General features: G+C 40.4%; 2 protein-coding genes across 6 annotated transcripts in view; one reads left to right on the top strand and one right to left on the bottom strand.

Annotated features, from left to right (window-relative positions):
• Positions 1–6,511, top strand: part of LOC148041575 (uncharacterized) — a 21,383-nt gene extending 14,872 nt beyond the window's left edge. The window contains exons 3-8 of one of the 4 annotated variants that reach the window (XM_087680829.1): positions 646–687; positions 876–1,044; positions 1,137–1,189; positions 2,417–2,617; positions 5,556–5,602; positions 5,723–6,511. In XM_087680829.1, coding sequence (XP_087536955.1) covers positions 646–687; positions 876–1,044; positions 1,137–1,189; positions 2,417–2,617; positions 5,556–5,602; positions 5,723–5,744 — 534 coding nt within the window. In that variant the 3' untranslated portion in view covers positions 5,745–6,511. Of the gene's footprint in view, positions 1–645; positions 688–875; positions 1,045–1,136; positions 1,190–2,416; positions 2,618–5,555; positions 5,603–5,657 lie in introns of all 4 variants that reach the window. The other 3 variants (XM_087680827.1, XM_087680824.1, XM_087680828.1) reach the window with 3 other exon arrangements.
• Positions 6,512–29,514: 23,003 nt separating this feature from the next.
• LOC148041574 (uncharacterized) lies at positions 29,515–52,212 on the bottom strand. 2 transcript variants are annotated; one of them, XM_087680811.1, is made up of 3 exons: positions 51,758–52,212; positions 50,526–50,684; positions 29,519–30,371 (listed from the first exon to the last, which is right to left on the bottom strand). In XM_087680811.1, exons 1-3 carry the CDS (start codon positions 52,097–52,099, stop codon positions 29,991–29,993), a joined length of 882 nt encoding a protein of 293 aa, XP_087536937.1. In that variant the 5' UTR covers positions 52,100–52,212; the 3' UTR covers positions 29,519–29,990. The 2 variants fall into 2 exon arrangements, with proteins under 2 accessions (XP_087536940.1, XP_087536937.1); XM_087680814.1 differs by lacking the exon at positions 50,526–50,684 and having other exon boundaries at positions 29,515–30,371.
• Between the last annotated feature and the right edge of the window lie 19,877 nt (positions 52,213–72,089).

Here is a 72,089-nt window from a genome sequence, read left to right as displayed (position 1 = left end):
CATGTGTGGCATGTATCTGAGATCTTCTGCTAAAGCTTATGACCCTAGTTGGTGTGGTAAGGTTTAGTGATAGCTGTTGCATTGAAGTGCATGTATTTAGTGTATATACACTGATTTGACAGTATGGCAATATGGTGTCCAAGGGAGTAAGTAGAGTGTAAGATTGAGCAGGCTTGGAGGCCAAGGTACCAGCAGACATGTTTTCTGATGGTCAAGTAGCTTCATCCAATATAAAGGTGTTATATCTAGAGGGAAATGTAGATGTATAAGTGGCGATTCTACCCTTGGATCTGGTTGTGATTTTGATCTGCAAAGACAGGATAGCCTGGCAGAAATTGCATCTTCATCTGATATTGTGAAGGGAATCTAGTGAGTAGAGAGGGTCACGAAGTTGTTGTATGGATATGAGCATTGTGCTAGAAAGTTATGGTACCACTTACCATTGGCAGAAACACATACATTTTAACCTTTTAATGAGAAAGTCTTTGTTTTCACTCATTGATCCTTTTTCTTTCCCCCCCAATAGGATGATGCAGGGTTCAATTTCTATCTGAACATACAACTAGGTTTAATCTAGAAAATAGATGGATTCCTAAAGGTATGCATGCTTTATTTTGTATCTAATGTATACAGTGTCATATGCAGGAAGGATCCCATGAGGAGCTTCTTAAAATCTACAAAGATATGGTATGCTTTCCAGGACACTGCTTTCTTAGATATTTGTATATTTGTATTATGCTGCTATATGTAGAGTATGTTTCTGTCTGATTCATACGATAAAGGATTATGTTTCTTTTCTGTCCAAAATTAGTGATTGACTACTGGGCTGCACATCAATATGTTAATGTAAAGTTTGTATTCATTTGGTTTTGAAGGTTGAGTCCGTCTTCCTGATGTTAAGAGCAAAGGGATCAATGAAGACATATGTGAAAGGTTCGGTCAAAGGGCCTCTTATTGAGTTTTCTGATAGGCAGTATCTCCATGAGGATGCAGGTGATGGGGACGGACTGGCAGTCTTTTCAATTCTTTCACTTGCTGCTCATGGTAGGCTTCTCATTTCTATTTCTAAGTACCAGTGTATATGGCTCTGGGTCATGTAAGATCATACATCATACTTACTAACATTATTTGTGTAGAAATGCTGGCAGAGGAGCTGATCAACATGTTCCTATCTGAGCTTTGGGTAAAGGTATACAACATCCAACTAGCTAGCATTGCTTTTTACTTTAGTGTTTCATTTGTTGCTAAATGACATGGGAGGGACCTCTGCATAGGGATGTCTTCATGCACCGTAAAGTTGCATAAGGTAGGGCTAAATTCTTTCAGAAACCCCCTTACATGTAGCTATTGCCAGATACCATTTGGGCAGGCTGAACCACTCAAGTCTAAATAATTGTTCTCAGTAGTGACATACATACTGTGAACTGGAGAATGCTGAAACACCAATGATGGAGTTGTAAGAAAACATGGGTATGGGGCTCCTTTACTTTCTGAGAATGCTGCAAATGCCTGAAATGTGGTTCAAACTGAATTACAATGCTGTTGTTGTCTCAGAGCAAGCAGAAAGCAACAAGGTAAAAAATGAAGCAGAATTAGTTACTGCACATGCATGCACAATGCACAGCTAGAAATGGTAATGTATGGTTATGCCAATGTCAGATACAAATAGTTTTATTAGGGCTTCCACAAGTATGAAACAGCTTTGTAAAACCCGTGACTCCTAGCTGCAAGGTTTTCTACAAATCCACTGCATTTAGTATGGCGATCAGAGTATTCCATTACTGCATTTCAGTAGAGAGAGCATATGTGAATGATAAGAGGCATTATCATCATGATGAATGGAGTTATTTAAATCCTACATATAAGAGCATTATGCCTCCAAGCACTGTCCAATAGAATTGCAGATCTGAGCATGAAAGTGAGATCTCTGTGAAGCATAGATTGCTGCAATCATAATGCTTTTACGAATTACCAGACTTGATTGGACAGATGGTATTTGCGTGCTCAGCAATATGATTCATTCACATGTAAAATGTGGGTATTTCATTGTATCAAATCATCTTTTCATTTTTAGTATGGATGTGTTTTTAATTGGACGATATTTTGAAACATCTTTATGTGTGTGGACATGCCCCCTGCTCCCACATGCCCCCCTTGTTCCTGCTTTGATGACAAAATTTACTGAAGTTACAAAAATTAAGCTCTGAAGGCCTGAATTAGCATTTATTCAAAATATTAAGTATTAGTACTTTTGGAAGCTTGTTAGCTCAAACATTCTGATCATCTTAATGTTCAGTTATTACAATATTAAGTTTAGTACGTTTGGAAATTCTGATCATCTTAATGTTCAGTTATCACAATAATAGTTGCAGCATTTTCATTGTCTTGGTAATGTTTTTCCATTTTGTTGTTCCAGTGGCTTATTATAATAGAGTTGCATTGTGCACTATATTCAAGTGCAGAGAATGATTATCCTAGTCAGCAAGCTTCAAAAGAAATCTTGGAGTCAATTTTTGTGGAAACCAAGTTGAAGATACCGGGGTGGATTCCAAAGGAGAAGGGATATGATTTTGGTGATTTTTTTCAAAAGCACTCATCCGAACGTGAAGTCTTGCAGGTGAACAGAAATTCTAATGTTTTCAACTTGGTGCTTTTGGATTTAGGATCAATTGAAATCAGGGGGTAGAAGATGTGGAACACATTTATACTTAATTCAAATGCCTTTTGACTTGAGCTTTCCATTCAAGGACCTTAAAAACTGATACTGGAAATGGAATGGATTTAGTGTGTTCAGTGAGGGAAAATAGAGACACAATAAGGAGAGGAAATCCAAACTTGTCATTGATGACTGGGAGTTGAGGGTGTGAGAAGGCAATAAGCTAAGGTAGAGAAGTATATAATGTTACCGAGAACTCCTCGCTTCTATTATTGCATTGAGGGCTGTAGAAGTAGATGAAATGATATTTCGGTTTTGAAGAAATGGCTAGAGTTGTAGATTTTCTTCACTAGAGAACTACTCTCTCTTTCTCTGTGAGAGAGAGAGAGAGAGAGAGAGAGAGAGAGAGAGAGAGGCTCTCTTCAGGGATTATCTGCTTGGCATACAGCAATCTCATGTTTCTTTGCCATGGCTTTCGTATCTTTCCTATGATTTGACTTTTGTGCTCCTTTTGTGATTTGATATAATATAACTACTTGTTACATGAGAGAGAGAGAGAGAGAGAGAGAGAGAGAGAGAGAGAGAGAGAGAGAGAGATGGAATGGAATGATATATTATTATCTGCAAAAAGACCAAAATGACCTATGAGACCGTGAGATGCAATCATTTGTATGATGGTACAACTGTTTGAGAACAGTAAATGAAAATGTAATAAACAATACAAGAAGACTAAAAGCTATAAGTAAGGGAAACTCTAGCTGGCAAATAAAAGAGTTCTAGCTAATACAATGTCATGGGGATGTAGAGGGCTTGGCTCTAGCCCGGGCAATAATCTCTTGTATCTGTGTATAGAAGTGTCGTTGATGTTTGTTTCAGGGTTTGGGAGAGAGAGAGGAAAGCAAAAAGCTCTCAACTGAAGTTGAATAGAATGGCAAGGCTTGGGCTACTTTCTATTGCTAATGTGCTTCTACTCACATACAACAAACTTTGATGTCATTTTGCTTAATGTGAAAGGTTTTTCATGTGCCAAGAGGGTATGTAATTTATGGGAAACCATTTTGGCATCCTTGCATGTTTGGTAGCCCTTTCCTTGCTTAGACCTAGATAGCTTATAGCAGGATTGGAAAATTAAAGGATGATTGCTCTCAGAGCATGTATTTGCTAGTGAGATATATCATTCAGTTATTAAGGATTAGGAATGGTTGATGCATAAGGGGAATTCCCTTTGGGGCCTCCACAAAGTCAGTTCTTGGTGCAAATCCATGGTGATGGTGGGTTGGCTTAATAAAATGCCCTTCAAATGCAACGCCTTTGTTTGGAGATGTTGGTGGGTGGACTGTTGCTCTTACTCTTTTAAGATGCAATATTTCCAATGGTTGTTGCTTCTTTTGTACTACAAATGAAGACACATGTCTTCATTAGTTTCTCTATGGCCTAGTTGCAAGAAAGTTATGGTCTCTTTTGTCCCAGGTTTGGCATCATGTTGTAGGAGCATGTATGCATCCACGAAATTGGGCTTTTGGAAAAGCAAAATTGACGGATTCTATGCAGCCACATGTGATGATAGTTTTTCACTTTTGCGCTTTTGGGGTTGTTGGTATATTTGGACTATCAAGAATGTGCTCATTTTTTATTTCCATTTTGGAGTGTGCAATCAATAGTATGCATTCTTGGCATGCTCTGGTTTCTTCCATTTCTCTACCATACTTAATAGTTCTCTTGTGACTCTTCAACCTTGTATTTATGTTCATAGGAATCAATACAATTACTTTTTATGAGAGAGAGAGAGACTAATAAAGTATGGCATACTCGGGATAGCAAAAAGAAGTGGCAGGAAAGATTCATCCAGCTTTGGAAGTCTAAGGTTCCGTATCAGGGTAAAGTGTTCATGTGGAGGTTACTTATTGGGGGTCTTCTAACTGGCAATGTGTTGTGTGCCCGCAATATCTTTGCTGATCGTTGTGTGTTTTGTACTACATGCGATGAAACAATGCTTCATCTTTTTGTCTCTTGCCTTGTTGCTAGACAAATTTGGAGTTTTGTTTCCCGTGTGTGGTCCGCGGCAACTCAGCACTGGATATCAGTTTGTTCGTGGATTATGGGAAAGATGATTTCCTTGTCTTCTTTGCATTCAGATTATTCTTGCCTTTGCCATTTCCTTAGATGGATAGCCCTGTGGCATATTTGGCGTACTTGGAATGCCTTCATTTTTTATTCCAAGAAGCATCCATGCTAATGCTTGGCCGCCACTCTCTGAGAGAATGTGTGTTCTCACCTGAAAGGATGCCAGGGTTGTGTGTAGACTGCTTGTCCCTTCCCAGGACTGCCCTGCATCTTGCATACTTAATTGTTATGTGATAAATCTGCCAAATGCAGTCCACACTTGCTTTCTGAGATGCTTTCCTTCAGTCTTGGATGCCAGAATAGTGATAATGCTGCTCTTCTTCTGGAAATGTCATTCACTTTGCACATTAAATCTTGCAGCCCACACCTTTTTGCTCTCTGAGTGGCTTTCCTGCACTCCTGAGTGACTTATTTGACATGATAAAATTGAGTTTAGCTTATTGTTATACACCATGTTGTGATTTATACTGCTAGCCCTGATTGTGAATCTTGCGGGAGGTGATTTTGGACTGTTCATGAGCTGCAAGCCTTCCTACCTGGCCTGTGGTAATTTGAATTATGCGTGTGCTACCTCAAGAACATGGACTGTGATATAATTCATGTGGTCAGTATATCATGCAGTTGGTGGCCCTATTGCAAATTTTCTTCAAATTGTTGCTGCAATGTGTTGTTAACTCGATGTATTTCTAAGCAATATACATCTTCCATTTGTTTCTGTGAAAGTTTGCCTGACAGCTGGATGGGGATATAAATATCATGGTCCTGTATTCTACAGGTTTATTTAACTGCTTGGCTTGCTGAGATAAATGTCAAAAGAAGCAGGTAAATTTCTCAATTTTTGATTGGATTAAGGCTTTATTATGCTGTTTGAAACCAGTTGTTGGTATTTTCAATCGTGGGACTGTAGCAATACCAATTTGTGGATCGTGGCCAGGATTGCAGATATTTTAAAGGTTGTGAGTGAGGAAATCCAACTTCAGCTTTCGATGTAAGATGGTATTCCTAATGAAGATGTAACAGCTTCTTGTTGACATAATCTCAGCCTTTATCTTGCATGATACAAAAGCTGGTGTGTGAAGAGCATTTGTCAAGCCCTCAACAGGATATGTGTATCATAGTGTGCTGAGTATCCATAGTAGCCAGAAGTTTAGGCAAGGCAGGAAATGAGTTTTAAACAAGTTTCCTGCAGTACCCCGGTCTTTAGGGAACATTAAAAAAATGCTTCTTTCGTATGTATTTCAAAACATACGAGTCATAGAGCTTGGGTACATGAAATATTCAAAGAAATGAACCTATCATCCATTACATATATGAGAAATGATCAAATTTTATTATGTAAACCTCTAGAAAATATGATATCTTCAAGACAACAGGTGTCACTTGCCACTTCTAAACCACATTATACTTTACAAATGATCAAAGGCACAATATTTAAAAGAAAGCTCATAAATATCAAATATCAAGTTGAAGCAAAGGCATGTTACATATATAATATAAATGATAAACATGAATATCTCATAAAACTATCAAACAAGGCCTATGGATCTCGCTAAACTTTTAGTATACAATTATGACTAGAAAGTGTTAAAAAGTTGCTCTAGAATCCTAGATTACATATCATGACTTCTACTCATCAACACTCGCATTGCTATAGTCAAAGCTATCATATTATACGAAGCATATATAAATATAAATATAAATAAATAAATATGGCCACAGAGAGAGAGAGAGAGAGAGAGAGAGCTTTTCATGGTGCTCTAGAGCAGACAATCCTTTCTTGCCCTTGCTTCGGATCGTTCTTGGCAAGAAAGGTATGGTCTCTTACATCCAAGGTTTGACATCATGTCAACATGACATACATGTATCCATGAGTGCATCCACAAGATTGGGTTTTTTAAAACCCCGAATTGACAAATTTTGGGTGGATATGTGGTGATTGTTTTTTAGTTTTTGTGCTTTAGGGGCTATTGGTAATGTGTTCATTTTTGTTTTCCAATTAGAGTACACAATTATGTTGGTCGCTTGATGTGATTTTTATATTGATAGTTTAGCACAAGAAAGTATACAAGCCTTATCTTGTATCTTAAGTTCATAGTAATTAATACAATTATCCTTTACGAAAAAAATAGATTTTGATTGTTATATTCTATAAGTGATAAATAACTAAATTTGATGTATTAAAGTGTATACTCTTGCAATGAATCGTGCACTTTTTATATGTATATTGTTTAGAGTAGCAAATTATATGCTATTAAGTTCTTTGTGTGTGTGTGTGTGTGTGTGTAGAGAGAGAGAGAGAGAGAGAGAGAGAGAGAGAGAGAGAGAGGTGGATGATAGGGTTGAGTGGATGGAACACTAGAGTAGCTATGTGATTGAATGATAAGCTACTATTATGTGGCAAGATAGAACAGTGTGGTACAATGAAAGCTTAGTTTACTTAGAAATGGTGGGTATAATATATCATATATCCCTTATGAGATGGTATATGCTAGTTGCTCTCTCAATAGTATTAGGTGTTTTTGAGAGAGAGAGAGAGAGAGAGAGAGAAAGAGAGGACCAAAGTGGTGTAGCTTAGTAGGTTAGGTTGAATGTCTGGTGACTAGATGGTTTTGAGTTCAATTCTTGCATCTACACAATCATTAAGTACAGGAATTAAAAAAGGGAGATCTAAACCCAAGTCCATAGGTTAATTAGGGTAGTCACTTAATGTGAGAGAGAGAGCCTAAGATAGAATGTTGTACAATAGTAATAGTTACTAGATATCAAAGTGTAACATGACAAAAAAGGGTCAGTGATACATTGCAAGGTAAGATCTAAGGTGGCATACTACACAATGTTCATATATCGATACAACAAAGAAAGTGGGGTGGGTAGATGGAGCATCACATGATTAGTTGTATGGTTGAGTAATGGCACATGGATCTCCTCAGCTCTTTGGGTTGTCATCGCTCTATGTAGGTGTATTGTGTATGTTATAATCTTAAAACAAATAGTGAGTTGTGACTTTGCCCTCCTCTTAGTGGGGTGTCTAATTGGAGAAATGATGTGGAGCTTTTGGATCAAGTAGGAATCGGCCCTAGTAATGTTAATACATGGATTGGGGTATCTTAATCGAAGTGTATTGTAGGTCTTACATCTCTAAATGTAATGGTCCTCACCACCTCCCAACATACTTTACAAATCCTATTGGTTGGAGGGAAGCGAGCTACTCTCTTTGTCTCATTTTTGAGTTGATGAGAGGATACCTTGAGTTGGCCTATGGCTACTTGCATCTCATTTGGTGTGTATATGTCTAGATATCTAAGTCTCAATGAAACCATATATCATAGTTCTCACAGAGTGATCCTTGTAGTTTGATATCTTTCTTTAGTGAGAGGAGGGATTATTGGGGTGATAACCCTTGTTTGAATCTAGCCTACCTTGTAGCTCTCAATGTTTGTCTTTTTGCGTAAAGACTTAGCTCTACCTCCATTAGTGCTCCATGTATCTTGGCAAATTGTGTGGACTACCAAGATGGTCCCATAATTGTATGTACTTAAGAGGGTATGTAGACTTGTGGATAGGCATAATGATGTGTATGGGTCACTTGTTTGGAAAGCCTTTTGCGAGTGCCATGTTATAATATAAATGCAAGGAGGGGAGTCAAAACGTCCATTGTATAAATAAAGTGCTCGTCTTGTATGCTTGCATGATTCATTGTTTGCCCATTTTGTTGGTGCTACATAGTCCTCACTATATCTTGTGTGAAGGTGGATATGATAGGGCAAGTCTCTAGAGGGTGTGGAATAAGTAGATGGTGTGGTACATCTTATAGTCTTTGCATAGAATTGCCATGCCTTTGGTTCTCTTATGGGTGTGAGTGAACATGGCTCTTGTAACCTACTGCTATCAGACGTATCTTGCCGCCGCCGCCGAGGTTGGTTGCTGCATCATGGTCCCAGACGAGTTACGAGCAATAGTCGTGATGGTGCGAGAGGAGAACACTGGCTTATGGGAGCAAGTCCGTCGGCCAGCAGGAGGATGCTCAAGCGCAACACCAATGCTTGGTTGCCTGTCGTCAGGCTACTCGATTCGATTTTTCTGATGCTATTCGAGAGTATCTAGCATGTGCAGAAAAGAAGGCCACCATCTTGTATGCCTCGGTGGTTGGTGATGAAGTAGAGGATGGCTCGGCGCCCATTGAGCCTAATGTTTTGGAAGCCCTCCAGCAGTCGTGCCAATCTTGTATGCCTCGGTGGTAGGTGATGAAGTAGCTCATGGCTCGGCGCCCATTGACACTCATACATCCCCAACTCCCAAGGGCAGAAGCCATGTGCAGAGTGCATGGAAAACTTCCTTATACACATCAAGGGTTGTGCTTGCTTACCGTTAATCTAATGTCTTCTAGAAAGATACATTTTTTTTTGTGTATATGTGTGTGTGACTAGTGTGACAAGAGAGCCAAATAGAGATGTACATGTATGTAAACGTATGTTTTGTGGTAACATAAGTGTATGACATAACATGACGTAGACAAGTGTGTATATGTGTTTTGAAATAAGAGGCCAAGTAGAAATGTCTCTCTCTCTCTCTCTCTCTCTAGTTGTGTGGGGTGTGTGTGTGTGCATGCATGTGCACACGTGTGTGCATTCATACATGCATGTGTGTGTGATCAAGCATTCTATGAAGCAAGATCTACATAAGCATGACAATAAAGAGTAAGCTTACTCCACACTCCATGTGTTTAGAACGTCCTTGATGTTAAATCTTAGTCAAAGAAAACAATTATTTTGGATGTAAGATAGACTTCGGTTTTGGAGCTTGTATTTCATAAGTCAATCTACACATAATTCTATGTGCAAATTGAACCAAATAAGTCTATTACTACTATTCAAAGCCATATAAGTAGATGCAATGTCACACAAAATTGGGGTTTGAGAAATATATACCTTCTAGCTCACCATAACATGTCCATCACTTCTTTATGAGAACAAAGGTTGATGTAAAACATAGAAGGACATACCTTTTTTATAGTAACAAATGAATAATAATGCCCAATAGAGGGCCTTTTAGCACAAAATTTAACATTTATATTTAAATCCAAAAGGATTATCATCCACATGCAATTGGCTTTCATTCAAGAGTTACAAAACTAGGGAAATACTTTATGAAGCATAAATTATTGGGCTTGGAGGAAAATTTAAATTGGTTCCTCATTTGGAAGTTTTTAAGACGTGATCAACTCCAATTGGATTTCACAATGCAATGGATATGAATTCCACCAAAATGTTGAACAAGAACATGCAATGGGAATTCCTCCAGCCTATTACTTAACAACCCCACCAATGATATAAAAGAGATTATCAAGTAAAATCTTGCTCAAATCAAGGCAATCTTAAAAGGTAAATAGTTTTGAATGTTTAAAAGTGGTCACTGATACTAGACTTTCTTAGATAAATCAGTGAGAGATTCTTAAGTTTCATCACGTTATCGTTTCAAATGTGCAAGTTATTTTTGCAATGTGTAGTTATATTGAAGATGTATACTTTGAAAATACCTTTAAGGCACGCGCAAGGGTTTTCAAACAACTACCCTTGCAAAGGATTAATGAGATAGATTTTGTCCCCACTACCCTTCTTCATGAGATACCCAAAACATATTATTTGGGCTCAAATCACACTTAAGCTTTGATCTTCTATGTAGCTCTTCTTCATTTCCATACCTTACAGTTAATTTTAAGGTGCACAAATCAAAATTTAGATGACTATGTCTCTATTTTTAAATCACTTGTCTATGTGCCCCATTATTAAATTCATGCAAGGAAGCACTTTAAGCCATGTCTGGTGCTTTTAATCAAATAAATTTCTTAGCCATAGACTTGCATATTTAATGTTATTGGATTATTGACTCAACTATGGAACTATCTATTAACCTCCCTAATAACATCTTTAGTACCCTTAGACATTAAGAAATGTTATGAATCAATTCCTTGTGAGACTTTGAAGACCTAAGAAACATTTTAGCAATGGTAGTCTCTTGGGCTTTCAATTTTCTAAATCCTCTTTCATCTCTTCCCTAGATTCCCCACTCAATGTATTCTTGATCTTAGTGCAACATGAACAAACTTCTTTCCCTTGATCTAGAAGATGTAATTTTCATCCATAATTGGCTCATAGACAACACCTAAATCCAATTCCATGGGAAAATCAACTAACAAATTTGCAGCATACTCGTGAGATTTTCTTGCTCACTTGTGTGGTGCAATGTTTACGTTTTCTACTTTAAGTTTACCTTTTCGAAGGGCTAGCTCTTGCTCTAAAAGTGTAAAATGGGCACTACATCTCATTTCTTTGCGTACAAATTTAGATTTAAAAAAAGTAGGCACCTTCTAAGAAGGGTTAGCCAAAAAGAAAAAAAAACCAAACCAACTCCCCTTTGTGTTGGGGGTATAGGCGCCTCTGCCTAGCCGCCAATGTATTACTACACTGACAGTCACCGCCATTGCACACTGCAGGTGGCGGGCGCCCGTCACCGTCACTTTATTCTTAATTCTTTTAGTAACAGTTTGAATAAAGGAAGGCACGGTCACACATTGCGGTTGTTGGAGTTCCCATTTCTTGCCTCTCTCTTTCTTGCTCTTGCTCTCCCTCCATAGCTCTCGAGTGCAAGCTTCGATCATTCTCATCTTTCAATTGGTATCAGAGCTCGACTTCTCGACTCTTGAACTTGGTTCGTGGCGTTCTCAGCTTTCCATCAACTCCCCACTCGCATTGGGTCTCCTTCCCGGCAGCCATATCCGACTCCTTCGAGCTCCCGTCACTCCCTGACGTCCCGAGCACATCCTCGATCCCTTTGGGCATCCTCAAGGCATTCACACAGAGGTATTGCTTCACTCTTTACAAGGTTTACCTTAGTTTTCAGATCTGGAAGAACATAGGGCAGCCATTACACTCCCAGCTCTCATTCATATGTGGGCTACTCTCCCCTTCTAGCTGGAGCTTGTTTGAGGCCTATGCCTTCCTTGGCTTTAATCGGATCCCTCTGAAGCTTGGCCACCATTTTTTTGCAGCCCCAAGACCAGCATTTACAGTTGACACAATCACGCAGCCCTCCTGTATGTGTCTTCAGCATTGACAATCACAACAGTAGCTCTCCCCCTCCTTTGGCACTTGATTTTGACTCATTTGGAGCCCTCGGGCACTTAGCATTGAGCATTGATACTTGCATTTGACTTGGGTGATGTTTTGGGTCTGATTTGTACAGTCCCAGGACTGTTTACAGTAGCTCACAGACATTACACAGCAGTGTTACACTGACATTTGATGCTACAGCTTGTTTGGGATTGTCATTTGATGCCTAGTTGGTCTCGTTTAATGTCCGAATGTTAAGAGAATGTATACCTATTCTTTGGCAACAACCATTTGGAGCTAATTTTGGTGTTGAAATTCTGAGTTTTGAACAGTGAATCACTGTTGTACATAGTTGAGCTGAAGTCATTTTACTCATGTATACTTATACCTATGCTTTTCGGGCTATGTTTCGGGCATATATGGGAATGTATTGACACTTGGGGCTCGACATAGAGCTTGGTTTTGATTCGGGATCATTGGTTGAGCTTGAGATCACTTTGCAAAGCATTTGGATGCTCCGTCTTGGATGTACTTATGGCATGTATGTTGCTTATGTTTGACCGGTCTTGACATGCTTAGCCGATGCCATTACTACATGCTAGTTACATTGTTTGGAGCCTATTGCTATTGGATCTCGGTCTTGGCTTCACCTTGGATTCTCGGAGCTTACTTGAGCTATTTATTGGCTTGCCAGAGTTGTATCTTGGGACGTACTTGATGTCTTATATGCTTATGGATGCTACATACGGATGCTCTACTGCCTACATGTTCAGGATGCATTATTGATACTTGATCTTGGACACTTGTCATTGGTGCTTGTACATGATTTGTTCGAGCTTTGTTGCTTGATATTTACAGCTTTTTTGCCAATGGGAGCGTCTTTGGATGCTTGACAGCCATTGAGCAGGCGGTCTATGCTCTTTGAGCTTTTGAGACTATTTGGGGTCTTTTACCCTTCAGGATGATGCATGGTTCATATGTCTTGGTTCCTCTGATGCTTATGAGCTGACTCTTTGCTGTGGGTCACTCTCTTTGTGAGTTGACACCTACTTGTGTCAAGTCTTAGTAGTGGTAGGAACACTTTGCCCCATTGACTGGGGGAGCGTGCCTACTCACTGGCAGATGTTTGTATGACATATTTGGGTGTTAGATTCATGATTATCGACTGTCATATGCCTATGTTATACCCGCATGATACCGGTTTGGTCTTTGCAGTATCTGATTGACTTAGGATCCGATTTTGGCACCGTTAGCTCTCATTTATTGAAATTTGTAATTTATTACAGCAAGTATCTATGTATGGACCGACATGGACTTTTCATGCTAAAATATTTTGAAATGATGTACTTTTACTAGTACTTGGTGGGCAACCACTTTGGTTACACTTTTCTTGCCATTTTCTCTCGATTTTGGTAAATTTTTTGTCATTTTCTGCAGTAACCAGCAAGCAGTTTTGAACTGTCTACAATCTTTCAGCCTGCATTATGGCGAGTTCGTCCACTGAACATGCTATTTTTAACATCACTAAGCTTGATGGTACGAATTACTCTTATTGGAAGAGCTAGATTTGGCAGGTGTTGGTGCAAAAATCGCTGATCAAACCTTTGAGGTTGAGTGGACATCCGCCTGCAACTATAGTAAATAAGCAATGGCTTGAGCTTGATGAGTTATGTAAGTCCACTATTGTATTATCTCTCACAGAACAGGTTCACTACAATGTATTTGAGGAAGAACAGAGTGCATGACAGTTGGATAAAATCAAGAATCTCTATGACAAGAAAAGTCTAGCGAGTTAGATGTATTGACTGAAGCAACTTATGGATTTGCGCATGAAGGAGAATGTGAATATGTCTGCTCACTTGAGCCAGTTCCATGCTATACTCAAGAACTTGACTTTGTAGGACATCACTTTTGCAGAGGATGTCACTCCTCTTTTCTTGCTTGGTACTCTTAATGAGTCATGGGATGTATTCCACACTGCATTATATGCCTCTACTGTTGCCTTGAAATTATCTGATGTTGAGAGTGCTCTTCTGCAGGAAGAGGTTAACCGTAAGAATTTGGATGCCTCTCGTGTGTCGCATGCTATGACAGTTAGAGGCAGGAATGATGGATATGGAAAGCATGACAGTGGCAGTGACAGTGGCCGCCGCGGACAAGATTCTCAGAAATCTCGGTCCAAGTCTTGTGGGAAGTCACGTAGCAAATCTCGTGGTAGGAATGCAAATGTTACTTGTCACCATTGTGGAAAAAATGGCCATATTAGGCCACAATGCCATGAACTGCGCAATGAAAGGCGCAAAGATAAGGGGAAAGACAAAGTGCAAGATAAGTCTTTTGATCGCAGCATAGTGCCTACAAAGTCTAGTGTTAAAATTGAAGAGATCAATGTTATGCAGCCTGAGGATGTTGATGATGATGATTATATCCTTGCAGCTTCTTCTAGTGCTTCGCAGATGACAAAGATACACTCTATGTATGCACAGTGTTGGCTTTTGGACTCAGGTGCGTCCTTTCATGTGACACCTTGCCGAGAGTGGTTTCATTCATACCGTACTATTTCGGGTTTTGTGCGCTTGGGTGATGACAGCTCTCTTGATATTGTGGGCATTGGTGCTGTTAGGCTGCAGGTTCCTTCTCGCAGCAATTTTGTTATGCAGGATGTACGTCATGTACCTGCTTTGACATGCAGTCTCATGTCAGCTGGACAGCTTGATGATGTAGGATATCATGTATGTTTTGGAGACGTTGCATGGAAGATCACTCATGGAAGACTTGTGATTGCGAAAGGTGCCAAGGATGGTAGCCTCTATCCCTTGATTGTATCAACTTCTTCCCTTGATCATGTTTTGTCTGTGGGTTCTATCCCACATGTATCTCTTTGGAATGCCCGTTTGGGCCATATGTCTTTGAAGGGAATGAAAATGCTTTCTGGTTTGCAGTACTTATCGTCCCTTGATTATGCATGTTTTGATTCATGTGAGCATTGTCTTTATGGCATGCAAACTAGGTCTACGCATAAGAAGTCTGGTAGGCCACGCATGAGTAATCCCTTGGCATTGGTACATTCGGATGTCTGTGGGCCCATGCCTTGTCAGTCTATGGGTGGTGCCAAGTATTTTGTTACTTTCATAGATAATTTTTCACAAAAAGTTTGGGCTTATCCCATTAAGCTAAAATCCGATGTCTTGGCTGTGTTTCAGAGATGGCTTGCATTGGTTGAGAACCAGTCTGGGTATAAGCTAAAATGCCTAAGGACAGATAATGGGGGTGAGTATGTCTCACGTGTTTTCTACAAGGTTGGCTACAATGTCTGCCAATGATCTTCCATGGTGTGCTATCCTTGTTTGTTGATTGTACTGTGTGACAAGCCATCAAATGTTGACGAGGTGCTCAGTCATCTTGAGGTCAAGGTCTAGGCCTAGGATGTTCTCATTTGGGTTGATACTTGCCATGGTGGTTGCCTCTTGACCCACTAAAGTGTCTATGAGGTCAACTAAGTCAGCCAAGGACATATTTCTAATCCTAGCGAATCTCCCCTTCACCCGGCGATGTGATGGTTTGGTCCTCTACGTGTCTTTGTCCTTGGTTTTCTAGTTTTCTCATGATTCCTAGATCGTACTTCTATTAGTGGATTCGATTCGCTTGTTAATGTCTTGGTGTGTTCCTTTGTACCCTTAGCTTTTATGTGTGAGTGGCGCTCTTTTTTTGTACACAATGCAAAATTAGGCTTTCGGCTTTCAAGTGCACTTCAAGTATTAAAACAATGTGAGGTACGAATGCTAGATGAACATTGCAGCCCTCACTCTCCCCTTGTTCTAGTTTGGGCCAAACATGGCTCTAAGCGCAATTGTTTGCTGCTCTCAAGGGATGATTAGGGTCTCTGCTACATCTCCCATCTTGTTCAGGGTGTAACCAAGGTCTACGATTCAATTTGGGGTAGTAAGCAGGGGCGAACAACTAATGGGTTAGCTAGCGGTTACTTCTGGGTTGTTAGGTCATTGTTTCTTCCGTTTCTCGCATGGTCTAGAAACTGCTCAACTCGTCTGTAGGCTTCTAGAGGTTTGTCGAGCTTGGTTCCAGGTTTGTCACGATCTGAGGATGTCAATTTTTCTTAATTTCACATTTGACCCAAGTGGTCCTAATTGTAGAGGTCTGAGTCCCAAACTCGAACTATCCGAGGTCAGGTGGTTAGGTGGGCCAAATCTGAGTGTCTAAGTGTCTAAGTGTCCAAAGGGTAGCTGTGCGAGGCCCCGGACTTGGCCGTTTGAGGAGCCGAGTGGTCTTGTCCGAATGTGGTTGTTTGAGGCCGAGTTGTCCAAGTGGACACTAGTGACTTGGACGTCCGAGTTTGCTCAAGACTTGACTATTCAACTACAATCGCCGTTCGAGTGCAATGTCAAGTTGTCGAGTGATAAAATATCCTTAAAAAACCTACTCGCACATTACCAATGATTGCAACCAAAGTGCTGACACTAATTAACAAGCCTCAAAAACAATCCAGAGCATGCCTGGAGGGCTCGGGAATGTCGGAATGCGAATCAATACACAGATTTGTGCTCTTGCCATGTATCTCTCTTTCTCTCTCAACTAAATGCACACAAATCAGCTCTCTCTTTGCCCTCTTGGCTTCCCAACCCTTGGTTATTAAATCTTCCACTCCCCTTCTTCTCTCTTATGCATTAAAGCTCTCTTTTTCCTATTTTTTTCCTATTTTGGGCTTACTATTACAACAAACACCTTGCTGTCTATTTCTCCTTTTTTTTTTCCTTTACCTGAATGCATTTAAATTGCAAGTAACAACTCACACTACTCCAATCTACTTCCCTAAATCCAAAAAAAAAAAAAAAAAAAACTTACTTGCAAAGGAGATCGAATACCTCTTCAACCCCCTAGCTTCCTACCTAATCTCAAGCACCAAATTGGGAAAAACCCTACTTAAATGCTTGATTCGAGTGCACAAGCACTCAAAGTTTCAATCCGTTGGTCCTGGCAACAATAGAACCAAAATATGGGAGCCTTCACTCAACTGTCAAGATTCACGGACCACTTATTGCTTCAAGCTTTTCAAGCTAAATGCTATGGCTACCTCTCACATAGCCATATGCACTCTCGGTCCTATAAGTGTAGTGAGCTTACATTGATGCCCGATTGAGTAGCCTCCTCCCTCAAGCACTCTGGTAGCTCCACGATTCGAGATGCGAGCTCAAGCAAGCCCAATCCTCTACCTCCAAGCTCCATCCTCCATAACCAAATGCGCAAGACAAGAGAAGAGAAAAGAAGAAGAGAGGAGATGATTGAGAGCTTCTCCACCACGATCCCTTACCCTCACTCACTCACTCCCTCACACTTCCTCACTCCCTCTCACACTCCTCGGCATTTGGTCCATCCGTTATCCAGCACCCACAAAACTTGGCCTTTTGCATAATCTCCTCAAAGAGATATTGCTTTTACTCACTTGTAAATCTATGATCAATTGAAGGCCTAAAATAGTCCTTTTGATTCACTTAAAGTTTTTACTACTACTATATTTGAGTCTGATTCTAAAACATACACACTCATTTAACTCTATAACTAGTGGAATATTTAGTCCCATCCATGCTACTGACCTTCAATTTTCAAGAATTAATGTAGATCTCATTCATTGGGGTTATAAGAGTTTCCAACATGCAATATATAACCTGACAAGCTAAAATTTATAAGTTGCATCAAGTTAAAAGAGACCCATGCTCTTATTCTTGGACAACTTAATTATGCTAATGTTAAGAACAACCCTCAAGTTCTCTCAAGGCTATGATGATTGGATTACATTGCTTTACTTTCTTAGAACTAATAATTCCATTGGCTTGGAAAGAGAAAAGAAATTCATCTATCAAATTAAGGGTCTTAAGAACTTGATTTCGATTAGATGATAGAGTGTTTAGTGGAACTACCTAGTATTCCTAATTATCCTCTTCTAGCCAATACTCCTCCACCTTTTCTCACCAAATTTCCTTTATTCACTTAGTGGATACCTCTTTTCAAAAAATCTCTCCCTTTAGTTGATTGGCACTTGTTTATCACCAGAAAAGAAACAAGTAATCATAACCTTGGTGGATACCACTTGTTTATCACTAGAAGAGAAACAAGCAATTTATAATATTGCCATCTCTTTTCCTTCTAAAGTGAATAGCTTCATTAGTCATTGCCCCTCACCCAAACCTTATTCTACTTCATTTGTCTGAACCTATTCCTTTTAAATATTATCATAAGCACTAGTTTCTGAATCTAAGAGTGTGCTTTCTCCTCTTTCTAAGAATGTGTCATTGCCCCTCACCCAAACCTTATTCTACTTCATTTGTCTAAACCTATTCCTTTTAAATATTATCATAAGCGGCACTGGTTTTTGAATCTAAGAGTGTGGTTTCTCCTCTTTCTCATTCCTCATTTCCTCATATTTGTGGGTTACTCACTTATTAGAAGAATGCCATCAAGATGCCCTTCGAGGCATTCATTTACATAAAAGTAATCTTGAGTCTACTCTTCAACCCTTTTCTTTGAGTCTTGCTAGTCATTTTAAGTGTGACAATTAACAAGTCTTTTTTAGAGCCAAGGGCCCATACAAAGGGTTGACAGAAATAACAAACATCAAAATTTGTTGGAACCCCTCCCATCCCTTTGTCATATGTTGTTGAAAAAGTTTTGATTCAAGAGAAAACTATCAACCTACCTTTATGTGGATAGATTGGCTCATTGGGTATTTTTTAATAAGTTTGAAAATAGGTTTCCCAAAGAAGTTAAACGGCTAAATTCATCTATTCCTTCTTTCATTAGTTCCTACCTCAAGGTGCAACAAACTTATGCCTCAATTTAAAGCCATCCAACTTAAGCTCTAGTCAAAGAAACCCTTACATGTATTAAACCCACACTAATTATAAGAAGCAAAGTAATTTCAAACTATTGTTATAGTCCAAATAGCATAGAATTCTTAACTCAAATACTAGACTAGTATCTCATGATGGTGCTTCTTGCATCAAGACACTATTTTTTACTTTCCATATATTTGCATTAAAATAGCTCTTGTAAGTCACCAAAAAGAGTTAGTCTCATTGGGACACTAGCTTTAACTCTAACCTTGTTAAACCAAATATTCATCTTCTTCGTGTTGCTCACCTTGGGCACACAGGGTTGGTCTAATTGAGTGCAGATGAAGTTTCACTAATGTGGTAGTGGTGCCAGGATTTTGCATAATGCATTCTACCAAAATCAAATTGTTTTGGCCTATAATGAAAGTTAATCAAGTTCAAGCAAGTAGGAGACATTTCTCTTCTAAGATCCAATAGGAAATCGACATGCTGTCAAGATTCTATTACCAATGATCTCCCATTCGATATTGGTTTTTTTATGGTTTTTTTTTTGTGTCATTTTCTCCTCCTACCCTTCTAGGCCTCATGCGCTAATCAGACTACCTTCTACAATATAAAATAAGAAGAAAAATGGTAGGGTTTCTACATAGTGCATACATAGCCATGTATTGTTTATTTCCCTTTTCTCCTCCATTGATTTAGAAGATAGCTTGGATTGCATCTGGTAACATGATCACAAGTACCTTCTCTCTTGTTTATTATAAATTATATTTCTTATTTCTTTATTTTTCCTGAATAGCATTTACTATCTGTGATAGTACATGTGATAATTTTTTTTCTTATTATTAACAATACAGTATTGTATGTACCTTGGTCCTTCTCTCTCATTTTTTATAAATGCATATCTTGATTCTTTTATTATTATTATATATACCTTATCTCATTATTAGGATTCAATAGTAAGCTAATATAATTTTATATCATTGCATGCTAATATAATATCATTATATTTCTAGATTGGTTTGTAGACCAAAGACCCCATGAGTCGATTCCTACAAGTATTATAGAATGTGCATGTTTTTTTTTGCACATTGATCCGAATTGCATGCTATTTCTACATATGCAAGTTCTACATGCTATTTTTGCATGCATGCAATGTTAAGTTGGTATGATTTACTCATAACATGGATAATGCAATGTATGTTAGAGTGTTTAGCTTTGTAATGTGTGAATTCTTTTGCATTCATTAATGCTATGTATGCAATGTGTGTAAATGCTACGTATGGATGCTCAATGGGTTACTTAGTGTAATGATCATTTAGTTTGTTTAACTTAGTGCAATTATAAAAAAGTAGTTAGTGCAATTAATACCATGTGTGTGAATGCTTTGTATGATTGCTATGTTAGTGTGTTACTTAATGCAATGATCATTTAATGTCTTTAACTTAATGTGATCCAATACAATATTAAGTTGGATGATTTTGCAAGCCCATTGTAATTTAGTGGTAATGTGGATCCACATTCAATTCAATATACCTAAGTTCTTTAATTCAATTTCAATAATCTTTGTAAGAGCATGTTAATGTTAGTGGTAATGTGGATTTACATTTTCCCCTTAAATGGATTGACAATCTTTCTAAGTGGGTGTTAATGTCTACGAGTGTGTGCATGTAAATGTGTTATATTGGTATATCAATTTGTGGATCCATTAAAAGCATCTCAAAATAGATCCACATTATCATTTAAAGCACATTTTCACCTTTAATGCAATCTCTATGTGAATGTTTACCTTGTAATGCAATGTCTATGTGTTGTGTTAGTGTGTTACTTAATGCATATTTTCATGTAAATGTTAAATTTAATGGATCTACCTTGCTATGTTATTATGTTTACATTGCAATGCAATATCTATGTGCATGCTTACCTTCTAGTGCAATGTCTATATGCTATGGTAGTCTATTAATTATAATGCATATTATCATTTAAATATTAAATTTAATGGATACACTAATGTTAATGTTGGACTTCATGGCACATTTTAATGTTATAGTTAATGGATTCACTTTGCTATTCATTTGTGTTAGTTAATGCAATGTTAGGGTATTCAGTGAGAGCCCTAGACTTCTCAACTCACAATTCTTCTAAGAGAAGTCTTAGTGACTTGCAATAAAGAACTTTATAAATATAACACTCTTAAATTCAATACAATTCATTCAACATAACTCTTTCAACTCTTAAATGTAGGAGAGACCTTGTAAAAACCAAAACCATGGATTGTATTCACTCCATTCCTAAGAGAGGATGTATCTACCCTCGAACAATTTCAATGGATGTAGATAACGATAGGGGTGTCATTGAAATGGAGGGAACATGGGAATACTCAAAGTACAAAGATTCTGTACCATTGTCCCAACTTAATATGGATGGTTTTTCATCTTTCACTAAAATGATGAGAGGAGCCTTAATGACTCTCAAGAGAAAATAATCATGCATTTTCATCTTTCACTGAAATGCTAGGAGAGAGCCTTAACGATTCTCAAGAGAACATAATCATGCATGAGCAATCTTGTTGAGATGTTTGCAATCCCACCTACTTCAGACTCTTTGGATGGAGCAATGAGGGCTCAGGACAAGAATCCAATAAGCACAGTAGGAGGATGTGCTACCTAGACTTTTCTATAAAGCATTGTACTTGCTTCCTTTTCTTAAATAATATGAAAGTACTTGTTTCTTTTCATTAAAGTATCTATGTCATAATCCACACACAAGATTTTGTTTAGGAGTCCAAGTCTCAATCTTGGAACCTAATTCACTTGTGTGACAGTTGGTCTTGTCTGTGTCCATGTCTTCATGAGTTTGCTCTTCGTCTTCCGACCTCCATAGCTTCCGTATTGCCATGTCCTAGATCCATGTTTTTACATGGTATTAGAGCCCAGTCGGGCATGGCTCAGCTCGGCTTAGCTCTTCTCTGCTCTCTCTCAGTCCCTTTTCAACTCTGGTCAACTCAGTTCCAGCCCATGACTTCATCTCTCAACTCTACCTTCACTTAAGCTTCCATGGCAGCCATAGCCAGTTGCACCCTATCAGCTTGAAGCTCTTATATCTCACTCCACAGGTCAAATATCCTGGAGCTTCCTTCTAGGAAAATGTTCTCCTTCTTCCAAAGCTTCTTCTTTTCACCTTGATCACTAACTTCAAGCAACCATAGGCTAAGCATTGTCAAAATTCTCAGTCACTGCCATAGCTTGCAACTGTGACCAACAGGACATACCCTGCTTGGAGTCCATGGATCTCTCAATACAAAGCATATCTCCTCTTGCTTATTCCTCTACTCAAGGCACTAATTCCTGGCACCTCAAAGTCTAACATTGGCCATCGTATGCTGCAGCATTGTTGAAATTTCGTCACGATGTTCAAAACTGCGCCCGTGTTGATCAAACGGCCTGATTTCTCTCCATGCAGTGCGATGTTGATCACCATCATAGGGCATTGATAGCCCATCAAGTCAACTTCATTTTCATTAAAAAAGTTTTAAAATCATCAAGTATAGCTCCTGCAATGTTAATTTAAAAAAAACAAGCTACTCTCTAAAACCTTAACTATGACTCCATAGCCAATTTCACCTAAGCTCAAAAATCTCATCATTTTCTCTCTCCTGCCACCTAGAGCAACCCATTGCCACTCTGATCTACTGTCCCAACATCAAATCAAGGAGGGGGAGGACCTGGAAAGATCGAAGAAGTATTCGACGACCCCGAACTAAGAAGATGCAAGCATTGTGTCTATTGACACTCATTCAGTGACTTTTGTTACTTATGTCCTTTGACGCTCATTTGCTAATCTGATCTGAGAATTTAGGTGTTGATTTGCTACTGTCCCCGCAAATCCAACATGGGAAAAGACTCTCCAATAGCTCTCTTCAAAGGGGTCGGGTTTCACACCTGGCAGACCCACATCAAGCTCATCCTAATGAAGAAGGGTCTTTGGGCCATCACCAGTGGCAAAGAGAAGAAGCCTTGTGATATGGACCTTGTAGATACTTGGCAAAAGAATGATGATAAGGCTCAGATCATCATCAAACTGGAGCTACATAACAGCTATATTCACCATGTGGATAACTATGATACTTCACAAGATACTTGGAAGAGACTTGACTCTCTATTTGGTGCATAGTCTAAGTCATCAAAGTGCCACACATCAAAATTACATGGAATGACTTCTAACCCAGCTTGCAGGAATCAACATTAAAATGGAAGAAGATGTTTGCATTGGTGTCCTGCTCAAAAGTTTACATCCTGAATACTATAATGTGTCAACAACTCTAATCAATATGCCAAACCCTAAGCTTGTTGATATCCCGGCATCATTGTTAGAGGAGGAAAAGAAGCTAAAAACTAAGGAGGAACCAAGTACCTCTAGAGATAAACAAGCATTATATGTTGGCAACATGTACAAAGGCAAGAAGGACCAACTTTTCTATGACTTTTGCAAACGGACCGAACACAATGAGGAGTTTTGCCACACCAGAAAGAGGTCCCAAAAGGCCCATCTAGTTGCGGTTAAAGAAGAAGAAGAACATGGAGCAAAAGAAGAAGAAGACCACCAGGAGAAGGAGAAACCTCATCAATCCTATTCGGATAGACTTTTTTAGCCTTGTATTTCCTAGCCCTAATGCTTCGGACATAAACTTATAAACTCCTCATGCAGCCTTATACTACAGCCTCTGTACACTTTGTGAGGCCCCTGTTACGGCCTCTGGATGTCCATCATGTTTATGGTACCCACACTTAGCCTTTTCTGCATGACAGCCTCTGGTGCTTTGCCATGTTTATGGTGTGCCCACACTTTGTAGGTGTTGCTTTCACTAAAGCCTCTATACGCTTTGTACTTCTAGTTGTGATTGAGGAGGGGTGTTGAGATGTTTGCAATCCCACCTACTTTGGTCTCTTTGGAAGGAGCAGTGAGGGCTCAGGACAAGAATCCCATAAGCATGGTAGGAGGATGTGCTATCTAGACTTTTTATAAAGCATTGTACTTGCTTCCTTTTCTTAAATGATATGAAAGTACTTGTTTCTTTTCAGTAAAGTGTATATGTCATAATCCACACACAAGATTGTGTTTATGAGTCCAAGTCTCAATCTTGGAACCTAATTCACTTGTGTGACAGCTAGTCTTGTCTATGTCCATGTCTTCATGAGTTTGGTCTTTGCCTTCCAACCTCCATAGCTTCCGCATTGCCATGTCCTAGATCCATGTTTTTACAAATCTTACCGGAACACACTAGCTCAAATAGGAAAAGACGTCATGTAGAGACTCCTACTAGTTGTAATATTTCTCAAGTGGAAAAGTGTACAAGAGTTTAATCGAAGGATCATAGTACTCATGCATTGGATTGAGTGTATGAGAATATGTATATCCATGTCAAAAAGGGAGACTTTAGGTTAAAGAACTGGGAAGATCTTACATTTGCACTAAATAGAGAGATTAAAGGGAGTTATAATATCAATCAAGTGCAAAACAACGTAGACATGCTTAAGAAACAATACACAAATTTGAAAAAACGAGTAGGACAAACAAGGTATGTGGCATCTTCTTGGCCATTTTTGCCTCCATGGATGCCATTTTGGCTATAGACAATAATGCAAGGCTTGCTTTCTCATGCATAGTGGCCAAGGGACTTTGGTCGATATGCGGCAAAATGGAGTCACTAGAAGACAAATAGATTGTGTTCAAGAAAGAATTGTTCAAGATAAAACAAAAAGAGAGTTAATGATTAGAAACTCTTGCAAACACGTAACTTTGTATAGTGAAGTTGCTTTGAGAAACTCTATCAAAGTAGCAAGCGAGTCATTTCTTCATCTCTCTTTTTTTAATGTAAATGCTTTTGTTATATGATTTTCATTACGCTTGCTAGGCATGTGATGATTAATAAAGAGAGAGAGAGAGAGAGAGAGAGAGAGAGAGAGAGAGAGAGAGAGAGAGAGAGAGAGAGAGAGAGAGAGAGAGAGAGAGAGAGAGAGAGAGAGAGAGAGAGAGAGAGAGAGTGTGTGTGTGTGTGTGTGTGTGTGTGTGTGTACATGTGCATGAGTGAGAGTGATGATGGGAATTTGGGTGATTTTGCTATTTTTCATAAATTTCAATTTTATAGGATGGACAATGAGGCAATTTGATTGAACTTAAATATGTACCTCCAACTTCTTATGGGCAAAGGCTCTAAAATGGGGCATATAAGACGAATGAAACTTACATGAAAGCCTTCCCATTACATTTGTAGACATGATTTTCCAAGTATGTCGTTGCAAAGCATGGTTGATGCCAAAAAAAAGACGTTTTGGGGTGCCATATGCAATGCCTTAAAGGCACGCACAACTCAATATATTTCAAGGAGTCTGCCTTGTATATGAAGCTAGTTAGGAAGGAGGTTTTGCAAGAGCTAGTGATCCAAGTTCAAGGTGAGAATGATAGATCTTATATAGTTGCAGACTTAGCCTACAAGGCTTAAAAAATTATATTGAAAGCCTTTTGAGTAAAAGGAGAGTTGTATACAAATGAAAAAGTAATTTTTAATCAATACATAAGTAAGTGAAGTGTTGCATAGAAAATCAATTTGGTATATTGAAAAATAGGTGGTGTATTCTTAAAGAAGTCGTCGTTCACTTCTCCTTGGCACCTTGTATTGCCATTGCATGTTATGTATTGCATAATAATGGGAGGAAGTGTAGAGAGCTAGAGCCAACTAATTATATAGATCCACATCCAAATGATAAGGAGCCAGTGCATGGATATAGAGATTGAAGGGACTCTGGAATTGGATAGTGAGGAATACTATTTAGGGACTTTCCTATTAGATTCTTTGGTTTAATAGTAAGGGATGAGATTGCAGAGAAAAGTGAAGAGGAAGAGGAAGAGGAGGTCAATGACAATAGTGAAGAAGATGGAGTGGATGAAAAGTGAATTATGTTATGTTATTTTTAAGATCAGGTCTTTTATAATACAAATGTACGGCAACTTAGCATATACAACTTTTGAGATACATCATGAAAAAGAGTTAATTTCTTGTGTTGTTGGCATGCATTTTTCACGATATATGTTAGATGTTTTTTTTTTTAAATTGCCTACTCATGTATATGGTCCTTTATCATGGGTGTGTGTGACCTACCTAGGTTGTGTGTGTGCGTGCGTGCGTGCGTGTGTGTGTGTGTGAGCATTTGCTTGTTTTGTGTGTTAGGTAGCATATGTGCAGTGTAGGTAGGCAAGGCAATCCATTTAAGGTCCAATAGGTAGGCTCTATCAGTTATTGGACATGAGTGCCGGGGGCGGTTGCATGCTTACAATGCCGGAAAAGATGGTTCTCTCTTAAGGGAGCGTACCGGGGATATGGGCGATATGTTCTGAAACTTAGGGTGGGTTCAAACCCGGCAGACAAACAGGCATCCCAAATACAAATGGCCAATCAAATTTCAGCATGGAAAACTGTATGTTCACACACATGGTGGAAGGCCAAAAAATTTAGGGGCCTTTTTTGACATGTCATGGCCAAGTTTTTGCTCGTTTCTTCCGGCCTGCCCAGCACGGATACTTCTCCTTCATGCCATGTCTTCTCTTTGGCTCCTTTCCTTGTCCACCACTAATGTGAATGAGATGGTGGACAACTCTTCGGAAATCCTTGTAGATGGGTTTCACCCTTTTGTCCACCGTGCAAGTGTGAACCCACCCTTAGAGAGACGGGTCCTTTGTTGGGAGCTTTCTCGAGATGATATGCCAGAACAGGAAATTGAACGTAGGCGAGGGAGTTGCTTCGTATGGTTGTTTGGATCTGTCTTCCTTCAGCTTGGCAGACAGAAGAGTATTGGGCGGGTGGGCACGACTAGTACTCTAGAAGTTCTGAGCAACTGGGGTGCCGGTTTACCTCTACTGCTGGTGAGGAATTTGAGAGGGTGGCAGGGCACTAGTACACTGGAAAGGTACTGAGCGACTGCACTGATTGCTTTGTCTCAGAAAACTTGCCGCACTTGGGTTTTTGCTAAATTGCTAGTAGCGGCTTTTGCCATCAGTGACTGCGTACTTAGATGGGTAGATCAAAGGCCACAACTTTATCTTCCCACGTCAGATTCTTCCTACAACCCTCAAGGAGTTCCGCATGCTCTAACTGGCTATGCAGCAGCATTACTGCCAGAGGGTGACCATCCTGAATTCTGATCCTTAGAAAATACAAGGAAAGTCTTGATCAGATTCATAACCACCAACAGTGACTTAGAGTACCGTATTTTATACTTTAGTTATCCAACCACCGTCAGGCGTAGCATGATACTAGGATCAATTTCATTAGGAGTCATAAGTGTCAAGGCTCGAAAGGCATTGCGCATGTGATACACATGACTCACAGAAAATCCATGTTCTTTTGACAATAGGATAAAGGCAATGTGAGTAGAAATGGATACTTGGAAAGCCTCTCCTATAGATCTAGATGGTATACCAATGATACTATTGGAACATGAAGACAAGGTACCTCACTTTGGCCGCATGAACAAGTGCATTACCTTCCCAAAGAATAAACAAGATTAGATGCATATGATGGCAACCCTAGAGCTACCATTCATGAATGAGTGCTAGAAAGTCCATAGCACAAGGTACAAGAGAAAGGCTTCTTCTTTCTTTAATCTCTTTTAACTTGCCTCATATAGTGACAAAATTCTAGGCATACAATATATAAAAGGAATGTTGTCTTGCTTTTTAATGCCAAATTAAGTATAATACATTAAGGAATTTCATAGACTATATACCATACCATAGTCTTCATCTAATACATGATTTAAAGTTTCCAAATCTCACTACAACATAAAGAAAAAGGATGGCCGTAACTAGGGTGCAAAATATGAGGGAGCCATTCTACAAGTAGATGTGAAAACAAAAGGGGGGAAACTCCATAATTTTAATACAAGGAGCTTGAGAATACTTAGAATACAACATGCCTTACCTAGGTATACATCTAAGTAAGGATAGATCCCAATCAATCGAGAAAATATCACAAGGAATCCCTAATAGCCAAGGATGTTTAATGAGATTTTGTTGGAAGAGAGAATATAAGTTTATTTATGTCACAAAAGTTAATTATTCAATGTGAGTAATGTCTTATTGTGATGCATAGAAATTTTGGTTTTGTGTTGTTACAAGGAAGCATTTAAATTAAAAGTACAATATTCTTTGCAATTATTCAATAATAACTTATAAGAATAATAAACAAATATTATTGTAAAAACACCATGTTGTGCAAGGGTTATGAAAAGACACCTAGGGAGCAAGTTAATCTAGCAACAATTGCGTCATCATAAGTACTTGTAAAAATTTTACAAACTTGTAAGGATTAACCAACTTATCATGTGTTGCAAGTGTCAATAACTCCATCCTTGTTGCCATCTATGTTAGATGGAGAGTATCTTGTCCTAAAGCAAGATGATTTGGATTGCATACTAGAAATAATTTTTAGGTGTGGCGAGGTGACTATTTCAAGGTTGGGTTTTAATGAGAACACAAGTGATTCTCTACTACTCTTTTAAAGTAACAATACATTATGGGGATATGTGACAAGAGAGTTGAGGAGTGTGGGCATAAGGACTATCGTTCTATGTATGTGCATGGGTAAGTAACCAATCATTTTCATAAGTATTGGGGGTATATGATAAGAGAGTTGAAAAGTATTGGCATATTATGGACTATTATTCTGTGTATGAGCATGGGCAAGTAACGGATCATTTTCTTTGTACACCTTGCGGCAACATCCTTGTGTGATGGTAGCAACAAGTACACAATACCAAAACCAAAATGTGGTCTTGTCCATTTGTGGTGTTAGCTTGTAGTACAAATGCGGTACAAAGAGTGGGAAGGTGACATATTATGCATGCATGTTTGTATATAACTATCTTTATGTATCTACTAAAGAATAGTATGGATAGGCATGGTCTTATAAGCTCATGATGTAAAGATAAAACTTGTTAGTCCCATCTCCATTTCGTATTTGACTTGGTATAAAAACAACCATCTCCATTGTTGCGGAGTTCAAACTCGATCTAAAAATCTTAACATTTAGGAAATTGAAACACATAGCCTCACTTAGATCCTTTTCAAAATAATTGTGAGGGGCTGAACTTTCCAATATGGTTTAGCCACAATGGAAATTTTATAATGCACAAAATATTAAGATACAAGCAAGTCTTTACAGATTAAACACTTTCTACACAAGTTACCTATTTTTCAATCTCAAGTCACTATGGTAGCAAGATTTTTAGAATTGTCTTACCACCTACTGCAAAATCTCAAGCATTGTTCATCTATCATTTTTCTGTGGGCAATATTACCATATGCATGCAACTCATGCATATGATGAAGCATCATTTGATCTCCAAGGTGCATGGCTTCCCCTCACGTGTGAATAAGACTAGTTCTAAAGAGCATCACAATCATTCAACATATTTACCACCTTGCACTAACCTCAATAGAAAAATGTCCAAGGAATCTATTGAGACAAAGAAATTGATGAAAATAACTTTCTAGGATCAATAGGTTTGAAAAAATCTTGAACCCATCATATACAATCTAACCCATGGTATAGAAAAAACACTTCACCAATCAAAAGATTTGCACAACCTTAAAATGTCCACAACATTCTTATGCTCATTAAAAGCTAAGAGGCACACTATTCTTATGCTCATCAAAAGTCAAGATGGGCATTTAAAAAGCTCGCTCAAAGAAAATTAAGAATAGAATTGAGCAATCAAAACAAAACATTCCAATGACTTATAATACAATGACATTCTATTATCAAGTTGCCAATTTCTTCGTTTTATCCAAGTGCTTGCCCACTCAATATACATATTGCTCAAGGTTATTGCCATATTATAATGCATCTCAATATAGCGAGGGCATGTATGCTTGCAAAATCAAATTTTGCAATCTAACCAGATATACAATATTAGGAGTCTCCACATCTGGATTGATCACTTTGTTTTATTACATGTCCATTTATCAGTAGCTGCATCTTCCATTCTTGATTCTTACATCATGCTACACCCTCCTATGTGACATTCACTCCTATGTATTCTCATGGATCATGTTTTCTCTTTGGGACATCTCAGAGGGGGACTACCTGGTACCAAGCAAGAGACAAAATCTTCCAGATGTATATGCTGCATTCATACACTTACATTTGCCCATGGATTGACAGAGGGCTGGAACAACACTAAGGGTCGGTATTGCACACTAAGCAAATGCATGCGAGGCACCAATCTCTTCTTCTTTCTTGTTAGCTGGAGTTTCTGTTCTCTCCAGAGCTGTCACCTTTGCAATATCCTTGGGAATATCAAAATCATCCTGTGGACACCGTTGCTGGGGATGCGACAACAGACAGCACATTTGCCGAAACAGGACTCGAGAAAGGCCTGAACCACTCTCATAAATGTAGCCTTCCTGTAAGCTCACCCTTTCAAGAGCTTCCACCAACGCATCATACACTTGCTGAGGACAGTTGTGCTGCGAAGGTTTATCATGAAGATACATTGCATCGAATGTGAACAAGGATTGATTTTCAGGCCAATCTTCAGGAAAATGTGGCACTACGTCTGATCTGCTATATATAAGAATCTGGTACAAGTGAAAACATGTGAGATCCCAAAATAATGAAAATCTCACCTTTAAAAATACTAATGGCACTACTGTTGAAATACTTGTACATGTGCTTGACTGGAAATTTTTCAAAATTCTGAGATTGCTTTACTTTCGCACTTTTCTTAAAAACCTATTAAGTAGCACAGAACATCAGTGAAACATTGATAAGGATTGACATAATGAGCCAAAAAGTTCTTGTTCACAAATTCAAGACTCCACAAGTTCATGATTCAAATGGTCCACATGGTACCGCTCTAAGGAAAGACCTGAACAAATGAGGCAGGTTCATATGGGACATCCCAAAGTTACCCATTCAGACATTTGATCCAATGGTGCACCAAAACCCTCCAGCTCAGAGGGTGCATCTGGGAGGTTTGGAGTGTCTAACTGTCACACTACGTATTCCTAGCGTGCTTTAGAATCTTGGTGAAGCCATGGAGGCCTTACATGGTTAGAATTCAATAAAATGGTAACAGTGGTCTCATTTATCCTTGAAGGTACACAGTGTACCATGTGCAGCAGCTACACTGTATCAGCCTTACTCATCAAATTCTCATTCTGCTCACTCTTTCTGGCTTCCACCCACATTGTGACAGAGCAATGCTCTAGATCCCAGCTGTCTCAATTGCACATCTAGCAGGTCAAGCTACCTGGCACTTCCCAATAGCAGGTTTCCATGAGTTACTGGGTACTGCAATTAAAGACAACCTGCAGTCAGTGAGGGATAGTGTAGTGGACCTGCAACATGTCAACAGTTTTCACGACCGCTGCCAGAAGACAAACAGTTTCAGGCAAAAGGATGAGGTAGAACCTTGCCCAAAAGCACTTCACAAAACACAGATATATTGAGGTTTTGAGCATTGAAAACAGCCCTGCACAGTTGTTTTGATGGTGAAAACAAGAAATTTAATGATTTGGCCGACCGTGCGATTTGCCAATGAGTTCAGTCTCTCGTGTAACTCTCAAGATTTTTAGGCTATCAATGGCACTCTTGAGCCTGAATTAGTCCCAGGGCCTACATTTCCTTTTCTTTTGCAACAGAATCAGCCTTCCTCCCACCACACACACAACAATAGGCTCTCTAGACATTAATGCCTCCCTCTTCACCTGTTTCACACCTTTTCGACCACTATTCAGATAGTTCTCGACCAGTTCCAACAACTTGATTTTCCCCTTTGGCAGAACAGAGGTCTAAGAGTATATATGCATCGACTGGCAACTTGACAAGTTCTGTGCCATGACGTGACACACTCTTACTCACTCAAGGGACTCTTACTCATCGTTCACTTGCAAACAGACCACTTAGAGGTGTTGCTTCAGAACCAGCAAGACCACTATTTGGAGAAGGTGGCTCTCTGATTCTCTTGCCTTGGAGTTGGTGGTTTCCCTTCCCCTCCTGCTTTTTTGTGCCAAGCCTTCAATGGAAGCGGAACAACAGTGTGTGCACATGTGTATGTGTGTGAGTGAGAGGACAAACGTAGATTATGATAAAGGAAACAAATTCTGATCTAAATACACAAAGCAAGCTGCATAAAACCAGCCCCTGCACATGTGGACTGGCCACAACAGTGAGGACACTAGACTGCAATGCCGAAGTGAGAGGACACAAGTAATGATGAGATGATGACGAAGATGAGGATGATGATAACGATGATGATGATGATGATGGAGGCACAATGCAAGTAGCAACCTATATCGAATATGAGGAGAACTGACCAACTGCTGCCCAAGTTGGGCCCAACTTACTCAAATGGGCATAATGTCATGATACATGCCAATAGGTGGCCAATCTGCAGGCCAAAACATGCTGCCCAGCTGCCAGGTGTGGTTAAGAAACTCATTCAATCCTCGTTCATATCTGAGATGGACTCTTCAATTCTAGACTCTTTGTTAGAATCTTTGACAAAGATCAAGTATGAGGAAATAGATTTTTTCATTGCTTTACAAATTTGTACATGGGATAAGATGGGAATAGAGTTTCCTTCCACTCCCACATCAAAAGATACGTTTTTACCCTTGAAAGGGAATCTAAACTTATTTTGATTCCAATCAATGGCTAGATCTATTCTTCTATGCCAAGGTATTCCTAGTACAACATCACAATGACCAAGTATCAAAAATAACAGGTATGCTCTGATACCATTTCAAAATAAGCAACAATGAAGAGACACAATAGGGTTTGTGGGGAGTAACACGGAGTGTGTAGTACAACAAACACTGAGAGAGAAGAGAAACTCAAAAACACAAGAAGAACACGATGATGATGCACTGAATCATGTTATGAGAAGAAAAGATGATATAGTGGAGCCGAAGCTCAAAAGATAACTGCATTGCCCTGTCTAAATCAAGCACAGCACTTGTGGCATAGTTACCAGGAACGGGGAACGGGAATGGGACCCCCTGGAACGGGGGGAACATCCAAAGTGAGGGAACGGTATGTATATATATATATATATATAGAGAGAGAGAGAGAGAGAGAGTCAACACTTGTCTTAGAATCTAGAGAGAGAGATCATATCAACCATAATTCATGAAATTAGACTCTAGAGACATAATAATCAAGTTTCAACAATAATAAAGATTCAAAACATTGTAACCAACAATGGATTATCAAGTTCATAATTCAACATTCTAATCAACAATGTTGCATAAGTCCAACTGGCAACAAGTGTGCATTGCAAAAACACAAAATATGCACTAAACTTTAAAGCCTAAATAGTAAATAGTAAAGATCCAAGTTACAAGAGCTCCAATTTCCAAGTCAATACTCTAAAGTTCCAAAAGGCTAGCTACTAAGTGCTCTGATTCATGGAAGATGGCTCCACTGTGCCTGAATGCTCATCCTGCTGAACAACATCGTGCCCATCATCATCACCATCATCATCATCGTCATCTTTTTCCCAACATATAAAAGAATCAGCCTTTGCAACTGATGTACGAGCTAGCAAGCGAAGATTGGAGCTCACATAAACTAGGTCATTCGTCTTCATTGTACCAAGACGATTTCTCTTCTTTGAGTGAATGTGATTGAATGAGCTCCATAGTTGCTCCCACCATAAAGCAGCCCCAATATTTGTCCTGTCCTCTAGTGCATCCTCTGTACCAAACATCCGTAATGTTTGCCGATATACAGAGAGCTGATTTTTAATTTTGTGTTACATTTCACGGCTGGGATAAAGCCTTGCAAGCAATGTGTTCCAAGCCTTGACCACCTCAAGGTCTCTTTCTTGCATCTTTCCTTGAAACTCAGGATCAAGCACATATACTACAGCATGCATAAAAGAGTCATACTCATTCCATCTGCTGATGCATAACTCCTTGATCTGCTCATACCTATCTGCATTTGGTTCCAAACTCTCCAACCTCTCAATCATGCGATTCATACCTTCATAGATCTTCCCAACGCATGGATCCATGCCATCTGCAAGCCTCAACATGTGCATAATAGGATCAACCATTTGGTTGGTGCGATTAACCTCATCCCAAAAATCTCTATCAGAAACATATGCATTACAAAACACAGCAGTAGCAGTGGCAGCCCCAGTCCAATTTTCATACTCATCACTAGCAAATAGCTCCCGAATTGCACCTTTGCAATAGTGCAATCGACCAAGCATAAGAAAGTTATATGCAAATTGTGTATCCGAGTATTTAAGAAGTTCTTTGTCACTTCTCTTGCGAAACTCAGCATGCAAGTACTGATGATTACATATAAATGTGATAATCTTGTTGCCTTTCGCAACAAGAGATGCAATCCATGGCAAGTCCCCAATATCCTTCAACAAGTTATTCAAGCAATGCGCCATGCATGGACTGAAGGTGATATGTGGATACATTGCCATTAAAATGTTTCCTGCTGCCCTGTTTGTAGGTTCACCATTTGCCACAAACTGCACTACAATTTCTGCCCCAACAGCCTGCACTGCCTCGCACCACTCGGATGCCAATACATTTGCACTCTTTCCAGTCTCTGAAGCATCATGACTATCAATGAAGTATACATCTCCACGAGAATATGCAACAACACCATGTATGGACCTATGGCGTGTGTCACTCCATCCATCTGCTATCAATGTCACTCCATTTCTTGCCAATTGATTGCGAATATTTGTTGTTGCAATTTCTATGGCTACTTTCTCCTTTTGAAGCAATATAGTCCTGATAGTTTCTGATGAAGGGGGCTTATATGTGGGTCCATACTCTGCAATCTTTGTCACCATATTTAAAAAATAAGGTGACCTGGCTGATTTGAATGCAATATGGTCATGGTAAAAAAAGTGTGCCATTGCTGCATCTGTTTCCTCTTTTTTCTTTGGTTCCCATGAAGTGTGCAATGAACTCTGTTTAACACCACGACCTATTGCCATTGATGGCCCACGAGAAGGCTGCGTAGCCACTAATCTTGGTGGTCTTCTGCATGAAGCACCATGCCCTGCTGGCCTTGGAGTCCATGTTGTTGGATCCACTGCTATATTTGGCGTCCTCCTGGCATGTGAATTCCCCATAGAAGTGGCTATGCGGTCAAGTAACTCCTGCCTTTTCTCAATTGATACATTGGTGCAAAAACGCACCTCTTTCCCCTCCTCATGTAGAAGATGGGCTCTCACTTTATCAGCCCCACTAGTGCGAGCATAAGAGCAAAGTTTGCATTTCCAAGGGCGAGCCCCTCCACCTCTCGATGGCACCCCTGCATCTACCTCATCCCATCATGACCAAGTAGTGCTTCGACTTCGTCCAGTTGTTGACGAAATACCTGCTGAGGATGATGAAGATCCCATAGATGTCAATGCTGCCATCTATATAGAAGTGACAAATAATCAGTAAACTGTAAACTTCAATGAAATTAGTAATTACAGAAATTTGCAGCCAACATTTCAACATCCATGCGTCAAAGTTCAATGAAATTGCAAAAATTTCAACCAAAGTGTACCGTGTGCCGCACGCGACGTAGGCAGGAGACTCAAAGGCAGGTGGGAGAGTCAGGTGGACAGAATTAGGCACGCCCACAGCCTTGGCGAGGTAGGTGTGGCAGGCGGAGCAGCCTGCAGGTGAGTGAAGCGGGAGCAGGCGGAGGAGCAGGAGCAGGAGCAGGCGGAGGAGGCGGGGCGGGAGCAGGAGCGGAAGCAGAAGGGGGAGGAGCTTGCGGGCGCGTAGAACGGCAAGCGACAGGCGGGCACGTGGAGCGGCAGGCCGCAGGCGACAGGAGACAAGCGGGCGCATGGAGCGACAGGCCGCAGGCGACAGGCGGGCGCGTGGAGCGGCAAGCGACAGGGGCGACTCTCCACGCAGGCGACAGGCGGGCGACTAGCAGGAGTGGGCGATAGGCGGAACGTCGAGACAGGCGACAGGCGACAAGCGACTTTTTTTTTTTAATTAAAAAATTACATGGCTGGAACGGCCATTCCAAACAGGGAACGGCCAGGAAACGGGCAAGAACAGGGCAGGGAACGGGAGGAAACATTTCGCCAGCGTTTCCTGGGCTCGTACCTCCCGAAACGCGTTAATCCGTTCCTATGCACCGGAACGGGCATTCCCTGTCTCTATGACTTGTGGAAATCTACACAATGAAGGAAGTGAAACATAGTCCTCCAGGCAGTGGGCTATCGAAGTAATCACTAGAAGGTGAAAGACAACTACCGAGGAAGCGAACCGCAGTTCTCTGATGCTGTCAAAGATGTGGAAGATGATCACCAACTATCGAGGAAGCGAATTGTAGTCCTCTCATATCAAGGAGTGACCTAGGCAACAAAACACAGATCCCACAGTATCAGAGCTATCAAATGCAAGAAGAGCAGCCCAAATGTTGATGCCAGGTGGATAATGATGACGCCAAATGATGGAAGATGAGCCAAACTGCAAAAACGCAAGTCCTAGCAACCTCTGTGATAACAAACGACTCAATAAGTGACGCCAAGTAATGGTGGAGCCACGCCACAAAAACGCAGGTCCCAGCAACCTCTATGATAGATGAGTGATGAAATTACTCACGCTTGGTGATGTAGACTGTCGCCGAAGGCTAGGATAGTGATGTCAAGCTGGAGATGACGACACCAAGTAAGGAGAAGACATATAGACTAAAAGCACAAGTAAAGGTGGAGCCTGAAGTAGAAGGGTGCTGATGCCAAGCAGATAATGGAGACGCCAGGTGAAAGATGCTCCAAACGTAGGGCCTGATGCTGGAACATGGCGCCCGAAGTAAAAGAGGAAGGGTGAAGGCAACCACGAGCCACGAACCGCAATGTCCTCTTGATGGGGTGTGAGGACAGTGGAAGGGGCTGCTAAGAGAAGAGAAGTGGTGGTGACCAAAGGTGGTCAAGAATGACTAAAGAGAGTGAGAGTGTGATAGAAGTGGTAGGAGCAAAGAATGAATGAAGTGACACCTATTTATAAGCATAAGTTGTCTAGGGTGGCACACCACTGTGTGGATGACCACTGAAAAAGTGGCCAAAATGTATATACCAACCCATTTTGGGGCTATCAATGCGAAACCCTAAATGAAGTGTGTAAACTAAAGAAGTGGTTTCTCAACACCAAGATCTCCCATGACAAAACTCTCATGATCTACATTATCTCCTATCTCAATTCGTAGTTTCCCAAGAATGGGAGTAACTTCAAGCTCCATTCCTTGAAAGCAACACCCAATATTTCTAGTGTTCCAAACCTCTTCTTTGATAGATATAGAGCTTCAACAATCCAAGGATGGATATAATGATATGTAGCCCCTACATCAAAATGAATGAGAAAAAATTGATTAGCAATCTTACCCAGGCCATAAAAAGCTTTCTTTTCTCTAACGGAGTTTCATCATATTGCAAGAATTCCTTAAGTACAGCATTTGCTTGAGGCGTCTTTTAGGGTTGGTTATCCTTCTTATTAAGACATTAACCAAGCATATCATTTTTCTCCATGAGAAACATCGTCCTTCTCTTGTATATTCTGCTAATTGCTAATATGTTAGCTTCTTTTTGGATGGAAAAGGTGGTCTACCTTCATCCTTATACTTTGGTTCTTGTTTATCTGACTTCTTTTGGTCAAACATCTTGGTGTTCTTTCTTTGTGGTTCTTCTTTTGAGGCCTTACCAAGCATCCATGGCATATAAAATCCTTCAACTTCTAGGGCTGCATCTTGGGCTGCTTCCAAAGTATCAAGCTTTGTTATCTTCACAACTTCTTGTATTGTCAGATGTAATCCATGGATAAACTCTATCATCTCCATATTGGAAGGAACTTCATTAAAAGATGTAAAATAAATTTAAAAACAACTGCAAACATGTTGATATATTTTTCAACATTGTCTCCATGGCTTTGCTTCAACTCATCCCATTCTTGTTGCACATTGACTTCAAAGGATGAAGGCAAAAACTTTTTATTGAACATCTTAAACTCTTTTCAAGACTTCGGTTCCTTTCCCTCTTGAACAACTTTAAGCCACCAATTCAAAGCGGCATCCTTTAGACAATTCTAACCATTCTAATTTTTTTATTTTTCTGTATAATCTTCACCACCAAAAGCAACATCAAACTGTCTAGCAAAAGACACAGCTTTCTGAGAATCTCTATTACCATAGAAAACGTCAAACTTGAAGCCCTTCTCTCCAAACTTGAAACCTCTTTTAGCATCGTTTTTCTTTGCTAAAAGCATCTTTGAAGATTCAGCTACCATGGAAATAGCCGATTCTTTAACTTTCTACGTGCCCTTCTCCATGGAGGGATTCTTGGGACGAGGAGGCAACTTGTGTATAATGAGACTTTCAAGTCATCGCTTGGGTGGATCCTCGAATGATAGGTGATATGTTACCTTTCATAGACTTAGTTGCATCCATAGTTACCAAGAATGAGGAACGGGACCCCCCGTAATAGGGGAAACGCCTAAAGTTAGGGAACGGAAACAAAGGGAATGGCATACATATATATATATATATATATAGAGAGAGAGAGAGAGAGAGAGAGAGAGAGAGCTCATAGATTAAGTTAGTTGAAAGATTGCAAATTGGTTTATCTAGTAGCATGGTGGAAGTGAGAAGGGTGGCATGATATGCTAGGTACAATATGAAACAACTAAATTATTATGGATAGTAGTATGGTAGGCATTGAAAAGGTCATGTTCAATGTGCCAATTTAGTGACCTAATGGATCACGTTTTTCAAGGGGGAATCAACAATACAATTAGTAGCAACATGATTAGTAATCATATGTCACACACACCCACACATGCACACATGTTTGTATATATGTGTGACGTGTGTATGTGTATCTAATATCTATCTCGTGTGTGTGTCGTGTGTGTGTGTCTCATCCTCTCACTCACTCAGGCGGCCAGGAGAGGCGGGGGGCCACAAGCCAGGCGGGCAAGAGAGGCAGAAGTAGGTAGGGCCTAGGCGAGGCAGGCGAGCGAGGGAGACGGAGCAAGTGACAGAGGCGAAAGCAAGCAGGTTCCAGGAACGGCTATTCCAAACAGGGAACGACTGCTGGAACGGCCCGGGAACGGCACGGCACGGACAGAAACGGAGCTGGAAACGGGCAAGAACGTTCCATGGGCGTTTCATTGGTAGACACATGCCAGAACGCGTTAATCCGTTCCTAAGGTCCAAAACGGGCGTTCCCTATTTCTATGGTTGCATCAATAACATTGATACCTTTCATGCTAAGATAGGCCTTCGCAATCGTAATACCATCCGTCTCAAGAGCCTTCTCAATAAGAAAATCTTCAAAGATCTTCGCGTCAAACCTGTGCTGTAGTCCTTCTCTCCATCAAAGCTTGAATTTCTGGATCGGCTTCCAACTCCTTGCATCTTTCTATCTTCTCATAATCACAGAAGCATATAGACACAAAGTGTCAAGAGCCTTTCAATTGTTCACCAAAATTCTCCTCTTTGTTAAGAAGGCTGCTAGGGTTTGCACAAAGGACACATAGAGTGTACGACCACGGCAGAAACACAAAGACACAGACACAGACACAGAGGGCAAAACTCAAACCCTAAACGCAAAACTCAAAACTCAAGCACAAACAGAAGAAGGGAGAGAGAGAACACAACTCTGAAGTGAATGAATGTTGTAAATGAATCCAAGAGTGTACAGTGTGCTCAAGGGCAGAGCAATGTTGGAGTGTAACGTCCACCAAAGACAGATCCCAAGTCTGTGACCACCAGTCGGAGTGTAGGAGTGCTGAATAGTGAATGGCAGCAAGCTGGTCACCAAAACGCAGCAATTTGGAGGCTGGAAACTGGTAAACGCAGCAGTGTACCACCAATCGGGGACTAGAAACTGTGCACAGTCTGCTGTAAACAGCAAGCTGAAACAGTGTCTAAGAGTGTCAGGGCCTGCAATGCTGAAAACGTAGGCTGGCTGATCTTGGAGATGATGGACAGCAGGCTGAACAGCACTCTGGGACAGTTTGGAGCAGTCACCAGCGGCTGAGAGCTGTCGCCTATAGCAATGGGCAGGCTGAAGATGATGTGGCTGCAGTTGATGATGGTTGGACGGCGGATGGAGGCGGGCTGCAGGCTGGAAAATTGGCGCCAACAGCAGCAAAGGGTGTGTGGGCTAGTGTAACCTGCAAAACAAGGATGATTGCTGAATGGGGGCAGCCTGTCTATTTATAGATGTGGAAGGACGCCCCAAAAATTAGGGTTTTCACTAAACTTTCTCGAACCGCTCCCCGTTTTAGGGTTTCCATTGAACTCTCTCGAACCACTCCCTGTTTTAGGGTTTTACTCTAAAAGAGCATTTTTAGTGTATTTTGGAGCTGTTTAAGAGGCTAATCAGCAAATAATGCATATTTTAGCTCAACACTCCCTCTCAGGCCCAAAACTGAGCCGAAAGATTAGGCCAGCCATTGTGATGTTGATGTATCCCAAGGCGTCCCACCCCAAAGCAACCAAGGCATCGAACAAAGGGTGCACATCGGTTGCCCAGTGGCCTACCAAGCCTGCAGAGGCGATGATTATCTTACCAAGGGAATCCAAGTAGTCACCCCAGAGAGAACACGGCATCGGACAAAGGGTGCATGTCGGCTGCCTAGTGGCCTATCAAGCCCTACAAAGGTGGATGGAACTACATGGAACTTTTGTGTGTGTGTGTGTGTTTTTTTTTTTTTTGAATAAGTGTGGTAAATTTGATGGGATACAGCCAATTGAGTAAAAGTGACCCAAAAAACGGGAATAGGGAGGATACACCCAACACATCACAAAACAGTACAAGCTAACCCAGCCACTCAGGGTGTCGATGACGAGGAAAAATAGATGATGAGGTATCCATGTGATAAAGAAGGATGGTGGTGTGGTAACAACAACCACCGGTGGAAACAGCTTAGGATCCGCTCAAGTGGTGCTTTGCACAATGAGATGCAAAGTATGCTACATGCTGAAGAATGTTCATGCAACAGGTGTCACTTGGACAATGTCCCTCGTGGAGAAATGATTCACTTACCCAAGCGCCCTAGTACAAAGATGATGAAATCATGCAATGCAAAGGGTAAGGTACAACAGGGGGGAGAAGTCGATGTCGAAGACAAAGTGCTGAAGCCTATAGAATACCAAGAAGGGTAGGAACACCCTCTCAACCTGGATGTGGATGCCAAAGAAGGAAGAGGAGCCTGATGTCGGTCTTCGTGTGGTGCCGAGAACCATAAGGAATGAAGAGGAGGAAGCATCCCAGCTAGAAGAGCTAGGTAGAAGTCTCCGCGCCATGATAGCATCAAGAGAGATGTTGCACGATCCGCCTCGGGAGGGGAAGCTTCCATGTTGGTAGAAGAGCAAAACTCCAAGGATGATGGAACCATAAAGGAATGGCGCACATCCCAAGTCTCCAGCCCAAGTAGAACTGGGCAAACCTGCATATTAGCCCTACACTGAAAACAAAACCTGCAAAGGAGATCAAAGTCTGCAATCACAGAGGTCAGTAGTGAGATACTCCAAAAACTAAACTAAACTAAAATGAAAAACTAACTAAAGGAACAAGTGCAAAGATGCAAATGTGTAAATGTATGTGAGTAAATGCTGCAGAAGACTTAAAATGTAGAGACAAAAATCCTATGGGTCCGACTCTAAGAGTGCGAAAAATGAATGCTAGACTGACCTAGGGTATCCGAAAGGACCTAGAGACATGCTAGTCTAAGAAGGTAGCCACCATCGCATATGTCCAGTAGCAAGGCTCTGCCAAGGGAATGCCTGACGAGGTGGGGAGGAAGGTGAGATAGATGCATGAGGTGCAACGGGATCGGAACCTACAGACAAATCAACCAGTCCCTCAAGGGTAGTGAAAAAGATGGGCTGTTGAGGCTGTACTCGAGCCACATGTCCAACAACAACAACAGGTGCTGAAGGAGCAAATGAAGCAGGAGTAAAAGGCGTAGCCCCACTCGACTGTGAAGTCGTAGCGGTCTGCTAAGGCTTTTTAGGTGGAAGACCTTGGGCCTTGGAGCGACACTCCTCATCCACATGGCCTGCTCTCTGGCAGTGTGTGCAAAACCGGTTTTTCTTAGGGAGTTGCTACCATATAGGTCTCGATTCTTTAGTTTCATCGAAGGAAGAGGAGTCACCCTTTGATTGGCTTGCCTTCGCATCTAGCGAGTTCTTGCCACTGGTGGTTTTTCCTCTCGAAGAAGAGGTAACCAACCCCCTCTACTCTGAATAAGGCTGCGATGAGGATTTCTTGTAGACTTGATCATGCAGCCTTGCATAACACAAAAACTAGCACTCAAACTCGTAGAAGGTTGACAATCGAGGTTGGGAGATGATGTATTGAATGATATCGAAGTATTTTGCGGGCAACTTATTCAAACAGAATGTAACCTGATCATCATCTGACTTTGGAGAGCCAGTAGTGGCAGACTGGGCAAATAACCGCCTATAGTCAATCAACTTGACTTTCAGATCATTCTCTTCCTTAAGAGAGAACTCTTGAAGCTCAAAGTCGAGATTGATGCGCGGAGTACGATCACGATCCGCATAGCGGTCAAGAAGATAACTCCAACGCTCTAACGAGAGCAGAAAGTGCTGCAACTGAGAGTGAAACTCAGGAAGCAATCCTTGCATCAGCTTAACATTGGTTGTAGCATTGCAGACTCTCCATTGACGGATGTAGTCAAGGTGAGCTAGTCGAGGATCCGGCATAGGCTCTAGACCAATGATGAGGTCCCAAAAACCCTCAGACTCAAGCACTTGTTGCATGAAATTCGACCAAGTAGTAAAATTTGACCCGTTAAAACATGTCTTATCCGTGAAGGCATTCTTGGCCATTGCAATAGAAGTGGTAGTGCTCGGAGATGGATAGTGTAAAAAAGTGTAATGGGGGTAAAATGGGGGAGTGAAGTACACTTAGGAATGGGCTCCAGAGTGCCCACCAGGCATGCGAGTAGTGTGCAAGGTGGATCCATAGGTAGAGATGGGCTGACTAGGCATGGGCATGGTAGCCACATGAGAAACCCAAGGAGATGGGATGGAAACACTGGGAGCAGAAGATGGGAATCCCTGCGTAGGTATAACCCAAGGAGAGTGTGAAGATGCACCATAAGCTGAGGATGGAGACACCTGCGTATGAGTGGTTATGGGAGATGTGAAGCTGGGGATAGTGAGGGAAATGCCCATCACAATCAACCCAGGAGTTATGGGTGTGCTCATTTGCTGAAAGGTGAGAGGCACTGTGTTAAAGGGTGGCATTCCCCCTAACGAAGTACCATGGTGCAAAGAGGTAGAGAATGGCGTGGAAAAGGAGAATGTGCTAGGAGCGGAGATGGAAGATCCAACCCCTAGGGTGTGTGAAGTAGATGTGGAGTGCAATCCAAGATTTTGAAAAGATGATGAGAGATTATCAAGGTGTGATATAGAAGAGCGTGGGATGGGAGGGAAGTAAGAAGTATGTGTGATATGCTCAAATGAAACAGAAGCTGTAAATGTACCTAAATTCCATCTGCTTCATGAGTCCCCCTCTATTGAAGTTCACATACGCAAAGCCATACGGATCCTGTACCTCAAAAGAAGAAACAGGCGAGAGTTTTGATTCATGCAACACAAAAGAATTGTACAAACCTGACATTGGACCTGGCGGAGATGATGAAGATGGATCGCCAGACGTTCTGAATGGCGTATGTCCTCCATGATCGCAGAGGTGGCCAGCCTCACCAACCGGTCCGAATGTGGTAGCAAAACTAGTAGGAGGGGTGTAAACATCACCGTATTTGTTGCGATAGTACTCCTCAAAGTTCTCCTCCGTCATGTTAGTGAAATCTAGTGAAGGTGGAGTGTCGTCCTTCTCACCGAGTCCATAATGTCTTCTCAGGGCCTCCAATGATGAAGAAGCTTGATAAGACATCATAGGAACTGGAAAAGAAGGTGTCTGGGACATTATGATTCAGTTACAAATCGTATTGTGTGCCTTGCACAAAGACTAGCTCTCAACAATATCCGCAGGATACTCTTTACAAGAGCACCGACTCTGATACCATGTTAAGAAGACTGCTAGGGTTTGCACTGAGGATACACAGAGTGTACAACCATGACAAAAACACAAAGACACAGACACAGACACAGAGAGCAAAACTCAAACCCTAAACGCAAAACTCAAAACTCAAACACGAAAACTCAAACACAAATAGAAGGGAGAGAGAAAACACAACTCTGAAGTGAATGAACGCTGTAAATGAATGTAAGAGTCTACAGTGTGCTCAAGGGCAGAGCAATGTCGAAGTGCGACGTCCACCGAAGACAGATCCCAAGTCTGTGACCACCAATCGGAGTGGAGTGCTAAATAGTGAATGACAGCAGGCTGGTCACCAAAATGCAGTAGTCTGGAGACTGGAAACTGGTAAACGCAGCAGTGTACCACCGATCGGGGGCTGGAAACTGTGCACAGTCTGCTGTAAACAGCAGGCTGAAACAGTGTTAGAGCCTGCAATGCTGAAAACGCAGGCTGGCTGACCCTGGAGATGATGGACAGCGGGCTGAACAGTAGTCTGGGATAGTTTGGAGCAGTCGCCAACGGCTAAGAGCTGTTGCCTACAACAATGGACAGGCTGAAGATGATGTGGCTGCAGTCAATGATGGCTGGACAGCAAATGGAGGCAGCCTACAGGCTAGAAACTGGGTGCCAACAGCAGCAGAGGGTGTGTGGGCTAGTGTAACCTACAAAACAAGGATGATTGCTGAATGGGGACAGCCTGTCTATTTATAGATGTGGAAGGGGGTCCCAATTATTAGGGTTTTCACTTAACTTTCTCGAACCGCTCCCCATTTTAGGGTTTCCACTGAACTCTCTCGAACGCTCCTCGTTTTAGGGTTTTACTCTAAAAGAGCATTTTTAGTGTTTTTTTAGGGCTGTTTAAGAAGCTGATTAGCAAGTAATGCATATTTTAGCTCAACACTCTTCGCCTCAACAAAGTAAAAAAGTTGAGCCCAAAGATGGTCACCCAAAAAAGTTCTTGCAAAGAAAAAGTCCTTCCTCTGATACCAATGTAAGCATAAGGAAAAACATGAGAATGACAATACTTTGAACTTAACCAACTCGATCAATTATGACCGTGAAAATTAGGACGGAAAAGAGAAAGAGAGAGAAAGAGGAGTCTTCACCATGTTGAGAGGGAAATCAACCCCTCTCCCTTGACACGAATGTATTGAAACAAAACCACGGATACTACGTGCTTAAACCATATACAAAAACACTGATTTGCTACAATTCTAAAAATTAAGATTTTGAAACCCTAATTTCTACAATCTCCGAGCAACAAGTTGATTCTCTTCTTTAGTGCTTGGATTAGATCAAGCTAAATAGGAAGTGCTTCTTAGATAAGAGATAGATAGGAGAGTACAAAGCATGTGACTAAACTTTCAACATACGAGCTTATTTCAAATAAAGAGAGAGACCTCCAATATATAGGTGTGGGGGATTGGTAACAATTGATATGTCTTGGTAACAATTGATATACAAAAGGTATGTTATAAATAGTGATCCTGATGAGCCACCTACTCATTCTAACAAAGCTCTTAATGTATCTATTCAATCATTGCCTCTTGGCAATGTTAAACCCTATCAATATGCTTTTTGAGTCAAATCCAAAATAAATAAATAATATGTTTTGAGATTCAACGCTAACCATACCAATGTGCATATTAAGACATTTTCAAACACTCACTATGTAAGATACTTGGCCCGGATTTTTATCCAAAAAGATTTGTACTTTCCGTTATAATTCTATTAGGAGCTATATTTGAAGAGAGATTATAACCACCTTTGAGTTGATTCTGAAACTTATACCTATGTATTTGGCCTCTAGTCATGTGCCTAGTGTCTTTAAGCCACACTGGTTTTTTATCAATCTCTAAGCCATGACTTACTTCGAATCCCTGAACTTTTCAATAGACCATGTCATGATCTTTCTCACAATATATCTCTCTCACTTATGTATCTCCTTTCCAAAATCACTGTAAAGAATCAGACCTCTTAGAGATAAAACCTTCCCTTTTCTTGTCATATGTTTCGAGTCATGGGTTCAACTATCCACAACTAAAAGAAGGAATTTATTAGATTTATTTATCCTTGTGTGTGAATACATATTATTGTGTGTAAAAGTATATATTTAGATATGAACATCTTTTACACCACTCAACATTTAACGAGGGTCAAAGGTATAGATGGATACCTCAGCCTATGTATTTAGGCTCTATCACTTATACTTTTATCAAAAAACTATCACATCAATCTATTTAGACAGTTGCGTACTTCCAAGAGTCTCTCTCTCTCTCTCTCTCTCTCTCTCTCTCTCTCTCTCTCTCTCTCTTACTTTCATCAAAAAACTCACATCAATCTATTTGACTTGTGTACTGGCAAGACTCTCTCTCTCTCTCTCTCTCTCTCTCTCTCTCTCTCTCTCTCTCTCTCATACTTTCATCAAAAAACTCGCATCAATCTATTTGGCTTGTTGTGTACTGGCAAGAGTTCTCTCTCTCTCTCTCTCTCTCTCTCTCTCTCTCTCTCTCTCTCTCTCTCTCTCTCTCTCTTACTTTCATCAAAAAACTCACATCAATCTATTTGACTTGTTGTGTACTGGCAAGACTCTCTCTCTCTCTCTCTCTCTCTCTCTCTCTCTCTCTCTCTCTCTCTCTCTCTCTCTCTCTCTCTCATACTTTCATCAAAAAACTCGCATCAATCTATTTGGCTTGTTGTGTACTGGCAAGAGTTCTCTCTCTCTCTCTCTCTCTCTCTCTCTCTCTCTCTCTCTCTCTCTCTCTCTCTCTCTCTCTCCACCATGGAGCTTCACCCTCCATGGCATGTTTATCTATCTTCATGAACTTCATATCCAACAAAATGACTATGATGAGGGTGGAAAGGCAATGAAGTTTATAGCCTTCAGTGGGACACAAGATAGATTGAAAGCTTTGACTTTTATTCAACAATTTAATGCAGCCTATTTAGAGACAACTTCACTGAATCCTCAAAGATTCAAAAGGCAACTAGTTTTTTAAAGAGAAATGCACTCTAGAGGTGGTCCATGCTCTTTATGCAAGATAGAGCACCTTCAACATGGATACAATTTAAGTAGATGATCTTCAAATTAATTGACTAACACATTTGAGGTGGACATCTTTTTATGATAACTTGGAATAAGCTAGATGCAACGCAATGCAAGAATTTGGAATAGTATAATATGAAGTTTTGAAATGCCTTGTTGCCAAGGACTTCTTATCGTTCAAATCCTCTTCTTGGGCAAGTGGAAAAGTATATATGTGGCCTATGTAAAGGAATCAAAAAATTTTACATTAAATCAACCATATCCCGCATGTCTCAACTCATAGAAAAAGTTACTACAAGTGATACTTTACGGCAAGGGAAAGATTTGGGCTTCCAAGGAATGGATGAGAAGCAAATAATAAGTTTTCAAGGGCTAAGAAAAAAAACACATCTAAAAATCACACTGAAAAGAGGTCCAAAAAACAAGGAAAGGGCTGGAAAACAATTGCACAACGAAAGAAATCAAGGGCTGCAAATAAATGCTTTGTATGTAAACAAGAGGGTCACATGGCTAGGATTGTCCCAATAGGCATAACAAGTTGAAAAATCAAAAAATCACGAAGATCCCAACGAAAAGAAACCCAAAACATCTATCGGTTTGATGCCAAATGTTGTTAATAATCAATCCAATGATGATGCTATTGAGTTATGCGAAGCATGGGGCAAAATCAAGTAGCAGCATGCATTGATCTCCTTTGACAATTGGACATGAGCCAACTTTATCTCCATGGCCATGGTAGCCTATCTAGGCATCACAAAGGATGAGATGAAACCCACGAGAATGCGAAGATTATCAAAAGTGGATGCAACAATAGAAGCATAAACAGATACTAAAATAAACTGATAAACACAAGACAGAAGAGAAAAATAGAGAAAACACAAAAGAACACTGCAAAGAACAGAGCTCAAAAGAATGCTCAAGAAATGGAATCCATATATCAAACACCAAACAATCATGTATAGCAGTCAGTCCCACTGATTGCATGCATACTGGCACCAACTTCCTCTCTCCATAGAACATGCACTGGATCTACAAGTAATGGAATGACTAACAATGGAGGAGAAGCATGAACAAATAGACCACAAAGTATGCAAATAGTGCATCAAGTCAGCCAAAATTTAATACTAGTCAACCAACATAAATTGCATTAATAATCACTAATGTGACCTTTGGAAAATACGTAAAATACTCTAGAATACCTAGCTTAGCCAAGACTCGCACATGAGATAACTAGATTACTAACACCCTCTCTCAAATTATAGGTAATCCGATACAATGATAAGACTCATCATAGTCCATACAATAAAGACCAACAAAATAAGACCATGGATATCCAAGTAGTGGGTGATCAAGCTACCACTAAGATGGCTCGAAGAGAACTTGAGTGGCGATGTTAATCGTACAAAAACCATATATCAAACACCAAATAGTCATGTATAACAGTGAGTCACTAGTTGCATAGACACTGGCACCAATTCCCTCTCTCCATAGAACATGCACTAGATCTACAAGTAATGGAATGACTGACAATGGAGAAGCCTGAACAAATAGACCACAACGGATGCAAATAATGCATCAGGTCAACCAAAATTTAATATTGGTCCACCAACATAAAATGCATAAATAATCACTAATGTAACCTTTGAAAAATACGTAAAATACTCTAGAATACCTAGCTTAGCCAAGACTCACACATGAGATAACTAGATTACTAACACCCTCTCTCAAATCATGGGTAATCCCATACTATGATAAGACTCATCATAGTCCATACAATAAAGACCACCTATCCAAGTAGTGGGTGATCAAGCTATCACTAAGATGTCTCAAAGAGAACTTGAGTGGCGATATTGATTGTGCAAAAACATAAACATAGAGAAAAATCATAAGTTTCATTCTACATATTAATTTTCAGTTTTTAATTACTGAAAATTAATATAATAATTATTTTCATGTCCAAAAAAATAATCTGACTAGCCAATAATTAAATTGGTTAGGTATTTTCCACTTCCCGAGTCTCTCTGTGCCATCTTTGACCATTAGATCGACATTAGGTACTATTAAACGTCAGATCTCTAGTGTCACCAACTGATACTTACGGCCAAATGAATGACCTAGGCCAACAATTGACACCAGATACCACCAAGTACTTGTGCAACATAACTTATATCAACTTTTTTCTTTGACATCCCATGATATTCTCGGATCCGAAACTCATAAATTTACTATAGGCTTCAAAAATACATATTCTCATGGCAATGAGACTCTGAAAGGACAAACTACATGTATCAAAGCTGGCCTTATATATATGTAACACGAAGCAAGTATGACTCAATCATATCCTTCAGCTCAAACTTCATTTGCTAGAGCTGTCTATAAAGGATAACGGCATACATAGGTGAAAAAGCTTCATGTAATATCTAAAGCGTTGCCCAAATCTTTGGAGCAATCTTGCATGCAATGACCCGCAAAATGACTTCTTTAGAGATGCAATGAAGAAGAGCAAAATATGCACAAGCATCATCAATATCCCATGTGAGCATAGCTTTTTCATAGTTATCCTCATCAAAATCAATTGGAAGAGATATAGGACGCTCTCGAGCTCCAAACACAACATACCACAACTACACCTGCACAAACCATGCTTTCATAACAGCACTCCATGTTAGGTAATCATGGCCATTTAATTTGACATCACTAGAACAACAAGGAGGAGCCATCTAGAGAGGATAGAAAGAGAAAATAGAGAGAGAGAGAGAGAGAGAGAGAGAGAGAGTACAGCCAAACCAACAGCACAAACTGCACTAAACAGAGTTCGCACACAATGTACACAAGCTGATCACAAAAATGACTGTAAAAACAGAGAAAAGAAATGGATTACAGCCAATAGACACTGTCAAGAGCCGGACAATGATATCATCCAGCCTGCAAATGGACGCAACAGCTGTACAACAAAATGCAGATTTATCAACAATAAAATAATCCAGAAATTGAAAATGCAGCCTGCTGAACCAAAAACACGGCCTGTAGAAGGCTGGAAACAGGATGATTGGCAGCAAGTAGCTGTCGCCAGACTGTAAATAGGTGGCAGCAGTCAGGAGAAATCAACAATCAGCAGTGGAAGACCAACAATCAACAGAAAACAACAGCAGCAGTGTAGATCCTGAAATCCAATACCATGTTAGAAGTGGATGTAGCAATGGAAGCATAAATAGATATTGCATGGGCTCTCACACTCACTGGCTCTCACACTCACTCTCCCTCTCCACAAGACATGCACTCTTCACCCCTAGATTTTTTTGTCCTTTTAACTCGGTATTATGTACTATTACTTGAGCTAGACACAAATATAAAACAACTTCAGCATTAAGCTTCAAGACAACCTTAGTAATGGGTGTCATAATAAATACTTGGTATACGTCACATCCTAATTGTTAAGCATATCACATTGAGTGGAGTGTTTACTATCCCTCTATGAGGACACTAACGATATGTGCATAAACTTAACCAAGTTGCAATATGTTCATAAGGAATTAAAGCAATGCAACTATTCCCAATAGGCCACTACAACTTCTCTGACATTCTTTATATCATTAAACAAAAACAAGTGCAAGTCCACAATCTCACCACTCTCACAATCCGGCCATGCGCTTGAGATTTCCTAGCTTCAAAAGCAGCCATTTGAAAGAGTCTTGTGAGGTCACATTGCGGGAAAGTCCCACTGGAACAAAGGCTTCTCACTGTGTTATTAATAATGTCCATCTCATTCGTAAAATTTTGTTGCAGCTGCAAATAATTAAAATACATGCTTTGAGAAGATAGGACTAACCAGTAACTCAATTACAATTCACTACACAATAGAAGTTAACACCATTTGAAAATATGTATGGATTCAAAGTTAGGTGCAGAAGAAAGGATGCTAGAATAAAAACACACAAAGGCACATTCACTCAACCATATCCCCCCAAACCCCCATGTACCCACACACATGGCTCATCACTCTCTACCTCCAGAGACATCTTATAAATAGTAAAAGCCTGCCGCAAGAGACAGTAAGCTATGTTGGGCATAAAAAGAAATTGAGCAAATAAAGTTACAAGAAATAAACATCTGTAAACATTGGCAAAGACAATCCAAATCACATTCTGCAGAATAGCATCAAAGATTTGTGTGCAAAAATCTAAAAGACATTTGTGTAAAGCCATTAATATTTTCTGATGTCACAGCACGCTGCTAGGCTGCAGCTAATGGCTAGACCAACATTGTGGCTTCAGGGGAAGAGTCATATCTGATGTGGCCATGTAGCGAGGCCAGCACTATGGCTAATGCACTGTCCTCGTAGTTTGCCATTGATATTTTTCTGATATGCAATTTTTCAGGCACAAAGCAATGTTCTTTTGAATAGCAACCTTCTTTTCTTTGGTTTTGCGGGAGCTATTTGATGTACAGGAAGAAGAGACTTCATGACAAAGTTTATTGAAACGATCCAGAATGGTAGTAAATCACATCAATACAAGAAGTGGCAGTGCCATGGATATAAGAAGTGTCCTTTCAAATAGACTCACACATCGCCTGCCCTTATAACAACTGCCCTACTGGTAGGGATGCTGTACACAGTAACAGGAATTCAAAATACAAAGCAAAAGCTAAATGTCCTGATATCTTGCCAGTAACAAACTGGTACAAGTTCTTCCAATCGGGTCCTTCATTCCAGCATTATTATATTTCCAGTTGCTAGGAGACATGGCTCAGGTACAAGTTCTTCTTCTCGGGTCCTCCATTCTGACATTAATAAAGTTCCAGTTGCTAGGAGACACGGTACAGAAATGTGAAAAGAAGACACTGTGGTACGGATATACCCAAGAAGCCGTGTGGCCGATCGTGGCAAATGCGAAGCGATGGTTGGGATGCAACATGAGCTTGGAATGGACAAACAGAAAGATGGCCTGCTTGATGGCGTCTAGTCTCACAAGCACCTGCCCTTTGGCTCCTGTCACCTTCATCTCGGCGTCCACCTGCCTGTCCACATCCACGCAGATGATAATGTCCTCCATGGAATGGGGCATGCCTGCCACCTCATAAGATGGTGATGATGAGGATGATGATCTCTCCCCCAGCGGATGCACTTGCCGTTGCTGCTGTCGTTCACTGCCGAAAAGAGAAGGGGCGGGGCTCTGCTGTGAAGAAAAATCGGCTGCCATTTCCTGCCCCTCTCACCACTCTCCTTCACCTCTCAAACCTGGGTCGATGCCATTTGCTGCCCCCCACCCCCCGTCTCTCTCGCTTTGCTTTATCTCAGTAATCTAGCGTTCACGTACTGACCTTGGTTTAAATCTTGCTTTTTCCATAACATATCTATATATCTATAATCTATATCTATAATACATTATTATTTGAGCTTCAGCAGATATCTATATCTATCTATACTACATTATTATTTGAGCTGCAGGTTCGGGAAAGTGTCGAACCACCACAGTGCTTCCGAATCTAGCTTCTAAACCAAACCAAAGTGATCATTTATATCACATGATTAAGGGTAGAAGGAAAGGTAAGTGACCATTTATGTCACATGATTGGGGGCAGAAAGAAGGAAATGTAGTCTCCTTCCACCACCTTCTCTTCTTCTCTCACTCTCACTCTCACTCTCATGGGACAAGAGGAGGCAGGCCAGCAAGCAGCAGGAGCAGGCAACATGCAATTGGTCAATCCTCTCTCTCTCTCTCTCTCTCTCTCTCTCTCTCTCTCTCTCTCTCTCTCTCTCTCTCTCTCTCTCTGTGTCTCTGTGCCGCACCTGTCCGTCAGATCCATGGTTCTCTCTCTCTCTCTCTCTCTCTCTCTCTCTCTCTCTCTCTCTCTCTCTCTCTCTCTCTCTCTCTCTCTCTCTCTACGAAAGACGTGGAGCTGAAGACGTGTGAAGCTGAGCTGAAGCGTGGAACTGAAGACATGAGAGAGAGAGAGAGAACCGTGGATCTGACAGACAGGCGCGGCAAAGAGAGAGAGAGAGAGAGAGAGAGAGAAAGACAAGACTGACCTGTTGCGTGCTACCTGCTCCTGCTGCTTATGCTGGCCTATCTTCTTCTATCCCGTGAGAGTGAGAGTGAGAGTGAGAATGAGAGTGAGAGTGAGAGAAGAAGAGAAGGTGGTGGAAGGAGACCACGTTTCCTTCTTTCTGCCCCCAATCATGTGACATAAATGGTCACTTTGGTTTGGTTTGGGAGCTAGGTTCAGGAGCACTGTGGTGGTTCGCCGAACCTGTAGCTCAAATAATAATGTCTTCAGTTCCACGTCTTCAACTGCTTCAACTCCACGTCTTCAGCTTCGAAGTCACATATAATATACTTCTCTCTCTCTCTCTCTCTCTCTCTCTCTCTCTCTCTCTCTCTCTCTCTCTCTCTCTCTCTCTCTCTCTCTCTCTCTCTCTCTCTCTCTCTCTCTCTCTCTCTCTCTCTCAATGGACGTCAGAGAGAGAGAGAAGCATGCTTCTCTCTGATGACACGCTTCTCTCTCTTTCTCATGTCCATCGTCAGAGAGAGAGAAGCATGCCAACTAGGCACGGAAGCCAAAATGCAGAGTCTACGTACCCGTCTGAAACGTCCTAAATAGTCTGGGATAGTATTTGGCGCCCTGATCGTCCGCTCTCTCTCATAGACATAAGAGAGAGAGAGGAGCCAAAATATCATAGAAAATGCAGTTCTGGTCGCCATGAGAGAGAGAGAGAGAGAAGCCCAGAGCCTTGCTCGTCTCATCGGACCGTAGCCCAATACACTCCATTTCCATTCTTCCTATGATTGAGTATGTGTAGCATGGCGACCAGAACTGCATTTTCTATGATGAGAGAGAGAGAGAAGCGCGTTGAGTGGTGGAGTTGGGAAAAACATTTCCTATTGTTGTGTTTTTTTTGCATCTTGGAGACATCTACTATACTGTTATAGCAAGATTTTTTATGTTTAGAGGCTAGCATCAAGCCACAGACATTTCGAAGGTGCTCTGGTTGCGATATATTTTTTGGTGCGTGCTTCTCTCTCTCTCTCTCTCTCTCTCTCTCTCTCTCTCTCTCTCTCTCTCTCTCTCTCTCTCTCTCTCTCTCTCTCTCTCTCTCTCTCTGTGACGTCCGTCGTCAAAGAGAGAGAGAAGTAAAGTAAATATACTTCTCTCTTGTCCACTTTCTCTTGCCTGCATTTACTTGAGTTAGTTAGTTTACTTGAGTTAGTTATATTTGAGTTAGTTATACTTGAGTTAGTTATACTTGAGTTAGTTTACTTGAGTTAGTTATACTTTAGCTAGTTATATTTGAGTTAGTTATACTTGAGTTAGTTTACTTGAGTTAGTTAGTTGCTTGAGTTAGTTTACTTGAGAAAAAAAATTTGTGTTCATGAAATAACCACGGGTGAAAATCTAATTCGTTAGGCTCACTAATTTTCAGTTCACATTTGCATTGTTGCATTCCCATGTGTGCTAAGAAGACCATTGTTCACATTTGCATTATTGCTCACAAAGAGGCATTAAGCTCCTTTGCTGCATCCATGAAGAGGCATTAAGCTCAGAGTTTAGTTAGTTTAGTTATTTAGTAGTTTAGTTAGTTTTGGTTAGTTTGTGGTTAATTAGTTTAGTTAGTTTTGGTAGTTTGTGGTTATTTAGTTTAGTTAGTTTATTAGATAAGTTAAATAGTAAGTTAGTAGTTACTTTAGATTGTGTGTTAGTTACTTTAGATATAGTTTAGGGTTAGTTTGTTTTTTTGTTTTAGTTTATATATATGTTAGTTACTTGAGAGAGAGAGAGAGAGAGAGAGAGAGAGAGAGAGAGTTTAGTTTTGGTTGTTTGTGGTTAGTTAGTTTAGTTATTTTATATAGTTATTTAGTTAGTTTTGGTTGTTTAGTTAGTTTATTTAATTAGTTATTTAGTTTATTTAGTTATTTAGTTAGTTGATTAGATAAGTTAAATAGGAAGTTAGTAGTTACTTTAGATTGTGTGTTAGTTACGAGAGAGAGAGAGAGAGAGAGAGAGAGAGAGAGAGAGAGAGAGAGAGTTTAGTTTTGGTTGTTTGTGGTTAGTTAGTTTAGTTATTTTATATAGTTATTTAGTTAGTTTTGGTTGTTTAGTTAGTTTATTTAATTAGTTATTTAGTTTATTTATTTATTTAGTTATTTAGTTAGTTTTGGTTATTTTATTTAGTTAGTTGATTAGATAAGTCAAATAATAAGTTAGTAGTTACTTTAGATTGCGTGTTAGTTACTTTAGATATAGTTTAGGGTTAGTTAGTTTGTTTTAGTTTTAGTTGAGAGAGAGAGAGAGAGAAAGAGAGAGAGAGAGAGAGAGAGAGAGAGAGAGAGAGAGAGAGAGAGAGAGAGAGAGAGAGAGAGAGAGATTGGTTTAGTTTGTGCAGTTTGTTTGTGAGGATTGGTATTTCAGGTCGGTGATCTCTCTCTCTCTCTCTCTCTGGTTGTAAATTTTTATATATGTATTTATTGCTTTAAATAGTAAGTTAGTTAGTTATATATAGTAAGTTAGTTAGTTAAATAGGTTGTTAGTTAGTTTGGTTAGATTTGTGGTTAGTTAGTTTAGTTAGTTTTGGTTGTTTATTTAGTTTAGTTATTTAGTTTATTTAGTTATTTAGTTTAGTTAGTTTATTCAATTAGTTGATTAGATAAGTTAGTTTAAATTATTTTTGTGTGTTATACACAGATTTAGTTATTTAGTTACTTTAGTTACTTTAGTTACTTTAGATTATGTTATGAGAGAGAGAGAGAGAGAGAGAGAGAGAGAGAGAGAGAGAGAGAGAGAGAGAGAGATTGGTTTGCTTGGTACGGTTTAATTTATTGGTATTTTGGTTTATTTGGTGCAGTGTTTTTGTGAGGATTGGTTGGCTAGCCAGTATTTAGGTCGATGATCTCTCTCATTCTCTCTCTCGGGTTTTAAAATTGTTTTGATGTATTTATGTATTTATTGGTTTAAATAGTAAGTTAGTTTTGTTGGTTTACTTTAGTTAGTTTAGTTTGGTTAGTTAGTTAGTTTTGTTTATGGTCGTGTTTATTTAGTTTTGAGAGAGAGAGAGAGAGAGAGAGAGATTAGTTTTGTTAGTTTTGTTAGTTTTGGTTGTTTAGTTAGTTTATTTAGTTAGTTATTTAGTTTATTTGGTTATTTAGTTAGTTAATTTGGTTATTTGTGGTTATTTAGTTTAGTTAGTTTATTAAGTTAAATAGTAAGTTAGTAGTTACTTTAGATTGTATGTTAGTTACTTTAGATATAGTTTGGTTAGATACGTTAGATTATTAGATTAGTTAGTTTAAATTATTTTTGTTTATTATCTATCGAATAGTTTAGTTAGATTGATTGGTTATTTGTGTTAGTTACTTTAGATATAGTTTAGGATTAGTTTGTTTTAGTTCGATGATCTCTCTCTCTCTCTCTCTCTCTCTCTCTCTCTCTCTCTCTCTCTCTCTCAGGTTGTAAATTCGTTTTGATGTATTTATTGGGTTAAATAGTAAGTGAGTTAAATAGGTTGTTTGTTTTTTGTAAGTTAGTAGACAAATTGATGATTGATTAGTAAGTTAGTAGATTTTACCTTAGATTAGTTGCTTACCTTACTTGGTTTAGTTAGTTTAGTTGGTAGGTTACTTTAGTTTAGAGGTTGGTTAGTTAGTGCATTGGTTGGTTGGTTAGGTGTATAGAGAGGGAGAGGGAGAAGCAGAGAGAGAGGGTTAGTTGAACTTTGGCAGTATTAGACATGGGAGTTTTTGTTGTTTTTAAATTTCGATAATATTTTATTTATCCCTCAAGGCTAACGTGTGCTTTTTGTTCAGTATGGAGGCTTCTATAGCAAACAAGAATATGTCTGTAGAAGATATTATACAGTGCACTTCTAACGTGCAAATGAATGCACGCAAAATAAAGGAGGTCACAAGGAAAAAGGCCGTTCGTCGTGCACTTAAGCATGTTGCAGGGCATGATAGTTTCGTTGGTTCCTTAAGGTTTATTCGTCGGTTGGATGGGATTGAAAAGTAAGTGAAGTCACTATTTCGGCATCAAAAAGCTTCGATTTCAATTTCTGAGAACATTGGTGACCATCTACAGAGGATTGAGAGAACGTTGGAAGAGAAATATAAAGGGCACCTTGCTGATGCAGTAACGATACAGGGCGAGTTAGAAGAGATCAAGGGTTATATAGGTGACATTTATGAACATATCCAGAAAAATTGGTGGCCGCGTGCTGGATCTTTGAACGATCAAGAAGAGAAGTTGAAAGATATTCTTGATAGTGCAGGTCGTATAGAGGATGGAGTATGTGAGCTAATTGCACACAAGAACGAGATCTTAGTTGCACCGGAGAACATTGCTCTTGATGTGCAACTTACTTCTTTGAAAGTTTATCTGAATAGATTTTCAGTAATGTTAACGCAGATGAATCGCCGTGCAGGCTCATCTTCTGGCACTGGAGATCATTGCCCTTGATATGCACTAGAGAACGTTGCATCTTTGAATAGTGGTTCACAATAGGTTTTTGGCAATGTTAACCAGTGCTTCTTTGTCGTGGTTTGCTTGGTATATGTAATTCCTGCAAGACTTCTTAAATGAATTGTTTGATGAAAATCTTCATTTTGAAACACATCGTATATGTCTTGCAAATTATAAAACTACTTTTAAACCATTTTAATAGTCCCTCTTTCTCTCTATTTCTCTATGTTTCTCTCTCGATTACTAAGCAATTTTGCTAATGTACTTTTGTAACTTAGATTGGATTAGATACATAGAATGATTGTAGCTTTGATATGTTGGGACGTTTTGTATAGTTTGCCTCCCTCCCTCCCTCCCTCCCTCTCTCTCTCTCTCTCTCTCTCTCTCTCTCTCTCTCTCTCTCTCTCTCATACTTAGGTGGCTTATGTGTTCTTTCATGCATTTAGGGTTTGTGGTTGCGAATGTGAGTTGGTAAGTTATTGTGTGTCCTATGGGAATGACACCAATAAGTATTTCGAGATTGGGGACACCTTTCTATATAGGAGATGTTCTTTTCTCTCAAGATTGTGCTAATATACGTGAATGAAGATCGACATGGCATGGCCTTTAGGCAATGCATGGTTGGTACTTGGTGAGCACCATGTGTGCATGACAGCACTTATGTGTAGCGTACATATATTCTTTCATGCATTTAGGGTTTGTGGTTACAAATGTGAGTTGGTAAGTTATTGTGTGTCCTATGGGATTGACACCAATAAGTATTTCGAGATTGGGGACATCTTCCTGTATAGGACATGTTCTTTTCTCTCGAGATTGTGCAGATGTACATGAATGAAGATCCATTGGCAGGGCCTTTAGGCAATGCATGGTTGGAACTTGGTGAGTGCCATGTGTGCATGATAGTACTCATGTGTAGCGTACATATATTCTTTCGTGCATTTAGGGTTTGTGGTTGCGAATGTGAGTTGGTAAGTTATTGTGTGTCTTGTGGGATTGGCACCAATAAGTATTTCGAGACTGGGGATACATTCATGTATAGGACATGTTCTTTTCTCTCAAGAAGATTGTGCAGATGTACATGACTGAAGATCCATTCGCAGGGCCTTTAGGCAATGCGTGGCTGGTACTTGGTGAGTGCCATGTGTGCATGATAGCACTCATGCATAGTGTACATATATTGTTTTGTGCATTTACATTTTGTGGTTGTGAATGTGGCTATCACTTATGTCTTGACGTTTGGTGTGCAAATAGCTTTGAGATTTATTTGTTGTGCAACTCTTATGTTCTCTTTAAAGTTTGGTGTAGCCATGGAACAAAGCGAAGCCATAGGAGATATTCCCGATGTAGTGCTTTCGACTCCATTGAATGTAGTGGATTCAGTTGAATTAAACAAAATGGCAACGCCATCATCTCTTCGACGCTTGCGAGCTTAGAGCTATTTGCATGGGTATGGAAGATAGTTTTGTTAATTGTGATTGCATCAAAGTGCTACTATTTATATTTTTGGAGATGATTGTTTATATGTTTCATTGTAGCCAACGTATGGGCTCTAATAGAATGAATGTGCGAAAAATGAAAGAGATGGCAAGGGGACAAGAGATGCATGTTGCTAAATGTACAAGAGCTACAAAGATTCGAAGAAACACAAGGGCTACTTTGGGTGCTTCAGACTTTAAAAAACTTGAGGCCAATATGAATGAGTTGATGGAAATGTAGACGAGTTTATGTACGTGTGTTGATAGTGTGCTTGCCATGTACTCAATGGAGTTACATGAACAGGCTAAAGGTCTATATGGTGTTGTGTGCGAGACAAAGCACACACAGGGTATTCTCCAGCAAGTGTCGACTGATCTGGGTGGTGAAGTAAGGGCACTTTCAGTAATTATTTCTAAGACAAGCAGATTAATGAATCTGCTGGTGAACGATATGTGGGCTTCGGTTTGGGGGACTTGGAGATGACCATGAACTTGTGATCTGCCAGAGGGGTTGTCGGTTGCCATTCTTGCAGTTTCAAATGAATGTTAGTAGGTTTAATGCTTTGTTGCAACAATTGAGCCGTCAAATGAACGGTCGCATCTAAGGAGACTATGTGTATGTGTTGCGGAAGGATCTCTTTGTATAATGCAAGAATTGCTTAGGTTGGAACTTATAGGTTCAGATTGTCTTGCGTATTTTAAAGTGCATGGGCTAGCAGTTTTTATGATAATATTTGCTTCTTTTTTGTAAAGCCTATGTGGAAAGTGCTAAGATGTGTAACACTTTTGATATAACAAAGCGTATTTGAGTAAAATGTATTGAGTGTGTATGATGTGATGTCTTTTTCTTGATATTTACATGGAGCAGATTTGATAGTCCAATGATGGTTGGTATATTTAGATTTGATATATTGTGTACATCGAATGTACGCAATACATTTAGTTTTGAAATTAAACCATGCCTTTGATAAAGTGTATTGATAGTCGTTTTTGCGGTTGCATGTTTACTTTTTTTTGTTAATTAATTGAAATGGATTAATTGTGCATGTGTTTATTACCAAGGTTACTTCTATCTTAGCAACCAGGCTCTCTCTCTCTCTCTCTCTCTCTCTCTAATGGGCGGCAGCAACGTCTTTGTAGACAGATACATTGACTGGGTTGTAGTGGTTTTGTGTCTTGATATTTAATCTTAATATTTAGATATTTAAATATTAAATGTGTCTATACGTTGATAATAGGTTTTGTGGCCAACTGATCAGTATGGGGTGTTCGCATCGAGCAACTGGCAGAGACTATGTGTTGCGTGTTCGTAGGGACATGATTACTTCCACAAGGTATGAGCGACGACAGGTTGCTAGACTCAGGGCTCGGAAAGGGATTTTAGATCATGGTAGATCCATTCGAAGAGACATTGAAAACCTGACGTTTCATCAGGAGATTCTAAGTGGTCATCGTGAACGTATAGATGTGGCTAATGTTTTGCCATCACCGGATAGAACCATTAGGGGATTTCAAGCCTTGCGACAGTTTGGTGTGAATTTGACGAATGCTTTGCTATCAGTGGGTGGTTGTAATGGTCTTAATCATGTGACTTTCGAGTCATACGTTAATAATGCTTCAATGTCTAAGTGCCAACATGGGGGAAATCTTAGTGGAGTGGTTTGTGAGAGTGTGTCTCGCCGTGTTGAATTTGTAAATGGGGATAATGAGCTAGTTGAACAACATGTTGGTTTAGATTTTGAAAATCACCATAATGTGGAAAATTCCGTGGCTAATGAGTCACATGTTCATAATATTGCTATTTTTGATCCCCAAAGTGGTGGATTGTGCTCCATTTTAAATGCTTTGCCTACAACGGATGTTCACCTAGCAACGTCAATACTACTATTTCAAGAGCCGGATGTGCATTCCATGGGGAGTCTTTGTGTGATGTGTGAAAGGTGTTCAGCTAAGTTGTGGAGATGCAAGACTCGGGTTCAAGGGTTGATTTTGTTTGGAAGACACCGTTGTCGAAATGGAAAAGTAATGTTGCCACCATTGCAACATCCACCACAGCCATTGCATGATTTGTTGCATGGTATGCGCCCTCAGAGTAGGATATTTAAAAACAACATACGAGCATATAACAACGCTCTTGCATTTGTATCACTCGGAGCTAATGTTGACGAGCTACCTGTTATCGAGAATGTTTACACCTTTAGAGTGCATGGCTCTGTTTATCATCGTATAGGTACTTTGCTTCCTGATGTGCATCGTCAAGAAAGGCCAAGATTTGCACAACTCTATGTTTATGATACCGAGTATGAGTTGCTTAATAGGCTGGGGGTTATGCATGATTCATTACCAAACTTGCTAGGGGAGCTTCAATGTATGATGCATCGACATAACATATATGCACATGCTTTTAGGTCAGTGGGTTTGCAATTGCAAAATAATCCTGTGCAGGAACTAAGAATGAGTATTTTTGGTATTCAAAGAACCAGTAAACAATACTCTACTCCTACAGCAATTGAAAAATAATCCCGTGCAAGAACTAAGAATGAGTATTTTTGGTATTCAAAGAACCAGTAAACAATACTGTGCTCCTGCAGCACTGAGGTTGCAGCTATCATGCCAGGGCAAGGTGACGAGGGTACTCTTGATTGTCGGGATATTCATGTTTACACTCGGGGTGGTCGATGTGTTGCTATTTCAAACTTGCATAGGGCATATATACCAATGCTATATATCCTCCTTTTTCCTATGGGGGATGATGGTTGGCATGTAAAGGTTCCCCACAATAATGTTAGTGTTCCTGTTAACATATATGAATTGTCCAATAGAAATTGTTACCCGATGCAGTTTTATGCATTCCATCTTCAAGTGCGCGAAGATACTGAGGTGTGCATATTGCATGTTGGTCGACTATTGCAACAATTTATTGTTGATGTTTATTGTAGTATAGAGCAGTGTAGGTTAACTTGGTGTCGCCAGAATCAATCAGTGTTACGATCGGAGGTCTACAAAGGCTTGGCGGACATGGTGGGGGTAAACGATAATGGGACCCGATAATGGGACAATGCCGATTGTTGGTGACTCTGTTGGCAAGAGGATAGTTTTACCGTTGTCATTCATAGGTGGGCCAAGGCACACGTATCAATTATATCAAGATGCCATGGCTATAGTGCGATGTAAGGGAAAACCTGACCTTTTTATAACAATGACATACAATCCAAAGTGGTTGGAGATAACTAATGCTTTATTGCCTGGGCAAAGTGCTTATGACCGTTCGGATTTGACTGCTCACGTGTTTCATAAAAAGCATGCTGATTTAATGTATACGTTGTTGTGGAAGGATCTCTTTGGAAAGGTTGCAGGCTATGTTACTGTGATTGAATTCCAAAAGAGGGGGCTACCACATTCTCATACTTTGCTAATTTTAGATCCATCTTTCAAACCTTCTGAAGCATGTCACTACGATAGACTGGTTTGTGAGTTACCCAATAGAGTTAAGTTTCCAGCCTTATTTGAGACAATTTCAAAGTGCAACATTCATGGCCCTTGCGGAGGATTGAACCCCAAGAGTCCGTGTATGGACGAGGGTAGATGTACTAAAGATTACCTGCGAAAATTAGTGGACATGACAACGGTTGATAGTTCTGGCTATCCCATTTATCGAATACAAGATGATGGAAACTCTATGATCATAAATGGTAATGTTATTGATAATCAATGGATTGTTCCATATAATCCATTCTTGAGTAAGAAATACAATGCACACATAAATGTGGAGGTGTGCTCGACAATTGCGGTTGTTAAGTATTTGTATAAGTATGTGTACAAGGGGCATGATTGTGCAACCGTCAAATTTTTTGTTGGGGTTGATTCAGTCCGGAATGGTGGCGATGCTCACGAGGTGGACGAGATACAAAGTTATTTGGATGCATGATATATTTCTGCCTCTGAGGCATGTTGGTGGATCTATGATTATGCATTGCATAATGAAAAGCCTGATATACAATGTTTGTAGGTATACTAACCTGGTGAGAACTATGTGGTGTTTCGGAATACAGATAGTATACCAGATGTTGTGCGAAATGAAGACCTCCAGAAAACTACTCTTATTGAATGGTTTGTGTGCAACCACATTCATCCAGAGGCTAGGACTATTCGCTATCAGGACTTTCCAATGTATTGGGTGTGGAATGCGCGACATAAGATGTGGACTAGAAGGAAGCGTGGGAATACATGTGGTTGGATGTATTTTGTGGCGCCTACCTGTGGTGAGCTCTACTATTTGCAGATGCTTTTAACAGAGTGTCGGAGATGTACTTCTTTTGAAGATTTGCGTACTATTGACAATGTGATCTATGATACTTTTAGGGATGCTTGCATTACAAGGGGCATGTTGGAGAGCGATGATGAATATGTTGTGTGCTTAGAAGAAGCTGCCTCTATGCAAACTGGTGCTCAACTTCAAACTTTATTTGTTGCAATTTCGGTCTTTTGTGAGCCAGCTCGGCCTGGCTATCTATGGGAAAGATTTTTGGTGCCAATGGCAGAGGATATCATGTATAGATTGCAGCTACAGCACGTGCACACCTCTCTTGGTGTTCTGCAGCATGAGGCATCTAACATGGCTTTGTTGCATCTGCAAGACCTTTTACGTCATGTAGGACGAAGACTCTGTGATTTTGATGGGTTGCATGAACCTCATCAACCAAAATCACAACTGCATGCTAACCCTCTTTTGCAAGATGAATATGCATACAACATATCAGAACAACATAAGGTTTCTAAATCCATGGAGGGAATGTTGAATGAAGGACAAAGAATTGCCTTTGGTGCAGTCATGGATGCTGTTGATACAGATACTAGGGATGTATTCTTTTTGGATGGTCCTGGTGGGTCTGGGAAGACTTTCCTATACAAATGTTTACTTGCGAAGGTGCGGAGTGGTGGTCGCATAGCGTTGGCAACAGCATCATGTGGCATTGCTGCCTTGATTTTGCCAGGTGGTTATACAACTCACTTGCGGTTTAAAATCCCAGTAGAATTAAATAATCAATCAACTTGCAATATTCCTACTCAAAGTGACCTTGCTCGGTTATTGAGACAAACGAGCCTTATTTTGTGGGACAAGGCTCCTATGACCCATCGATATGCCTTCGAAGTGGTTGATAGAACTCTAAGAGATGTTATGAACTGTGATAAGCCATTTGGTGGAAAAGTTGTTTTGTTTGGGGGGGATTTTAGACAGGTTTTGCTGGTTGTGGTAAAGGGAACACGTGAGGATATTGTTAATGTTGCATTGTGTTACTTTGATTTGTGGCGTTACATAAGGGTGCTAAGGCTATTTGGCAATATGCGAGTATCAATAGTTGGTAGTGTGGTGGACAATGGGTTCATTTGTTGGATTCAAGGAATAGGGGATGGAGTGGGTATTACCGAAAGTTATGATAAGTTGTGTGTCCCACCTGGCATGATATTAAAAGGGCAGTCTATCGAAACACTGATTGATAGTGTCTACAGTGACGTGTCCAATGTGGGCGACTACACGTCGTATTTTAGTGAACGGGCTATACTTGCCTTGCGGAATACAGAGGTGGCTACTTTGAATGATCGTGCATTGCAACTAATGCCAGGGGAGGTCAGGCAGTATTATAGTGCAGATTCAATTGCAGAGATCGATGACTCATTTTTGTACTCTGTTGAGTATTTAAATACATTGGACCTTGGAGGTGGATTTCCTCCTCATTTATTGCTGTTGAAGATAAATGCACCTATTATTATTGTTAGAAACCTAAATCTAGGTATGTGTAATGGTATGCGATTGATATGTAGAGCTTTCAATAGGAAAGTGATAGATGCTCAAATAATAACAGGGGCAAATGTGGGCGAATGAGTTTTTATTCCTCGGATTACTTTTGTTTCGAATGCTATACAATTGCCATTTACTATGAAGCGGAGACAGTTTTCCATCCGGTTGGCATTCGCTATGACAATCAACAAGTCATAGAGGCAGACTTTGTTCATTGTTGGGCTTTATCTAAAGGCACCAGTATTTACACATGGTTAGTTGTATGTTGCATTTTCAAGGGTAAAATTTTCGCATGGTGTGAAAGTGCTATTGGGTGAAGAGGATGGGGATATGACCACAAACATTGTATACAAGGATGTTCTTCGAAAGGTGCAGTAATGTGCATTGCTTTCTTTGCGGAGATGTAGTTATTGACGACCATGTAGGGACACTGGTTTTGCATATATGTGAATTGCTCTCTGTTGCTTTCTTTGTAGAGATGTAGTTATTGATGACCATGTAGGGACGATGGTTTTGTGTATATGTGAACTACTCTCTGTGCCCTGTTTGGTTAGCGTATGCTCTCTTGGACATATATTTTTTTCATATTTCACAATTTATTTGACTTTTGCATATGCCTACCCTAGAGTGGCACTATTACCCAGCTTTTGACTACTAAAAGGAGCTACAGTGCACATTACTCACTATAGCTCCTGATGATATCATAAGAAGGACACTTGCAAGGGTCATTGAGCGTTTATATGATGATGTTAATATCGACATCAAGCTCCCAGTTTTTATTGAAGTTGTACATTGTGGATACACGTAATGTTTTCGGGTGCATATGTACGAGGTTGACCATAAGAAGAGATTTCAATGCTCTCATACTGATAAGATACTGAGGCATTGGTTCAAGTATGGGTTCAAGGATTTGGGTTGTTTTGTGACGCTACATCAACGTTTGTCAATACCTACAGAGTGGTTCACAAATGTTTGACTAGGTATTATTATTGTTGGGATGGAATGGTCTTTGTTAGTTGTTCCATATACTTATATTGTAATTTTTGTTTCAATGCAGGTGGTAAAGAGAGAGGTAGGATTGTTGCATCGCCCATGCGTTTACCAATGGAAACTGTGGGATCGTTCCCTACTTCGCCTTCACATATTTTGCTCAAGGAGGAGGATTTTGTTAATGATTCCTCAAAGAAAAGGAGGCTTTCTTTCCATTAGGCGTCTTGGAGACATTGTCTTTTTTTGTTGGCATCGGCCATTTTCCTATGGTACTTAGAAACACATCGATGCCTTATGCTTGGCCTTTGTGGCTTCATTTTGACTATGTCTCTTATAGAAATTCTTTTTGTGGTGGTTGGTCTTTGTCTCAATTATGACCTATTTTAGTGTAACATTGTTGTTTCACGTACTTATATTGTGATTTTTGTTCCAATGCAGGTGGTAAAGAGAGAGGTAGAACTACTGCATCGCCCATGCGATTACCAATGGAAACTATGGGATCATTCCCAGCTTCGCCTTCGCATGTTTTGCTCAATGAGGAAGACTTTGTTAATGATTACTCAAAGAAGAGGAAGCTTTGTTTCTATTAGGCATCTTCGAGACACCGCTTTTTTTGTTGGCATCGACCATTTGCCTATGGTGCTTAGAAACACTTGCATGCCTTATACTTGGCCTTTGTGGCTTCATTTTTACTAGGTCTCTTATGGAAATTCTTTTTGTGGTACTTGGCCTTTGTCTCGATTATGACCCATTTCAGTATTACGTTGTTGTTTCTAAGTATCGCGTGTGCAAGCATACGATTGCTTACATTGATGTTGAGAGGAAAGTTTGTAAGTATGGAGCATGGAAGAGATTGTTTCTATGTTTGGCATTTTGTGTTACAAATTTTTTAAACTACTTTTAGTTTTAAGTTTTGTATGTGTGTGTGAGACAGAGAGAGAGGGTGCTTTGAGAGAGAGAGAGAGAGAGAGAGAGAGAGAGAGAGAGAGAGAGAGAGAGAGAGAGAGAGAGAGAGAGAGAGAGAGAGAGAGAGAGATAAATCATATTGGAAATGGAGAGGGGAAATAGGAGGGAGAAAGATGAGAAATGGATTATTAAGTGAAGTTGCCGTGCGATAACATGGCAACTTCGCATGCCGAAGCTGCCGTGAAGCGGCATAGCGCACGGAACGCTAGTATGATTTAAAAAGTACAATGTAAATGTGTGGAATGCAAAATAGAAACTAATCATCTATATCTTCTTCTATGCTATATAATTAGGATAGGATTAGGACTATACCTTAGGTGGCATGTCTAACCACCACAAAGCTTCCAAATCTATTTTTTACCACCAAAACAAAATCAAATGGGGTGCTGCATGGAAAGGACATTCATGGTCATGGTCATTATGACCAGGTGTGGTATTGATTGATAGATTCCCGCTCTCTTATCGTGCCATCCTGGTCCTACCTATATTTTACAACAAACTAAACCTACATGTCACCCTGCGTGCTCATGTCTGCAACGGACTCTACTAAAGGTCCATTTCTCTCTCTCTCTCTCTCTCTCTCTCTCTCTCTCTCTCTCTCTCTCTCTCTCTAGGTGGGATTGCATGTCATCAGTCTAAGGGGGGATGCACCTATGCAGAAGTTGAGCATGAAAAGCATTATGAACACAAATACTTTCTGGCAGGTCGAGCTTGTAGGTGACTTCATTCAGCACTTGAGTAATGCGGTAAGGTCCATAATAGCGATGATTGAATTTGGGGCTCATATTCTTTGGGAGTGACATATTCTTGGAATTGACTAGGACCATGTCACCCTTGTGGTGAAAAGTACGTCCTTTCTCTTTTCGTTGGCTTGCTCTATCATGGTGATTTTGCTTTGATCTAGGCTCTGCTTGGCCGCAACATTGCGGTCTCTCCATTTCTTCAAGAATTCTTATGTATCTTGATCTTCAGCTTTGGCTACTCTAGATGCTAAGGCAAGGGGCGTGATGACTTCTTTTCCTATGGCCAATTCAAAGGGTGTATAGCTTATAGCGGAGTGGATGGAGCTGTTGTAGTAGAATTCTAGTACATATCGAGGTACAAGGCCCCTTCACTAATTCAATGAAGTTGTTGCTGACCACGTTGACAACTTTCAAATCAGCTTTTCGGCTTAAGGCATCTACTATCTTGTTGGTGGAGCTTGGCATGTGTTTGATTTCCAAGTCAAATTCGGCTAGGAAGTCTGGCCAACTAGCTTGTTTGGTAGATAGCTTTGGTTGGGATTGTAAGTATTTAAGAGAGATGTTGTCAGCAAATACTACAGTGTGTTTTTCCTAAACATAATACTTCCATTTTTTGAGGTAGTGGATTACTGCGAGCATCTCCATCTCGTGTGTGCTCCATAAGCTATGGGGTGGCTTTCTTGCACCAACACGTCCTCAATGCCATAATTTGATGCATCTGTGGAGACCTCAAAAGGCTTGGTGAAGTTGGGTACTTTCAAGATAGGGGTTTGATTCATGCATTTCTTCATCAGCTCAAAAGCATCATGTTGCTCACTACCCCATGCAAAGGTGCGATCTTCTTTGGTGAGGTGGGATAGTGGTGCAATGATGAGGCTGTAATCCTTGATGAACCTTCTATAGAATATTTTGAAGCCTAGGAACTTGCGCACTTCCCTCACAGTCTTCAACACATGCCAATTTTGGACGGCTTCTACTTTCTTAGGGTCCGCTTTGATACCGACGGCTCCTACGATGAATCCTAGGAATTCTAGCTCTTTTACTGCAAACTCACATTTTTTTGGTTTGGCATATAGCTTATGGTGTCTCAGCTTCTCAAAAACTAAGTGTAAGTGATGTTTGTGTTCTTCTAGGGTTTTCCTATATACTAGGAGGTCATCGATGTAGATAATGACGAAGACATCTATTTCGAGAAAGACTCTATCCATGAGACCACAAAATGTGCATGGCCTATTACAGAGTCTGAATCCTAAGACTAACCATTCAAAACTGCCATATCGGGTATGGAATCCTGTTTTGGGGATATCTTCTTCTGCTATGCGAATTTGATGGTATCCTAACCTAAAGGTCTATGCAACTAAAGTACTTGGCTCCATGTAGCCTATCTACTAAGAGGTCCTCCACTAGAGGCATGGGATATTTGTTTTTGATAGTGATCTTATTAAGGGCCCTATAATCTACACATAGCCTAAGTCCCCCATCCTTCTTCTTGATAAACAACACTAGGGCACCAAAGGGGGATCTACTGGGGCTAATGAAACCTTGTTCTTATAATTCATGCAACTGCTTCTTCAATTCCATGAGTTCTGTTTGATTCATAGGGTAAGGGACTCTAGCTGGTGGAACCTGGAATGAGTTCCGATCTTGTGATCCACATTCCTTTTGGGTGGTAGGTCCTTGGGTAGCTCTCCTTGCATTACATCCTTAAACTCTTCATGTATTTTTGCCACTTCTATGCTACTAGTTTGGGGTTTGGGCTTCTTGGTGGTCTCCTGCTCAATGGGTCGAATCATGCATAGATAAACCATGTCTCCTTGCTTGGCCGACTTCTCCACTTGCTTGGCACTACACATCATGATGCGTGGCCTAACAGGGTTTGCTTGACAAGGTGGTGCTAAGGTTGGTGCTCTTGGTTGGCTTGTACCTGATTTCACTATTTGGCAAGAGATTCCAGGCTTATTCTCCTTCATTTGCACTTGGATTGGGGTCCTGCTTAGCAGCTACATTCTTTCACAGGGTACTCTGATGCCTTCTCCTTGCATATCCAACATCATCTCATTAACTCCTTTCCCAAACATTGTGATGACATATTTATCATAGAATTCCAGGCCTAGGATAACTTCAAAATCGTCCATGGGAATGACTAAGAAGTTGAGTTTTGCTTTCCACTTTCCTTCTTTTACTTGGACTACAAAGACCTGCTTCACCTCCTTGGCTGCACACTCTAGTGGGATAAAGTTCTAGGTGGCCCTTGTGTCCACCATGATAGCTTGATTCCCTTCACTCACTCAGCCCTTGATGTATAGGTGGTGGACTAATGCTACTTGGGCCGCCATGCATTGGGGTCACACATTGACTGTCCCCGCTCTTGGGTGGTCCATGCTTTCATCACTTTTGCTTGGGTTTTCTTGGATGTGCAGGGGATGTGGTTCCTCTCTTCCATAGCACTAGTGGCAGTCACCCCAGACCCACTTGATGAGGATGTGTCTTCCATGGGGTGTCTATTTTGATAGTGTGGTCCCCCGCACTTGAAACATCTAATCCCTATGGTTGGGCCTAGGGGTCTCCACCATGACGTATTTGATCCCATGGGTCCATATGATGCACTTGGGGTTGGCGTGTAGTAGTTGTTCTCCCATCTCCCAACTACTCCTCTTGGTACTAAGACGGATTGTGACGCGGCTGGGGTTATGCTTGAGGTTTGACTCCGCGTCTTCGAGAATGGGCCTCTAGGATCATTGAGTCTTGGGGTCCATGAATTGTTGTTGAGGTTGGTGTTGAATCTCTTCTGGTTCCCCTAGGTTGTCTCCTTGCCTTTTAAATCCACTAGTTTTTTAGCCATTCTCATGGCCTTGGCTAATCTGGTTGGCTCATGTTTCTCCATGTCTCTTCTGGTCCATTCTTACATGCCAAATAAGAATCCATGCAGTTTAGTGTTAGTGTCCATGTTGGGTAGTTACAGCATGATTTGCCTGTATTTGCTGACATACTCCTTCATCTTCCCTTGCATTTGCTTGAGGTTTCTCCATTCATCTTTGACTTTGAACTTCTCCATCTTTGGAATGAAGTAATCTTTGAGTTCCTCTTGGAGTTCTTCCCATGAAAAGGTGGTGTGTCCTTGCTCTTGTTCCAATAGCAGCGGGTACCAACTAGTAGTGTCCTCCTCCAAGTAGATTGATGCCACCTCTCCCTTCTTGTCTTTGGTGATCTTGGCATACTTCAAGTACCTGTCTATTTTTGCGATCCATTTCTTCAGGACCAACCCGTCCATCTCTCCTTTGTAATTGGTGGGTTGGGGCATCTTGAACTTGCCATAGTCATCTTTTGAACTGTCACTCTCCTCCTCTTCTCTATGGTTGTGTCTTTTGTCCTTCTTCTTACTTGCGACTTCCACTACCTTTTCCTTGTCTTTTCTTGTATCTTGTGCCCTCCTACAAGTCTCCTCTCTCCCTAATCTATCCATCTCCTCTTGTAGCTTTTGCCTTTTCTCCTCTTCTTGTTGTTGTAACACCAACTCTCTATAACCGTGCTCCACTTCTAATTTTATTCTCCTTTCCTCTTCCTTCTCCTTCATCTAAATGTTTCTCCAAATTGATTCCAACATGCATGGCATGCCCTCCGTGTGCCTCTCTAGTCCCGCCACCTTCTCCTCTTGGGCTACTCTCCACTCTTGTCCTCTGCTCTTCTCCCTCTCTTCCATTGTTGGGATGGGTACATTCTCTGTGTCATCCTCCATGTGGTTGTGGGGAGTTGCCCCTTGGCTTTCGGGGTTGTTGATGCGGGGAAGTTGTGTTTTGCCTTCGTGTGGTGGTTGTGCCATGGGGAAGCCGTGTCACATCTTCAAATGGTGGATGGTGTCGGGGTCACTGTGTTAGGGATTGTCACGCCAGGGGTTGACGTGGGGCGACACAACGTGGGTCATTTCGGCTCATTCTCTTTGGGGCACTAGATCTTCTCTCCTGCTTTCGTGTGAGCACTCCTTCACTCCAAGCAAGAGTTGCTCTGATACCAAATGTGATGCACCTACACTCGTCACTCACTCAACATGGCACAGAAAGGTAACACGATATGTGAGAGCAAGGTATACTTTTGTATTATTCAATCAAATAAACAGTACAACATAGGCACATCCCAAGACTACACCCCCGTGACGTTACACATAAGAGGGTTCACCATTGGATATAGGAAATCACACATAGAGTGGAAACTGAGCAGCAAGGCTCATAGACATTACTACTCTCTATATATGTATTTTTGGTAGCAATGCATGGTATAACTACAATGCCCTTATTGATGCCAGGAGACATATTACACGGTGGATTCCGTGAGGTTTTACCGTGGATTCCGTAAACTTTTATTACCAGGGCTCATACACAAAGTGGATTCTTTGTGCGAGAAGTCGATGGGGACGCCTATCCTTTTCGGGCGTTTTGTTAATTTTATGTGCACATGGGTGATTCCATAGCGGGTGATTCCGCAAAATACATATTTAATTAATAAACATTTATGAGTTTAGAGTGCGCACTCGTGATAAATTAAGGTTGGATTGATTTCTAACCAATTTATTTATGTAGCTGAAGATTGCTAGGTATTCACTTTTGTCGGTTTAATTGTATTATTTTATTAATGATTGTGAATGCTTCAGTTGATGTGTAGAGATAGCAGCAGTGGCAGTGGAAAGCATTCGAGGATAGCGTGTATTCAAAGTTATCGTCAATATTTTGATGGGTGCATACCTTAGGCATGGTGCCTATATTTTGTTGCA

This window comes from Lygodium microphyllum, chromosome 1, assembly GCF_053477565.2.
Source record: "Lygodium microphyllum isolate KBCC chromosome 1, Lygodium_microphyllum_v1.1.10, whole genome shotgun sequence".
In the NCBI taxonomy this organism is placed as follows: domain Eukaryota; kingdom Viridiplantae; phylum Streptophyta; class Polypodiopsida; order Schizaeales; family Lygodiaceae; genus Lygodium; species Lygodium microphyllum.
Note: the sequence above shows the minus strand (reverse complement) of the source record. Positions and strands in the feature narration are given on the sequence as shown.

What these genes read in the sequence shown, in the direction of transcription:
- LOC148041574 (XM_087680811.1), bottom strand. Translation starts at nt 52,099, where the DNA reads ATGGCAGCCGATTTTTCTTCACAGCAGAGCCCCGCCCCTTCTCTTTTC. An exon ending in TCGGCCACACGGCTTCTTGG is followed by an intron (nt 50,685 to 51,757) that starts GTATATCCGTAC and finishes AATTATTTGCAG; the next exon opens with CTGCAACAAAATTTTACGAA. An exon ending in ATGGCCGGATTGTGAGAGTG is followed by an intron (nt 30,372 to 50,525) that starts GTGAGATTGTGG and finishes CACTTGTACCAG; the next exon opens with ATTCTTATATATAGCAGATC.